This window comes from Anopheles coustani, unplaced genomic scaffold, assembly GCF_943734705.1.
Source record: "Anopheles coustani unplaced genomic scaffold, idAnoCousDA_361_x.2 scaffold_36_ctg1, whole genome shotgun sequence".
In the NCBI taxonomy this organism is placed as follows: domain Eukaryota; kingdom Metazoa; phylum Arthropoda; class Insecta; order Diptera; family Culicidae; genus Anopheles; species Anopheles coustani.
Genome location: NW_026525417.1, coordinates 263,184 through 335,272, shown reverse-complemented (window position 1 = coordinate 335,272; position 72,089 = coordinate 263,184). Strand labels below are relative to the sequence as shown.

The window sequence follows — 72,089 nt, the reverse complement described above, 5'->3', positions numbered from 1 at the left end:
CAATACACGTGAGAAGCAGCAAGCCGAAATCGCTCGAGGAAGCTCTGGAAGTCACAGAGGAATATTCTAACGCTATCTATCGGCAGCGGCTGGGAGGAACAAAGGACGGATGTTCCAAATCACACGTTTACACCGGCCCGCCGAAGAACAAAAGCGACCGTCCAGCCGGACAATTTGAATCTCGTAAGCAGCACTCCTACGACAAGCAGAGTACTCCAATACATCCGCCCCGGTACGCTGATGGTGATGTATCGATGAGGACACGCGTATCAAAAATGGAGGTCAATGCACACAACGAGTGTAGCACGTGCAACGATCGTTGCAGCATTACGGATAACCTTGCTGAAAAGAACACAAATAACGACACCAAACTATATGAGGTTAATTTATCTACGATCCCAAGGGACGAAGTAGAAAAAGCAGTCGAAATTAATAACTTTTTACCTTACTTATCCTTGTTTCTTAAAGGTCGTGAACTGAAGTTTTTAATTGACACAGGAGCGAATAAGAACTACATATCGCCTGAACAAGTTGATACGAAAAATTACAAAGCCGAAAATGAAATGGCAGTCAGAAATGTTAGCGGACTGCATACAGTTAAATATTCAACTTATATAGATTTATTCAATGTGAAGAAACCTTTAAAATTCTACTTATTCAAATTTCATGAATTTTTCGACGGGCTCATAGGGTACGAAAGTTTAAGAGAATTAAGCGCTCGTCTAAACATAAAAGAAAATACGATAGAAATTGGTGGACAAGTAATCGAACTAAAAAAAAAGTACGCAGAAAATAGCATTCATTTGAATGATCAATTTATTAAGATCCCAAGAAAGAGAAATGGCTCGTTTTTAATAGAAGATGAAATTGAATGTAGCAACTTCACAATATTACCAGGATTGTACGTTGCAAGCAATGGAAAAGATATCGTAGCTATCGAAAAAAAAACACAACCTGGTAAAAACGGAAATCAACTTTAACGAAGTAGATATAGGCACAGAATTTGATAGCTTAAACAAAGTTCCTTGCAAAGAAAACTTTGAAGACTATCGCTTAAAATTCGATGAACTAAATGGAGAGGAAAAAGAAGCACTACAGAAAATTATCCAAAATAATAGGGAAATTATCTACTGTGAAAATGACAAACTCACTTTTACTCACAACATAAAACATAAAATCAGGACCACTGATAACATCCCAGTGCATACTAAGTCTTATCGTTACCCGCACGTATATGAAGAAGAGGTACAGAAACAAGTAAGGAAAATGCTAGACGACGGAATTTGACTAATGGGTTTATTATCTGTAACTAACGTAAATGTACGACCGTAAAGGTACTGGTGAAACTTTCGAATACCAAAAATAATAGCATAAGCTTCTTTATCAATTTGCGAGTACTTTTGTTGTGTTCTTGTTAGCGTCTGTGAGGCGTATTGCAGGGGTCTTTCTGTTCCATCCGGATACAGGTGACTAAGAACTGCCCTAACTCCATATGGAGATGCATCAGTCGCTAACACTATTGGAAGCTTCGTATCGTAATGAGTAAGAAATCTATCAGATTGCATTTCTTGTTTAACTGTCACTAATGATTTTTTCACATTTGGGACTCCAGATGAAAGGAACATCATCTTTCAATAGATTGTTTAAGGGGAACAGTATTGTGGACAGGTTAGGAAAAAATCGACCGTAGTAGTTTATCAGCCCAACAAAGGATCGCACTTGTTCCTTGTTTTTCGGAGCTGGCATGTTTTGTATTGCATCGATCTTTTTTTCTGTATTTTATGGATTCCGTCTTTATCGACCATGTATCCGCAATATTCGATTCGGTCACAGAAAAAATCACACTTTACCCTATTTACTCTAAGGTTGTACTTGTGTAATCTTTCCAAAACCTCCTCTAGTCTTTTCAAGTGAGATTTTTGGTCAGGGCCGGTGACCCGAATGTCGTCAATAAAGACAGCAACACCTGGAATTCCTAGTAGGATCTCTTCCATCAATCTTTGGAATATGGCTGGAGCAGAGGCAATACCATACATAAGTCTGGTGGGTCGAAACAATCCTTTGTGTGTACTCAACGTAAGCAAATCCCTATCCTCTGGCCGTACTTCCAGTTGCAAATAAGCTTGCGATAGGTCCAGCTTTGAGAATGTTTCACCTCCCGCCACGGTGGCAAACAATTCTTCTACTATTGGCAGAGGGTGTTCGTCGATCAGCAAATTAGGATTGACGGTTATTTTGTAGTCACCACACAAACGCACTTTGCCACCTGCTTTTTTCACAGCAACTAAGGGGGTAGCCCACTCGGCGTGATCCACTTTTTCCCATATTCCGTCTTTAATAAATTTATCCATTTCTTTTTCGATTGTATCACGTAAAGAAAAAGGTACCTGTCTCGCTTTGATGTAAACTGGCTTCGCATTTTTACGGACTGTCAGTGAAGCTTGTATGCCTTTAGTCTTGCCCATACCTTCATCAAAAACGAGCGGAAATTTCTTTAACAGGTCATTTAACTCCATCATTTGCTTTCCACCATCGCAGTAAGAAACGTAATGCGCTCCAGGTCTGAAAACGCGGTTGAAGTCTAGCTTCAATGTATTTAACCAGTCACGGCCAAGCAGAGGATGGCGGTTGGACTGTGCAATATGTAGTGGTAACATGCACTTCTCATCATTAACGGTGACTGCAACCAACACTTTTCCTAACACACCTATGTCATTATCGCAATAACTAATTAATCGGATGTTAGTGGGGAGAATTTCTAAATTGCCAAAATATTTTTCTTTATCCTGCGTATTTATAAGGGAAACAGGAGATCCGGTGTCGACTTCGAACTTCAATAGGGATTGGTCAACCTTAAGGCTCAGCCAGTACTTACCAGCGGTTTCGGCACTCAAGTGAAAAACACTGTTGATGATCTCCGGCTGCTCCAGATGGTGTGCGTTGTCCGTCCTTCTGCCCTTCGTCAGACACACCTTCTCCAAATGCCCTCGTTTTTTACACGCATTGCAAACGGAGGCTTTATGTTTGCACTTATCAGCAAAATGGTCCGGGTCCCCGCATCGATAGCATGCTCTCGGTTGTGTGTGCTTAGGCGATGATGAACTCCTCTTTGTAATCGGTGCAGCTTTCTTCTTAATTTTCTTTGAACCGTGTTCGATGTATTGTACTTCGGTTCGCATTGTACTTCGGCCATGCAACTCATCGGTACCACGATAGGACATCTCCATCCCGAATACGATCTCCTTTGCTCTCGCTAGCGTCAGGTCCCGTACTTCGAGCAATCGCGCTTGTATTGTTCGATTTTTTAATCCGAACACGAACTGGTTTCGCAGCGCTTTCTCCAGATCATCTCCAAAATTGCACGTTTGGGCCAGCTTTTCTAGCTCCATCAAGTACGAGCTTAACGCCTCGTGGTCCAATTGCTTGCGGCTAGCAAACTTGAAATTTTCCAAAATTTCCAACGGCGTTGGACTGAAATGTGCTCTCAGGATGTTCACAATTTCATCGAATGTTTTAGTGTCCGGCGCTGTGTTTTGTAATTTGTTGCAAAGTACATCGTACGTTGCCCCGCCCATGTAGTGGAGCAAATGGTCCTTTTTGTCTTCTGCGCCCACGTGGTTGATACGGAAAGCAATTTGCAATCTTTCCAACCACCTATCGAATTTTGCCGTATTTGGGTCAAACGGCTCGAACGGGCTCGTTCCTTTCTGCATTGTCGCCGTGACACCTGCAGCGGTAGTAGGAATGGTAGCACTAGAACCGGCGGCGGTGTCCGTAGCGGTCAATTCGGCTCTTGACCTGGTTGCAGGGGAAGCGGCACTGGTAGTAGCAGGGGGGGCAGCAGTTGAATCCGTAGTGCGTTTTGGCACAGGTGCCATTCGTTATTCACGCACTTTTCACTATGTATCACTAGCAAAAACGCTAGTTCGACTTCCTCGTCGCCAATTGTAGTGTTTGTAATGTGTAAAGTATTACTTTATTAACTGGTAGTATTTGTAGTGTGTAACGTATTGTCTTCCTTGACTGCCTTGCTTCGTGGTTGGGACACTACTGACCGCATGTGGTCCATCCGTCGTCCTGCCCGGCTGTCAATCCATGCATCTGGCAGCTCCAGTGCTGCCAGCTTCCTTCCTTTGTAGGATATAACACACATGATCAACGGTTGTTTCATTTTTTTCCGGCGTCAAAATAATCGGAATATATTTCGTTTTCGCTTTCTAAAAAACAGTTGATTGACCTAACAACATGCACGATAATCGTGTCTACTGGATTTTCCCATAATGGTTTATAAAAACTCCAGAAAATCAAAGCTATGTGCAGTTTCGGGTATTTGATGTCGATCTCCAAAACTATACCATTTCTTAAATATTCTCAACTATTTGGCCAGTTCTAGCGACCTTGCATCACAAACAGTGAACTTATAATCAATTTTGTCTAATGTTTTTCGTGTCGACTTCTGCTACACCTGGCGTTTCCACAGCACTGTCCATGGCTGTTATCAAGTTTTGATACATTTCATCTTCTTGATCTCCCAAAATAATTAATCATTTCGAAAAGTTATTGGTTATTGGTTATGCGAATATGCGTGTTGCTCTTATTCGCTGGTTGGTGGTGATCAATGTACAATGGTTAGTGTTAAGCGCGATTCCGTTCAACGGAAGGGTTTATCATAATTTCCGAGCTTCACTCGTAAGTGCCACGTTTTACATGTTTTTTTTAAAGGCAGTTTGTAAAATCCCAAGATCATTTGTTACATGGGTGCATGTGGAGTCGAAAACTGTCTTCGTTGATAGTGGTGTCGAAAACTGTGGTCGTTAGTAAAAAACCCTACCCGAACAAACTTGTTGTAAACGTGTTTGCTATGTTTCATGTCAATCATTTCTTTAATTAATACAGGACTTCGCTCACTCCATACATGACTTGGGATACTAATGTATGCATTAACAGTCATTAAGCTTGACTTAACGGTGTCAACGCAATACGAACATGTTCGTCATGACTCATGTGCTGCGACTTATCGTGGAGACGCAGCATGTTTTTCTCAAACACCTCCTGTCTGCAAAGTTTTAAGAGTAATAGATCAACTTTCTTACTGGATTGAATGCAACAAAGTTTATTGCAAACATTTTCGCTGAAACATAACGTTGTTAATGGTTTGTCAACCAACCTTACCGGAGTTGGACAGAACTTTATCCATAGTCGAGAAAACTATGGTTGTTGATATGCGTTTCAGTTCTTTCATCGAAAACACGATCAATTGTTTTTAGCTTAATTCTGTGGAATATACTGTGATTTTAAGTATGACCTTCGGATTCGGAGATCGAATAGAGCATTTGCGCTGCTTCGGGCAGATGACCTTGATCGACGCTTGCCCTTTACTACATCTTCTTATTTTGTCCGTTTTTCTGAACTATTTAGCCACTTCAAGCGACCTTCCGGTCCAAAAAAAGGAACGGTTAAGACTCCTATCTTTGCCAACCATTCTATTAATGCTTTTGATGCAGAACAATTAATCGGCCGTATTAGCTGATTGAAAGTTGGTAAGATTCTTGGTATTTTAATGTTATCGGAGAACGGTACATCGTTGGTTTCAAGTTTTGTTTTTAACTATTGTGCTTAGACATCAAAATCGTTTTGTTTACATATTACTATTTGTAAAAAACTTTGCAACATGCTGCGGCGATAAAACAGAATGATTTTTAAAATGCCTTCCCATTTTTGGGATATTTGGTAGGAACGTTGCCTTCAGAATAACGAAACAAAAAAATCACCCAGGGGAATACAGGAACAGGAACAGAAAGAGTTTTTCACTGCTTTCATGGGAAAAGCCACATTATATTCCGTAGCCCTAAAGCTGCATAAACGGTTTTGACATGAAATACGAAAAGACACGTCGAATTGTTTCAAACGTCTTTTCCCTATAAGTTATCGCGCAGTAGACGACAGTTCGAGGATATGTTTTGGCCGTTTTGTGTGTCTGAAGTGGTATAGAAACTCGTTCTCTAGTAACTGATGTGCAGTGTAATCTTCCTTTTGTTTTGTTTGGAATGTGATTTTGTTTAATATGTTTTGTGTTTTCATTTTTTTTTTTGTTTAGGCTGTTCTGTGGGCTTTCCATACGAAACCGCTCACGGTCGCTGGCCACACTGGTTCAATTCCGTATCCCGGCTTTACTGGCGGTTTCGTCTACGCCATTCTTCCCCCTCAATTTAGGCCTACCACGCGTCCTCTGTCCTTGCGAACAGCCTAAAAGGACTTTACGGGATGGGTCGTTCGGTGCCATTCGCATGACATGGCCAGCCCACCGGAGCCTGTCGCTCGTCATTATATCCACTCCTCCATTGTCCCTCCTCTCATACGGGGCCAAAAATCCTCCTGAGCATCTTCCTCTCGAAAATGGCTAAGGGGGTTTCGTCAGATTTGGACATAGTCCATGGCGAGTCTCGGAGACGTATGTGAGCACTGGTACTATGTATGTCAGGTTTAGTCCCAGCTTCGACTGTCTTGACAGGTCTCGTGAGTGGAAGAGTTTTCTCCGGCTGTAATATGACCGCGCGCCGCTTGTTCCATCCTTTGGTATGCTCCAATATTATGCCAGCGCATGTCATGATCTGGATTGACTTATAGAAGATGGCCCCCGAAGTTTCCACCTCCGTGTCTCGGATGGCCCTCTCTAACGCTAAGTTGAAGAGTATGCAGGCATGAATGAATGTAGAATGCATTTAGCTTACCATGAATTTCTGAAGAGCGCCCATCACAGTGATTATTCCCGTGCCGCGTAAATTTATTTTGTTCAACTCCCAAAATTTTCAAAATTATCGTGAACCTTATTTCATTTTTTGAAACATTATGGTTTTACAAAAAAAACTGCTTGCTTGATCTCAGGGTGAGCTGGTGTTTCCACCAGCAAGTGTATACATGTAACACCAACTTTACCCGCAAGCGCCATATCCTTTGTTTTTCATTGAAAATGCACAACATACTCGAAACATTCACACATCCCATCAGACACAGTTCTGATAACATTATTTTTTGTTCGGCTAGCTACATCTTTTCGCTACGGTTTCTCTAAACTAAAACCCATAGAAAGATGTTTTTTTGCACAATCCGAGATGCCTTGAAGAGATGTATCATTTGAAATGTCGTTTGCAAAAATCGTCCAAAGGGTTAAAAATAACAAACAGTTGATTGAGATTGTATCTCGTAATCTTGAAACTTTTGCACCGATTGACAGATTTTCGCAAACAACATTTCAAATGAAAGGGCACTTCAATACAAACAACTTTGTTGAAGAAACCATCTTTCTATAACTTTTAGTTTATGCGAAACCGCAACGAAAAGTTAGAGCATTTAGCATTGAGCAGAAAGCCAGGTGCGCCAGTGTGTGTCTGCCGTGCATGCGAAAGCGATTGCACCACTATGGGGTAACTGGTAGAAAACCGCCGAAATGAAATTAAATGCGTATTTAGCTTGCTTTGAATACAGTTCGTTAATCGTACGTGATGCAATTATGTGTAACATTTTACACCGATTTGTTTGTTTTGTAGTCTAGTTTAAAACAACAAATTTATTTTCAAACGAATACCAAGTTTTAGTTCGGACTTTTATCCTAATACCGTTCCACTGTGTGTGTACCTGAATGGAGTTTCCAACGTTTCTGTTTGCACTCCCGTTCGGCTCGTGCAGTGTCTCGCTCGCGTACGCCCGTTCAGGCGGCGAAAAAAAAACAGTTCGAGAGCGCAGGCAGTGCTCGTGCACCGTTTTTGCACCATAGCTGCGTTGTTTGCTTGTACCCGATGTGTGAAGCACGGGTTGCGCGCCTCTGAGTTTTTATTCTCTTGTGCACCGTTCGCATGACGCACTCCCCATCTCGGTTGCGCGGGCGCGATGCCGTATGCGCCGTTCGCTTGCTTTCGCTTCGCTCGTTTGGTGCACGTTTGCTCTCACAATGACGCGAAAAGCGTTACACTCCCCATCTCGGTTGTGCGGGCGCGATGCGCTATCTTGCATCCTACCTGCGATTAACGATTATTTATATTAGATGTTGTTCTTCTCGGAAGTACCAGCACCATCTGCTGGATTGTATTTATCGGTCGATCGTCAGCATCGATCGCGCTCGATCGAACGTCAATAATTTTGTCAACAAAAACATCAATAAAATTATTGACATTCCCACCCGTGCGTTGCCTGCAACGTACTCTTCTCTCGTTCGATCTGTAGCACCCGGCCGTTCCAGTTGGCGCATCTACTACATATTTTAGCTTGTTTTTATGTATGGAGTTTTGTGTACACTTAAAACTCGACCAATACTGAACCGTCGCTAATGAAACTTTCCACACATATAGTTTAAGCACTGCAGATGTTGTTGAAGATTCGTTTGATCACTTTTTTGTGATAAAATCATCTAAATTTTACAATTGAAACTCAGTTTTACTAACACAAACAAAACAAACACGTATGCAATCTACACTGCTTCACATAAAAACAAAACATAGCAAAAATGCACAAAATAGTATTTCTGTAGCACAAAACAAACATTATCTACAGTTTTCGGTAGTTTTTACAAAGAACAATAATTAATCGTAGCAATTTAAGGGTTTTCATTAACATTATTCTAATTTATGGGTCATACACGGTACTAATGAAAATAAACATCAGCCCAAGTATATATGCATCGCTGACCACTACTGTAATGAAAGTGACAGTACCAGATGTCAAGGTACATTCATTAAAAAAGGTTTTTGCAACACGGGGTATTGATGAAATATCAACAATTTTAAATATTACGTTATAGCAACTTTCAAATTAAAATAAAACTTTCGAGTACAGGGTAAAAACTATAATTCTTTTCTCAAATCCTTCTTCGCCGAGCAACGCCGGGGCGACAAGCTAGTAGTTCTAATAAAACCAAGAACAGGCTCAAGAATATTACGAGGTGCGGGATGTCGGTCACTTGTGGCTGTCGACACACTCGCAGTAGTGGCCACCGATGAACTGCTGCTAACTGTCGATCCGGTGACGGAACCCGAAGGGTCGCTGCGTATGAGAGGCGGAGGTGGCGGTGTCATCGTTGGTGGCTTTGGTGGTGGTCCAGCCGGTCGGGCGGTCGAATACGGTGACTGAGGTACGGAGGCTGACAAGGACGGTTCGCACGTCGTACCGGGACGGTTAGCGGGAACGTTCAACTCCGTTTGCATGACCGATGGTGACGTTTGGCATCGCGTTCTCTTATGTTGGCGGACACTGATCCTAGTCGCCGCTATTCCACCGCTTTGGCCCTGCTCGGCCATCACCCGCTGTGTGCCCGGCTGTTTCGGCGTTATATTAGGTTTGTAACAGTTTGGCGCCGGTTTCGGGAATGCCGTCGCTGAGGGAACGCTGTCATCTGCCAAGGAATAATTACTGCTGTTGCTAGTCGATGTCGTGGACATCGTTGGTATCGTTGTCGGTGTGTCGCTGCCCGACAGCGCGGGTCGGTTCGCAACCGGTGCGATTATGGTGGTGCTGGTGGTGGATTTGGTATTCGACGACAACGACGACAACGTCGATGGTTTGCTTCTGGGGGCGCCTTTTCCGCCTCCGCTATTCTCTAGCCGACTGTTGTTGTTCGACAAACCATTGGTGGTATCCTGCAAGTAAGTTTGGAGCTGTGGTAGCTGTGGTGAAGGGGAGCTTTTCGAAGCCTTATTAAACTGCGACTTGACTTCCGCACGGGTACACAGGTAGACGCTATGAGGATGTAGCGACGTCGGGGTTCCCTGGGTACCATAGATGACCCATCCAAGGCGCGTCTTGGCTGCTATTGGTTCCCCTGGCAAACCTTCGATCGTCTTGAGCGTCGTCATTAGCTGTGAGTTATCGATTCCGATCAGTATCCGGGGCGTTGCTCTCGTGTAACTTCTAGCGTCTGCTGCACCGAGGTAGTCGTAGGCTGCCGTTAGTTCCTTCACAGCTAAGGTTTGTTGCCGAAGTGCCAAGTCCGCCACTGTATGAGCGTTCCGCATGACGTAAGTTTTCTCGGCATTGTCGACGGCCGATATCTCCAAGGAAACGGTGCGAGATGCTGGCTCTTCGCGGGTAAGCTCACCTGTCCAGCTTAGGCATATAGGATTTAGGTAGCCCTCCACGCCTAGCTCCGCTAGCAGGTCCTGGTCCATTAGAGGTACCGCGGATCCGTCATCCAATAGGGCGTAGGTGTTAATGGACTTCCCCGCCCCGTACACGGTTACCGGAACATACCTAAGTAGCGTTTTGCTTCCTGCTACTACATGAGAAAGGCTGGATACTACGTTAGACTGGGTTTGCCGGTCCGGTCGCGTAGGGTTGTGTAGAAGCTTGTGGTGGTAGGCGGAGCAGCCCGCTTCTCCACATGGCCGTGTTACGTGGCAGCGGCCGTTATGCTTCCACAAGCAGGTGCGACATAAGTGCCAGCGACGCAGGCATTTCCATCTTTCGTCTACGGTGGCGGCGAGAAACTTCGGACAGTCAGGACCGGCAGGGCAGTCATCCTTATTGCAGACCAGACAGCGTGGTCGATCGTTATCCTCCGTTCCCTCGTGGTGGCTGTACACTCGACGGACCTCAGCACGCTTGGGAGCTTCTTGGACTGGTGGTGTCACGAGGATTGCCGCGTCGGTAATGGCATTCATCCATGTCCCGAAACTCTCAAGCGACACTGTCGACGGCATTGCGCGCCTGTGCAGACCCCAGTCCAGTCGTAGATGAGGGGGAAGGCGGTCGACGAGCTCTTGCAGAAGGGCCGCGTTTACGAGCTGCTCGTGTAGACCACTATTTCTAACGGTGGCACACAGCTCTTCCACCGCAACACCGTAGTCGACGATGGTCTGCAGGCGCTCCATCTTCGGTGGCGGTGTTTCCCTGATCTGCTGCAAGATGTTGTTAATCAGCACCTCGGGTCGACCGAACAACTTCTCCAGCGTGTCCATCACCTCAATCAGGTTACGAGGTTGATGAAGTCTACATTGCACGGCTCTAAGTGCTCGTCCCGTCAAACACTCCTGCAGTCTCATCACATTCTCGTCGTCGGTGAAACCGCACATCCGAGTCGACGTGTCGAAGCGGCTTTTAAAGCTGCACCACTCGTCCGGGTTACCGGAGAACGTTGGTAGTTTTCCGGATACTACGTTGCGGGCAGCAAGCTGGCTTTTTGACAGCTCGGGTTCGTTCGCGCTCGCCTCTTTTTTCCAGTAACTGGGAATCGTGGAGCTTGACGCCAGTTTGCTCGCGTACGTAAGAGTCCTTCCGCGCTGCGCCGCAGTCACCCGGCTAAGCCCGGCCTCGAGCTGCTCCTGTCCACGAGCTCGTTCTCTCCGCTGTCCCTCGAGCAGCTCGCAGTCGCTGGCGTGCTCTTTCTCCTGCCGCTCCCTCAGCTGCCACCGTAGGGAGTTGATTTCCCGGGTGATCTCCCCGGAGGTCAACTTTTCCTTCGATATTCCGGCGCTTCCGCCCTCGCACTTCTTGCACTGCCACTCTTCCGTCACCGTGGCCTCGGTCAGTTCCACGCACTCGAAGTGGAACCACTTTTTACAACCATCGCACTGCGCCACGCGTTCGTGCAGCATGGCGAAACACCAGCCGCACAGGTCCTCGATGGCGGTTGACTCCATTGCCATCTTTGGGTTCGACATCTTCCTTCTGGCTTCCCTGGCTTTAGCAGCAAAGCGTGGGATTTTTTCGTGAAAAGTGTAGATATCCGGATTCAGCGGCGAATGCGGGCGCGATCTCACTTTTCTTGACACAATTAACTACGAAGTTGGTTGGCAGTTTTTTTTTTTTATAATATTTTATTCTAACAGAGCTATTCCGAGATCCGTTTCGAAACGGTGTCGAATGCGAGAGCTCGTCTCGAATCGAGATTTTTTCGGTATTCTAACATTCGAATCGAGTCGACAAAGTCGACATAGCTGTTCGGCAGTTGTCAAAATCAAATAGTCAACACAGCTTTGGACGTTGAATGTGAAAAGTTAGTTGTTGTTAGTAGAGTTTCGTGTTTACGAGTTTTACGAGTTTTACGGGTTTATTTTAAAATGATACTAGCGTCCTTTGTTAATAGCAGTAGTGATGATAGCGATGAGGAGCAAGGAACGATAATAAATCTTGCTTCGCATCGGCGAATGATCCGAACTACGACAGATGCGTTGGAATTGCCTGACCGAGCGTGAGTTTTGTAAAACAAGGAATAAACGAGATTAAACTAACCTATTGCTTTCTTTTTAGCTTTATTAAGAGTTTTCGTGTGTCGAAGGATATTTTTGTTAGTATTCTTCGTGATATTGAGCCAAGATTTGCTCCAGTCAAAGGACGCGGGTTGACTGTCAAAGAAAAACTTGCCGCTGCTTTGCGATTCTTAGCAGAAGGCAGTTATCAGCATGGAGTTGGACAAGACTACGTGGTAGCTATTGCCCAACCAACCTTCTCTGCTAGTTTTCAAGCAATTTTGGATGCTATGGAAGCCACACTATGCCCCAAGTGGATTTCGCTTGAGATGAGCAGTAACGAGCAACAAGAAGCAAGGCGTTACTTTTTTAGAAAAAGCGAAATACCCGGCATTGTGATGTGCGTAGATGGTACACACGTACCAATTATCGCTCCAAAAATAAATAAGGATCAATTTTACAACCGAAAGGGATTTTCCAGCTTGAACGTAATGATGGTAGGCTTATATATACGTTTTTACAATAGAAGAGCTCTTATTTAGAAGTTTCATCCCATTTCTTTTAAAGCTTTGTGATCATCAAATGAACATCCGTTACGTGAATGCCCGATATGGGGGAGCCAATCATGATGCTCATGTTTGGGCTGTTAGCAACGTAGATAGTTATTTTGAATCAAAACATCGGAATGGAGAAACCGCATTCAGAGTACTTGGTGGGTTTAAGCGATAAAGTTGTATATCAACTAAAATGTCTAATTAAATTACGATACAAATTCTTTCAGGAGATTCGGCATATCCTTCAAAACCATGGCTTGTTACGCCGAAAAGAAACGCAGCTCATGATACTCCTGAAGCAAGATACAACTCTAAACATGTACAAGGAAGGGAAATTGTTGAGAGGACGTTTGGATTACTAAAATCCCGGTTTCGATGTCTCTCAGATGCAAGACAATTGCACTACGCACCAGAAAAAGCAGCTCAGATTGTCAATGTGTGTAGCGCATTACACAACGTATGCGTTAGAAATAATTTGACGTTGGCTTCAAACGAAAGCGACTGAAAACAACAAAATTTAATAATTTTTAAAAAATAGTCAGGTCGTATATAAATATTTTCTCTATACATTAAATGAAGGAACAAAACCAATCGCCATTTATTATCCAGTAATCCAATTATCTTATACTATCAATGTAATTAAAACTAGCTATTATATCCAACTTATAATTAACCATACATTTATGATAATGAACTTAATATTACTTAGTTTTTTTTTTCTTTAATTCTACGAGTAATTCTTTAAAGAGATCGTTTGATAATTTTTGTTCTTCTCTCAAACGTTGCAGCTCCACTGCAGTTTCTTCATTCGAGGCAATTAATTTTTTTTCTACTTCGATCTTTTCCTTCATAATATTTATCATATCCTGATTCTGTTTTAAAACATCGTTCAAACTTCGTTTCCTTTGGAATGCAGGTTTTTGTCTATTACTATTTGCTAAAATTGTAGGAGTGTTTAACTCGCTACTATTACAATTTTCGGAGGAAGCAACTTGCGGTTCCTGTCTTTTTATATTTGCCGAAGAACCTTCCTTACTAGTGTTACCGGGGGACGCAATTTGCGGTTCCTGGCTTGCTGTATTTGCAGAAGCGCTTGCGTTGCTACTGCTACAACTTGCGGAGGAAGCAATTTGCTTTTCCTGGCCGGTAGTAGCGATTGGCAACCCAAAAGTTTTAGCATCAATGCCAGTAATAGTATTATGAAGATTTGTTAAAGCAGCTACACGTTCTTCTAGGTCGCTGAGACGCTTTACTTTGTATGGACCACCTCCTGTACCATTTATAGCACTTTTGTTGCATCTCAACTTGTGTTTGGTGTTGTGCTTGTAATCTGCCCAAACCTATGTAAAAAACAACAGATGATAGAGGTTATGCAAATACTACCCAATATATTCAAATGAATGTGTTTTACCTTCTTCCAAGCAACGACCGGTTTCACTGGAGGTCCCAATGCATTTAAGTTTTCCGTCAATTCCTTCCAAAACACATCTACCCAATTCCCTTTTGCTGTGGCTCTTGCGACCTCCGGTTCTGCCTCCATTGCATCTACTAATTTGTGCAATTGCACTTGAGTAGAGTACTCGTTACGTCCACCCGAATTGTTCATTTCAATACTACCACTAAAAGCAAAATAATCGTCTGTTAAAATATATTAATGAATCATTTTTCAGAATACTTACACAGCGTTGCTCCAGCAAAATTAAACACAATTACACTTCTAACCGCTTTCAATCAGACTATTGGAGTAGAATTGAGGGTGAAAGGAATGGTCACCATAGCAACCATAGCCCGCTTGATTTAAATGAAGATTCTCTACAAAACATCGTCCCGTCTGACCGGACTAAGCATTAATGCTCCTCAGGCACAACTCTCAATTACAAATAGTTATTTTTTATCCACAATCCAATTGAGCAGATATCATATCAGAATAACTTGGATTAGGATTTGCCACACAGTTTAATACAGCTTGAGTTCTGACCAGGCGGTGGTTTTTAGTAAAACAGCCTTTTTATTTACTAAAACTACCGTAATAAATTCAGTAAATTTTAATGCATATTATTTCCTCAACATGCACCTGTGTAATCGGACCTTTTAACCTAGTTTTTTTTATCAAAAAACCAAAAATTCGATTTTAACAATAACAATCAAATCGAATTATCGTACATCACCAAAGGTTTATTGAAACCATTAAGCGGTAACCCTTAAAACACTGTTGCATACACCTTGATAAATCTCGAATTCGAATTTGGTAATGCCGAATATCGAATCTCGAACATAAATCTCGAACGTTCGGATCTCGGAATAGCTCTGTAATACTTCAGCTTCTGAATTCATTCGTGGTAGAATTGATGATATCGTTAACTTATTTTATTTTACAAAAATATAAGAAAGAAAGTATGAGTAGGAAAAATAATTACATTCATTGAGATGGTCCCATTATGACATCGTAAAATACTGCCGAACTTTCTTTTCAGCAGCTCTTTCGGTTCCTGGATTTTGGACATGTTAGTTGATACTTGTTAGGACATGATAGTTGCCGATGTCGATACAAGCTTCCTTGCGAGCTAAACTCTGCGTTGCAAGTTTTGCAACTAACAGGATTTTCGCGGTAATGGTGGAGCATATGAGAAAAAAACATTTGTTGCATGATCTGTGCGCCGCAAAAACTGCACTTTTTTTTGTTTGGTATTGTGGATAAGCCGGGGACTTTTTTGCCTAGTTTTTTGCTGCTGTTGTGTGCTGCCTGGATGAACTTTTTGGTGGTGTGCTTTTAGAGATTGTTTGTGAGAAAAATGTCTTAAGCAAATAACACAAGTGTACGGTTGTTTGCAGTCGTATAATTCCTGGTGCCGACGGAAGCTAGTTTTGCGGAAGTATTCTTTGCTGCAGTTGTTGCAGCGGAACTTTGGCCGCGTAGAGTGATCTATCGTCGTCTGATTGGCCTCGGAGTCCGTGTTATCCACTGTAGGCAGCATGTCAAATGCTGCTGATACCGAGGAGCCAGCATGGTTTCTGGAAGTATTGACAGTTCGGGAGCTGGCAGGAGACATATCGCTATCCAGAGACGCAAGATCCGGGTTCCTGAATGGTACGTAGTTGAAGCAAACTGGCGTAATTATAGTTTCTTCGATTGTTATTTCCCCGTCCTCGGAGTCCGAGTGCAGTTGATTTGGATTGATTTCTGTACTCCTGGCTTCTGGATTTTCCTCATGCCTTTCTTGTTTTAGTATTGACAGATGTTCTTCCGTGCAATTACAAGTGATTCTAAAGTCGTAAGCCATGATCATTTTGTTTACGCAATTTTTACAAAGTTTGTCCGGTAGACCATCTGACGAAGAAACCATTATCCCGGTGCATATCTCATATACACTACCATATGTTGCGATTGGTGAGTTCGCTCCTTTACCACCGCATCTACGACACACTTCACCACTAAATTTCACCACTAAATATGTTGGCCATTTCTCCCATTTATAGCTCCAAATTGTTATATAGCTTAGTGTCAGTTATGTTTCAACAGACAAAACTAAAAGTGAGACTTTTAGTGTTGACCAAATGCTCTATTAAGCAAGCCGTCCATCGGTTTGCACGGATATGTTAGTCTGCCCGTCAACATTGTGCAGTCAAATACAGACGAAGATCTTCGTCTCCAATCAACAAAGTGTTAAGCTGAAGGAAGGGGTTTAAAAAAGTAGACAATGCTGCAATTGTTGCTTATTGTACAAGCAGAATGGATACGAGCCAGTTCTGTTTAATCTACGAATAGGATGCTTTTTGCAACATTTCAATCATGTAGCAGCAGCGAAAATCGAAGGGAATGTAATAAGTAATTTAACTTTATTCTTATTTCTGTATAACATTGTTTAGAATTTACAAAAGTTTAGCTCTGTAGTTTTTTATAAGAAGCGAAAATTTGGAAAAGTAATGAAGAGTGAAAATTCATTAATTTTGCTCAGTATGCAACAGCTTGACAGATGTCAAATAAGCCATCTTTGGTTTTCGCTCATTTCATCCGCAAAGCCGTGCAAGTGTAACTTCCAGGAAAAGTGATAGTGAAGAACGGTGTGTGAATTAAGTTTATCACTGGAAATGGCGCACTATTTGGCATTATTGATGAAAACAAGCTTATACTGTTAGCTCCGTGCATTCTAATACACTGGGTCCCAAAATGATAGCCTCACCTAGTTTTTTCTGTGCAGGGCGAATGCCGAGCATATAATTTTCGAAAAATTCACAAATATTTTTAAGTATACAATGACTACTCGGCATAAATATTGTTGAAGAAAACAAATGAGCAATCCTTTTTGTACCAAGAAACGAAAATCAGTGGTGTCCCAAAATGATAGCCTTACTTAGGATTTGGATTAAATCGCCTCTTAAATTACTCTTACACCATGCCTTGAGCTTAGATAGCAATAGCATTGAAAGCGAGTGAAGGGAGCACCAAAGCGAGATGCAGACAATTTCTACCTTGAGCTTAGATAGCAATAGCACAGTTGAACGAGCGAAGCGAGCACGCAAGAGAGATGCACAATTTCGACAATTTCTACCTTGAGCTTAGATAGCAATAGCACCGTTGAACGAGCGAAGCGAGCGCGAAACTGAGATGCACAATTTCGACGTTCCGGTTATCCCACGCACTTGACGGTTTCCCCAGGCGCTATACTTTTGCTAAGGATACTATGGATGCAGGATGGTAGGGGAAATTTTTCTTGCGCTCAACGAGTTTTTGGTAGTCGATGGATACTTTGCCGAAATAAAACAAAAACATGCTTCACAGTTTCTTACATTCAAAGAGTTCGAAAGGAAGGGATTGAAACATTTTCCTGATGCGTTGAGAATATTTTTCTGCGCATCGCCAAATACTTTCCAGCACTTCACATTACAAACTGCGCGTGATGGTATTGCAAGATAACGTTCTCCTGTATACGACAGCATGGTTACAGTCGTAAAGTTGTGTACTGTTATCGCAATCATTTAACCAAATTTATCGAAAAAGCTTCTATTTTACACCATGTTGGCAACAAAATAGCGCAAGTCTTTGCTTCACAATTTAAAAAATCTGAATTGAGAATGAAGTAACACCCATCTATGACATGTACTGCCATGACCAATGTTTCTCTTTTTTAAAATCGCTCCCCCACTCCTGTATGCACCTCAGCAGAATATGAAAGATTCAAAACCAAAACGATTGTTGTGGAGTCTGAAATATTTTTTGAAAGAAAACTTGAAAGAAACTTTTGATAAGGGTGCCAAAGATGCCAAATTACAAATTTCCCACACATCCCATTTACTCTCAGGAGGTACCACCTGAGCATGTGCTGCGGGGTGAAAATAACCACCGCAGAAAAAAATGACAATAAAAATACATCTACAACGGAGACTAATGGAATAATGCACAGGGTAAACAAGCACAACCGCAAAAAAAAAAAAGGGAAATGGTGTGCATGCTGAAGTTGATAGGCAAGGTAAAGTATCATTTTTGAAGAGATCAGGTAATAACAAACGCAAATAAATAATTGCATGTATTTTATATTTCATAAATTATTAAAGTTAACCTACAGGCAAATTTTCTACCCTACCTCACTGTCAATTGCGGTCTTTGCAATAAAATATATATTTTAATCACTATATCTAAGCCAATATTGAAACTATTAAGAACTGTCAACATGAAAAATTATTAATAACTGTGGTACCGTTTCTAATACAAGTTGTCATTGCAGAAACCATCAAAATAGCACAATCGTTCTAAATTAAGCTATACTTCTGTTCCGAATGTCACCAGGATTGCTATTCGGGTAAATGAGATGATGGTGATGCTATTTTCTTGAAATATGGTTCAAAGCAAGCAGCAAGCTGACGAGTTTTTGAAAATTACTGTAAACAATTAACAACGAAATAAATGAACGTCAGTCATTTCTTTCACAATTCCATCATTGAATCAAATATTTATAATATAAATGTTTCCTATCCAATGTTCAGAACGTTCTCCGATTATGAACACATGGAACACATATAATGTTCCATAAATATGTCGCAAAATTAAATTATTCAAAACAAAAATGTTGAAAAATGGCTGTGGCTTGGGGTATAGTAAATATATCTCAGTCCGTTGCATCATTTCTGCATGCACAACTGCCCGTAATAAGGACCCATTAATTATATAACGTCCGTTTAGCAGGAGGAAGGAGAAAAAAAAACCGCCAAAATCACTTGCTTAAAAACCAATAAAAGATAAAGCTTAGCTTAAAAACTAAAAATACTGCGAGGTCCGATTGTTCTGACACATAACAATCACCCAATCGGTGAAGGAATAAACATCGAAATAATTCTTTATGGCAGCTTTCCTTACACTTCGAGATTGGTTCTTATTAAACAGGAACATTTGATTGAATTTGAATCCAAAATATGTAAGAATTTTATATTGGACATTAAAAACTCGAATCCAGCCACTACCTTAAATTATATTTTCATTTAGTTACAAAGGCAAGAATGTGACCGTTTGCTTTGCAATCCAAACGAACTTACACAAATTTTTTGTGTAAAATCTTTTTGGCTTTGGCTACATGTTCGGGTTACTATAGTAACAGAACGGTAGAAGATTTTGATTTTCGCTGTAACAATTTGTTGTACAGCTTTAAATGCCATGTTGAAAATCGCACAGTAGGCTTGCTCAAGTTGAACATTCATCTTCTTTGAGTCACAATCACGTACATAGTGTTCTCGCATTACGAATTGTTGTGAAATAGAAAGAAATTTTGTGAAATAAAAAGTGAGTTTTAATCAATTCCGTTAACGAACAGAACAAGTAAGTTCAGGTAAGTTTAAGAAAGGTTTTCCGGATCTAGACTTACGCTATACAATTGTTATTATTAGGAATGGATTCATCAGAACCATCACCAGTAGCATCCACGCCAGCTTGGTTGGCGCGAAATGCCACTCCGCCAAATGAGGCCGGAACAGTCTCGCCGGCACCTACAGCGGCCTCGACGAGATCGGTTGGTAGTCACAGTGTGGCCGTGGGAGTTGTGGAGCCTACCAATGGCATCCCAGTATCAACACTTCTTCCACCACCACCACCGCCAAATCCCCCAATACCATCATCTTCATCGCACCATGAAGCCCGCAATATAGAAGCAGCGCCCAACCCAGTATTGTCACTTCCTCCACCACCAGCACCACAACCACCTGTACCATCATCGTCATCATCATCGTTCCATGCTCAAGATACCTCATCCACGCCAGCCTGGATGTCTCAATATACCACACCACCGGATGAGACTCCTGAAGAAAGAAAAAAGCGGCTAAAACGGAAGCGACAAACGGAGTGTTACCACCGTCGACGAGCCACCGGAACAGTCTCGCCGGCACCTACAGCGGCCTCAACGGGAATGGTTGGTAGTCACAGTGTGACCTTGGGAGATGTGGCACCAGCCGCTTGCAACTCAACACCAACACTTCTACCACCACCACCCCCACAGCTGAATGTCCCAGTACCATCGCCATCATCGCACCGTGAAGCCAGCAACATAGAAGCTGCATCCGTCCCAACATCGTCACTTCCACCACCACCAGCACCGCAACCACTGGTACCATCATCATCATCATTATCATCATCGCACCTTGAATCCCGTATCCAAGACATCTCACCTATGCCTGCCTGGATGGCTCGATATGCCACTCCTCCAGATGAGACTCCTGATGAAAGAAAAAATCGGCTAAGACGAAAGCGACAAACGGAGTGTTACCACCGTCGACGAGCCACCGGAACAGTCTCGCCGGCACCTACAGCGGCCTCAACGGGAATGGTTGGTAGTCACAGTGTGACCTTGGGAGATGTGGCACCAGCCGCTTGCAACTCAACACCAACACTTCTACCACCACCACCCCCACAGCTGAATGTCCCAGTACCATCGCCATCATCGCACCGTGAAGCCAGCAACATAGAAGCTGCATCCGTCCCAACATCGTCACTTCCACCACCACCAGCACCGCAACCACTGGTACCATCATCATCATCATTATCATCATCGCACCTTGAATCCCGTATCCAAGACATCTCACCTATGCCTGCCTGGATGGCTCGATATGCCACTCCTCCAGATGAGACTCCTGATGAAAGAAAAAATCGGCTAAGACGAAAGCGACAAACGCAGTGTTACCACCGTCGACGAGCCACCGGAACAGTCTCGCCGGCACCTACAGCGGCCTCGACGAGATCGGTTGGCAGTCACAGTGTGGCCGTGGGAGTTGTGGAGCCTACCAATGGCATCCCAGTATCAACACTTCTTCCACCACCACCACCACCACCGCCGAATACCCCAATACCATCATCTTCATCGCACCATGAAGCCCGCAATATAGAAGTAGCGTCCAACCCAGTATTGTCACTTCCTCCACCACCAGCACCGCAAACACCAGTGCCAACATCATCATCGTCATCAGTGTACAATGCCCAAGAGACCACATCCACGCCAGCTTGGATGGCTCGACATGCCACTCCACCGGATGAGACCCCCGATGATAAAAAAAAGCGGCTGAAGCGAAAGCGGAATGCGGAATCCTACCACCGTCGACGAGCCGCCGGAACTGTCCAGCCGGCACCTACAGTTGGCCCGACGCAAACGGTTAGCAGCCACGATGTGCACGTTGGAGCTGAGGAGCCTGCAACTTCCAATCCAACATCACCATTTCTACCACCTCCACCACCACCACCACCGCCACCAAATCCCCCAGCACCATCATCATCATCGCACCACGAAGTCCGTAATGATGAATCCTCATCCACACCAGTCCATGTTCCCGAATTCCATCTCCCGATTCGGCAACGCTGGGAAGCTATATTGCGGGATAGACTTCAACAGCGGAACCGCAGTGGTAGATTGAAGGTGGCACTTGGCGACCTGGATAGCTACAACCGTCCGGAGCGACATAGGCTGAGTGTTCTCGAACCATGCCTTTTTTGTACGGCGCTGAAGTGGCCAGGGGAGACGGGAAGAACATGCTGCAACGGTGGCCAAGTTCTGCTGCCATCATTTCGCGAACCACCTAGAGAGCTGTTGGAGCTATTCGACGACGACGCATTCATGCGCAACATCCGGGGGTATAACAACGCTTTCGCGTTTACCTCAATGGGGGCATCGATGCGTCCAGCGGATCGTGTGCGACAGGACCAAGAAGTCGCTGGCCAGTTCGGGGTATATAACTACCGAATTCAGGGCGCACTTTGTCATCGCATCGGTACACTTGGCCATCGTGCGGAGCAAGCGCCGAGGTACGCGCAGCTCTATTTTTACGACTCGAACAGCGTGGAACATAGCGATCGAATGGTGGACGCGCGTCTGGCATACACTCCGAACCTGGATCGAGCAATAGTCCAACGCATCCAAAACATCCTGCAAGCATGCAACCCGCTTGCCGCCCAGTTTCGCCATGCATTCGAGCGGATATGCGGATCGGAGAATTTGATGCTGCGCATACCCGCACGATTGCCTGGGCTTGACCAGCGCCGCTACAACCAGCCTACCGTAGACGAGGTCGCTGGCATTTTTCTCTGCTCCGAGCAAGGTAATCCACGTGATGTTATGCTGCAAGATCGTGACACCGGATATCTCAACCGGGTATACGAGACGCACCAGCTGTTCGACGCCATGCAGTATCCGCTCTTGCATCCACACGGCGAAGTTGGATGGACGTTTGGCATACCGAAACAGCCAAGACGCGACGTACGCGCTGCACGACGGACCCAGCGTGACGGCCACAACGCGGATGACGGTGACCAGAACGGTGAAAATCGCGAAGATATCCGGGCATCATCGAGGCAAGTTTCTCCACGCGAATATGCCGCGTATCGGCTGTGTTTTCGGCGAGAGGATATGTCCCTCATTCACCGTGGCGGCCGGCTTATGCAGCAATACTGCGTGGACCAATGTTGTAAGATCGAGGAGCAGCGCTTGAAGTTCCAGCGAGAAAATCAGGCGCAGCTACGTGCCGACGCCTACGGTGGGCTTATGGATTTGGCCGGCCCAGTCACCGTACAGCCAGGACAGGAACCACGCACACTGGATCAGATGGGTACGCGTATTATCCTATCTCCCACGTTCCCCGGTGGCGACCGATACATGCGCGCTCAGTATCAGGACGCAATGGCTATCGTACGGGCGATCGGAAAACCCGACCTCTTCATCACGGTCACGTGTAACCCGAACTGGCCGGAGATTACTGAGACGTTGCTGCCCCGCCAGAAGGCCGCCGATCGACCCGATCTAACGGCGCGTGTGTTTCGGCTAAAGTTAAAATCCCTGCTGGAGGACCTGTCGGCCGTAGTGCTTGGCCTCGAAATAGCGCGAATCCACGTGATCGAGTACCAGAAGCGAGGTCTTCCGCACGCACACTGCCTGGTGATTCTTGCTGAAGCCGACAAGCCACGGTCAGCGGCGGACTACGACAGACTGGTGTCGGCCCAAATTCCGGATCCTGCCAACGAAGAGCTCCACGAAACCATCTGCAAGTCGATGATGCACGGACCATGCGGTAGCTGGAATCCGGCTGCTCCTTGCATGAAAGATGGTGTGTGCTCGAAACGGTTTCCCAAGCCGTTTTGCGATGAAACGCGGCAAACGGAGGACGGGTATCCGATGTACCGTCGGCGAAACGATGGCCGGACCGTTGTCGTCAAGAACGTAGCGCTGGACAACCGCCACGTAGTGCCGTACAACCCGTGGCTGTCGTATAAGTATAACTGCCACATAAATGTAGAGGTGTGTGCAACCATCAGCAGCGTGAAGTACCTTTATAAGTACGTGTATAAAGGACACGACCGGGTCGCCGTTTCTACTACCGAGCCAGTGGACGAGATACAGCAGTATGTCGACGCGCGGTACATCTCCGCGTCGCAGGCTGTCTCGACGATCTTCGGGTTCGAGGTTCAGGCCAAAACGGTGACCGTCGTTCAGCTTCCAATACACCTCGAGAACAGGCAAAGCGTGGTATTTCGCGACACCGAAACCGTGGATGAGGTGCTCGAGCGCGGCCACCATACTATGCTGACACGGTTTTTCCAGCTGGCGGCCAACGATTCTTACGCGCGCAGGCTGACGTATCAGGACATCCCGGCCTACTATCGGTACGCAAAACCGTCAGCTACGCAGCGGCTGTCGTGGCACGATGGCACGGGCAAACAGTGGGTCCGCCGTATCCAACAGAACGGTATCGTTGTTGGTCGAATGGTCTACTGCCCTATCTCGGATATGGAACGTTACTGTCTGCGATTGCTGCTCTGCTACCGTAACGGTCCGACTTCCTTCGAAGATTTGCGCACTGTAAGCAGTTCCGTGTGTGGCTCCTTCCAGGAGGCAGCCGCCAGGTCCGGGCTGCTGCATGACGAATCGGAGTGGGATCGGTCGCTCCAGGAAGCGGTATCATTCCAGATGCCATCCCAGCTGCGTCACCTGTTTGCCCTCATATTGTCGGAGGGTAAGCCGCTAAACCCTCACAGCCTGTGGGAAGCATACGCCGATCATCTGTGCGAGGACTACCATCGGCAACATCGAGAGCGCTACACGGTGGACGATTCCGAGCAAAATCGCCTTTTGCGTGCGGAGGAACACTTCTGGGCTTTGCGGTCGATTGACCAGTATCTACGTGGGACAACGCCGCCGAAGACACTGGAAACGTTTCCCAGTATGCCACAGCTATCTCAGTTTTCCCACCTTCCGGCCGAGTTGCTGCAGTTCGACCGAGCGACCAACGCGAACGTTTTAATCGATGCAGAATGCTCTTACAGCATCACGGGGTTGGATAGAACGCTTCGTAACGTGGACCGGTTGAATGCAGAACAGCGTGCGGTGTACAACACCATCACTGAAGCGGTTGATCGGAGCAGTCAAACGGAGCAGACCGGAGGACGTGCGGCAGACGAGGAAAGTGGAAGCCTATACTTCCTGGATGGACCCGGTGGCACTGGGAAGTCGTTTCTGCTCGAGACCATCCTGGCTTACACCCGACGTCAGACGAAGATTGCTCTCGCATCAGCCACCAGTGGAATCGCCGCATTGCTTCTCACTGGTGGGAAAACAGTACACTCGACCTTCAAGCTTCCTCTAATTTTGGACGAAAATTCCCATTGTAACACACCCGCCCAGTCGCAGCTGGCGGACTCAATGCGGCAGGCAACTCTGATCGTGTGGGACGAAGCGTCCATGAGCAGCCGATATGCGCTCGAGGCCGTGGACCGCACGCTCCAGGACATCGTTGGAGTACGTCGTCCATTCGGAGGGAAAGTTATGTTGCTGTGTGGGGATTTTCGCCAAATCCTACCGATCGTGCCAAGAGGAACGGATGCGCAAGTGGTGCAGCACTGCATCAAACGGAGTCCGCTATGGCACCTCTTCCGTGTGTTGCGGTTGCGGGTGAACATGCGCGTCCAAACGGCTCCGAACGCACGGGATGCAGATGATATTCAGGAGTTTGCCGATTTTCTGCTTCGCATCGGAGAGGGTCGGCATCAAACGCTTCCGGGATTGGACGCCACCTTCGCCAAGCTGCCACGTGACATGATGCTGCCCCGGACAGGCAATCAGCAGAGCGACGTTCTATCGCTGATCGATCACGTCTACCCAGATCTTGGTCGGCAATATCAGCACTCCGGATTTTTTACCGACCGAGCTATCCTGTCACCACGGAACGTCGACGTGACCGCAATCAACAATAGCGTGTTGGAAGGGCTAACGGAACCGGAAGAAGTGTATCTGTCTGTCGATACATTAGTCAATAGCGAGGAACAAGATACGCTAATGCTGCCGACCGAGTTTCTAAACTCGCTGAATATGAGCGGCATTCCGGTGCATAGGTTACGGTTGAAGCGGTATACGCCGGTACTACTTCTCCGTAATCTCAACACCGAGCGTGGATTGTGCAACGGCACGCGGCTGCAGATCGTGTCACTTAGACCGCATTGCCTACATGCACGGATTCTGACGGGCAAGCGGCAGGGTGAAGACGTATTGTTGCCCCGTATCTTCTGCGACAGCAATGATGCGACCTTGCCGTTTCAGATCCGCCGTAAGCAATTTCCGGTGCAAGTGTGCTTCGCGATGACCATCAACAAGGCACAAGGTCAGTCGCTTCACCACCTCGGACTTTACCTGCCCACCGAAGTATTTTCCCATGGCCAGCTCTATGTGGCTCTCTCACGAGTGACTTCGCGGCCAAACGTGACGGTCTTGATCGTGAACCCACATAGAGAGGAGGACGACGGTGTTGCAGTAAAGAATGTTGTGCATCGAGAGGTGGTCAGCGATTGAGCCGGCTACAACGTGTCATTAGGGTAAGTTCCTACACGCAAAGTGTTTATAAATGCAACACCTCATTTAATTCTATTCTTTTCAAATCAATTAACCAGCAGTGGAAGAAAACACGATCGAGCCGATGGTAATGGTGTTGGAAAAATATTGTGGCGTATTGACAGATGGACGGAGTGCAATTGGGCGTCGCGGAATTGTATGCAAGGTAAGTTCCTACAAAGATAGTAAATTATAAATGTACCATTCTATATAAATCTTTTCAATTACATTTCACTCATTAGCATATATCTATGGTATGGTATTACAAACCAATAAAGGTGGTGCCTTGAGCATGGTCAAAAGGTGGAATTGGAAAGATGTTCGTGATTTAAAATCATCGTATGAAGAGGTGTCTTTAAGGTAAGTCCTTACATGCGTAGTGCATAAAAAATGTACCATACTATATTCTCCTTTTTTTTACTTTCCAGTCTTCAGTCAAAGGCCGCATCAGGAGTTCGCCCCCGCGAAGGAATGAGTTGACAGCAGCAGCAACAGCACACAGCTTCGCGCCGATCCTGAAGTCCCTACAGTCGTAGCGTGTAACAAATGTGCCATACTATATAATTCTCTTTCTACTTTTCAGTCTTCAGCCCAGAGTAGCATTGAATTGAATTGTTCTGTTCAGTTAAAACAATCTTCCCAATATAGAAACAAAACAATATGATCAAGACGATGATAATGGAGTCCCTACATGCGTAAGGTATTTTAAATGTACCATACTATATCAGTCCTTTTTAACTTTTCAGTCTTCAGTCCAGAGCAGCATAGAATGGTAATACAACCTTCCTAATGGAAACAAAACCATATGATAGAGCCAATGATGATGATGGTGGCTTGAACATTGTCGTTTTCGAAAAGACAGCCTTAAGTTTATATCAGCGTTTAAAGAGATGTTTTTAAGGTTAGTCCCTACAGGCGTAGTGTATATCAAATGTACCATATTATATAATTCTCTTTTTACTTTTAAGTCTTCAGTCCAGTAGAAAAAAATGTAAATGGTAAAACAACCTTCTTAATAGAAAAAAATCCATAATATCGAGACGATGATGATAGACGTCCTTTAAACATTGTTGTTTTCGAAATGATAGTCTACAGTTTATATCAGCGCTTAACGAGGCGTCTTTGAGGTAAATCCTTACAGGCGTAGTGTGTAACAAATGTACCATACTATATAATTCTCTTTTTACTTTTCAGTCTTCAGTCCAGAGCAGCAGAGAATGATAAAACAATCTTTCAAATAGTAACAAAACCATATGATAGAGATGATGCTGATGGTGGTGTCTTGAGCACTGTCTAAGTTCGATAAATATTCACGTGTTTATGTCATCGTTTGATGTGGTGTCTGTAAGGAAAGTCCCTACATGCATAGTGTTTAATAATTGCTCAGCTCTATATAACTATTTTCTTAATTTATACTCATCAGGTTATACCTTCATGGTATGGTAGAATAATCTTACAACCTTTACAGAAAGACAAGATTGCAAATTGATAGTTTGTTAACTGGCTTCATTTCTATATCACTGCTATGTGAACTTCTACCAGGCGAAATGCAGTAAAGTTCAGATGGACACACATAATGATAGACGTAAAACAATTTTTTTAAATCTGCATGCACTATAAACACTTTTTTTTGCTAAACTCAAATTTTATTCTTTTTCTTTTCTATATACTTAGGAACGATTACAATCAGATAAGAGATCACTCACGTCATCATTTGTACAAGAAAAGACATGGAAGTGTTTAAGACGGGACTGTTTTAAACAGCTGAGTTCGAACCACATAGTTGTTCGAGTTGAACCACAACTACAATAAATATGTTCTTCTTTCGGTCAATCAAGTTTTTTTGCACGCGTTGTTCTGTATTCGGATCGTCATTCTATTTGCATGCGTAGCCCTGTAACCGGGCCGTTTTAACTAGTCGCTTCTCAAATTGCGCTTAGACGTAACGTTGGCATTAGATAGCAATAGCGTGGAAGGCGAGCGTAGGGAGGGCGAAACTGAGATGCAAACAATTTCTACGCGTCGAAATTTCCCCTAAGCGTAGGAATTTCCCCTAAGCGTAGGAATTTCCCCTAAGCGTCGGAATTTCCCCTTAACGCTGTGCTGTCGCTAAGGATACTATGGATGCAGGATGGAAGGGAAACATTTTTTTTTGGTAATCGATGGTTACATTGATTATCGATGGTTACTTGGCTGGAAAATAAAACAAAGTAAAGCGGAAATCTGCGACACAGTTTCATTTAAAGTTTGTAATAGGAGGGAAATGAAACGTTTTCATTATTTTGGGGATTATTTCGAATCGAACATTGCATTTACTCTTCGGAAAGGTTGTGCTTCACGTGATGAAAATGACCGACGTAGAATAAAATCAACAATAAAACTACATCCATAAGCTTTGGCCCTGAAGCCGGGACCTGTAAATTGGCCGTATTACCGGGCCATGTAAACGGGCCGTGTTACCGCCGTTTGCCGGGCCCTGTAAACGGGCCGTGTTACCGCCGTTTGCCGGGCCCTGTAAACGGGCCGTGTTACCGGGCCCTGTAACCAGGACCAGTCAACGGGCCGTGTTACCGGGCCCTGTAAACGGGCCGTGTTACCGGGCCCTGTAAACGGGCCGTGTTACCGGGCCCTGTAAACGGGCCGTGTTACCGGGCCCTGTAAACGGGCCGTGTTACAGGGCCCTGTAACCGGGTCCAGTCAACGGGCCGTGTTACCGGGCCCTGTAAACAGGCCGTGTTACCGGGCCCTGTAAACGGGTCGTGTTACCGGGCCCTGTAAACGGGTCGTGTTACCGGGCCCTGTAAACGGGCCCTGTCACCGGGACCTGTCAACGGGCCCTGTTACTGGGACCTGTAAACGGGCACTGTAACCTGGCCCTGTAAACGGGCCCTGTAACTGGGCCGTGTAACCGGGCCGTTTTACCTAGTCCACTCTAAAATTACAGTTAGCCGTGACGTTGGCATTAGATAGCAATATGGTGGTAGGCGAGTGAAAGGAGGGTGAAAGTGAGATGCAAACAATTTCTACGCTTTAGGTTCCCCTACAGCGTAGGAGTTTCCCCTTAAACGCTATGCTGTTGCTAAGGATACTATGGATGCTGGATGGAAGGGAAACATTTTTTTTTGGTAATCGATGGTTACTTTGCTGGAAAATAAAACAAAGCAAAGCGGAAATCTGCTGCACAGTTTCATTCAATGTTTGTAATAGGAAGGAAATGAAACGTTTTCGTGATTTTGGGGACAATTTCGAATCGGACATTGCATTTACTCTTCGGAAAGGTTGTGCTTCACGTGATGAAAATGCCCTACGCAGAATAAAATCAACAATAAAACTACATCCATAAGGTTTGGCCCTGTAGCCGGGACCTGTAAATTGGCCGTATTACCGGGCCATGTAAACGGGCCATGTTACCGGGCCCTGTAAACGGATCCTGTCAACGGGCTCTGTAACCGGGATCTGCAAATTGGACGTGTTACCGGGCCATGTAACCGGGCCATTTAAACGGGCTGTGTTACCGGGCCCTTTAACCGGGCCATATAAACGGGCCGTGTTACCGGGCCCTGTAACCGGGCCGTGTTACCGGGCCCTTTAAACGGGCGCTGTAATCGAGTCCTGTAATTGGGTCCTGTAACCGGGACCTGTCAACGGGCTATGTTACCGGGCCCTGTAAACGGGCACTGTAACCTGGCCCTGTAAACGGGCCCTGTAACTGGGCCGTGTAACCGAGCCGTTTTACCTAGTCGCCTCTTAAATTACTGTTACACCATGCCATGAGCTTAGATAGCTATAGCGTGAAAGGCGGGTGAAGGGAGAGCGAAAGTGAGATGCAGACAATTTCTACGCGTTAGGTTCCCCTACAGCGTCGGAATTTCTCCTACGCGCTGTGCTGTCGCTAAGGATACTATGGATGCAGGATGGAAGGGAAACATTTTTTTTTTGGTAATCGATGGTTACATTGATTATCGATGGTTACTTTGCTGGAAAATAAAACAAAGCAAAGCAGAAATCTGCTACACAGTTTCATTCAAAGTTTGTAATAGGAAGCAAATGAAACGTTTTCATGATTTTGGGGACAATTTCGAATCGAACATTGCATTTACTCTTCGGAAAGGTGGCAACGAGCTGAAAATAACCAACGCAGAATAAAATTCATAATAAAACTATTTCCATAAAGTTGGGCCCTGTTACCGGGCCGTGTAACGGGGTCCTTTAAACGGGCCGTATTACCGGGACCTGAAAACGGGCCGTGTAACCGGGCCGTTTTACCTAGTCCACTCTAAAATTACAGTTAGCCGTAACGTTGGCATTAGATAGCAATACCATTGAAAGCGAGTGAAGGGAGGGCGAAAGTGAGATGCAAACAATTTCGACCTTGAGCTTAGATAGCAATAGCGAAGGTGAACGAGCGAAGCGAGCACGAAAGCGAGATGCACAATTTCGACGTTCCGGTTTTCCCACGCACTTTGCTGCTGCAGCTAAGGATACTAAGATGCACGTTGGAATGGGAAATTTTTCTTGCGCTCTGATTGGTTGCGAGGTTTGATGAACGTTGAATGATTTTTTGGTAATCGATGGTTACGTTGATTATCAATGGTTACTTTGCCGAAAAATAAAACAAAGCGGAAATCCGCTATACATTTTCATTCAAAAGTTTGAAATAGTTACGAAATGAAACGTTTTCTGTAACTCTGTAAATGGGCCCTGTAAACGGGCCATGTAAACAGGCCCTGTAAATTGGCCGTGTTACCGGGACCTGTAACCAGGACCTGTCAACGGGCCCTATAACCGGGACCTGTCAACGGGCCCTGTAAACGGGCACTGTAATCGGGCCATGTAAACGGGCCCTGTAACCGGGTCCTAAACCTGTGTCCTGTAACTGGGCCGTGTAACCGGGCCGTTTTACCTAGTCGCCCTCTCAAATTACAGTTAGCCGTAACGTTGTTATTCGATAGCAATAGCATGGAAAGCGAGCGTAGGGAGGGCGAAAGTGAGATGCACTCAGCTAACGCGTTAGTTTCCCCTTTACAGCGTCGGAATTTCCCCTTAACGCTGTGCTGTCGCTAAGGATACTATGGATGCAGGATGCAGGGTGGCCACTCAACCGGGAAAACCGGGAAAACCGGGAATTTCGCCGAAAAAACCGGGAATATCTTTCATATAATATTTTTTTGAGATTTACATATTTTATTCTCGTAGCGTAATTATATTTTCCTTTAAAATTGTCACTACATTTCAATTGTTAAGGGCGACATTTGTTGTCAGCTGTTTGAAGGTCCAATGTATCCGTATTGCGTTTTCGTTTCTTCCAGTAGTGCCGGCGTAGAGGCAAAGCGAGAAAGCATGATGATTTTGTCGCCAGGGAAGCAATGTGTACGAAAGACAAACGCATCGAGGGTTAACATTCGTAACATGGTAACGGGGATTTCCAGTTGAAATTGTAAAAGCATTGATCATCTGTTTAAACACTCGATATGAAATGGCAAAGCAACCAAATGTCTTTGTATATGCTTCAGATAGTAGCCAAAACAGTTACTTTAAATCTAGTAAATCTACTAGCTGAAAAGCTAATCGCTTCCTATGATATTGTACGAAAATATTCACAGCGTTCAAATCCGTCCTTTGAAATTTCAATTGCAAACTCCTGTCCTTCTACCAATATTTCCTGATGAGATCCTTTATCCTGTTGAGTTTATAAGGTTGCTTGTTTCGGGACGATCGCACGCGGTGCAATCTCTTGCTTCACTTGTTATGAATGTGTCACTATGGATGTACTTTTCGGATGTGATCTGATCGATTTATATGCTTGCAGATATACGGAAATAATTATGTATGTTTCATTCTATTTGTCAGCAATGGTTTGATATGGATAAAGGTTTTTGTTTTACCTTTAACTGTTAACCACTCTCTAGCTGGTGTATTGGTTGTTTTGGTATGGGATCTCATTGTATTGCGGCATTCGCTAGACGAGTGTGCTGATCAGTTTTTATTCTTGGCTTGCACAGGCGCGTGACTGTGTAATGTGCTCGGAGGCAACGTTTTGCTAAATTAATTCACGAACTAATAAGATTAAGTACTACGACAATATTTATTGCACACATGTAAAATGCGATTGTTTTATGCGATTAAATTCGATTAAAAAAAATAAAATTCATCCATAAATTCAAGAAGGAATTGTATCGATATGATAACTGATTTCGAATTACTACTACACTTTTACACTTATACTCATAGTTTTCTATTATCATTCAGCAGTTTTCATATCGTGGGCGGTTAAAATAAAATAAAAATAATACACTGCGTCCCAAAATGATAGCCTCACCTAGTTTTTTCTGTGCAGGGCAAATACCGAGCATATAATTTTTTTCAAAAAATACACAAATATTTGTAAGTATACAATGACTACTTTCCATAAATATTGTTGAAGAAAACGAATGAACAATCCCTTTCGGTCCAAAAAACTATAATCAGTAGTGTCCCAAAATGATAGCCTCACTTAGGATTTTGATCGAATTATCAACAAAAATAGCATAAATGGATTCAAAAGTCATGATTTAGCTATCAGTTGGTTCTCCATTACGATTTTTTGCTTGGAAAATGCTTGATGGTATGCTCTCCGATAATTTCTATAACGTATTTACTGATAAGGAACGCCAATCAGTTCGGATAGCAAGTTTAAGCTCCTATATGGTCTCGTAATGTCTCCCATCTTCATAAATCTCTTGAACTAGCCTTCCACAAACATTTTCCATTGGATTAAGGTCTGGGGAAACGGCTGGCTAAGACATTGTTTTGATACCCGACCGTGCAAGGTGAGTTCTTGGTGTCTAGCGTGCTTGCCCGGCAGCATTTTCTTGCTTAAAAATGAGCGTTTAGGTGTTGTGATTTTTCAGATAAGGCTTCAAATGATTCGCCAGGATGTCGACAAACATATCGCTGTTCATACGTGATGGTACAAGAGCCAATTCACTTCTACTATGACCGCTGAACGCAGCCCAAATCATGACCGAATCACCTTCAAAATTGTGATTAGAAAAAAAACGTGGGTAACGTCTCAAATTTCGCCGGTAATGGATGTTTCCATCCGATCCATCAATATTGAACTTTTTTTCATCAATATAATCCACCTTACATGAATTATCAATATAAAATTTGAACAAGACTACAAAGTGACAACTTACGTTTCTCCACTCATTCTTCCATGTCATATGTTCTGTAGCAAACTCCAATCTAGCGGCTTTTTGGTGAAGTTTGAGGGCAGAAACTTTCTTCATGGGCTCTCTTACAATATCAGAACATGAATTCAAAGCTCGAAACACAGCATTTTTGTGCACATTCAACCAGAAATCGTTTTTTGTCCTACGGCAACCTTTTGTTGAATTGAAAGCAACTTAAAAAATCCTCCGATTATCACGCGAGGAAAGATTTTGAAGACGACCAGGAAACTTCTGAAGCCCATATCAACTGGAATTTTTTACATAATCGTTAATGACGTTTGTGAATCTATTTATTAGCACACCAATCTCATGATTTGACTTGCCATTAAAACGATAAGCATCAATTTGACTTTTTTTTCTCGTTCCTAGAGTTGTTTTCTGCTTCCAATGTTCAAATTAATTTACAAATTAAAGTAAGAGAACTTAAAAATTACTTTTGGCAACTGATAACGTAGCTAGGAACTGGGTTGCTTTGTTAATTTGAATGATTTTTTAAGTGAGGCTATCATTATGGGACACTCCATTTTTTAAATTTTTGACCAAAATGTTGTAATTAAATTTTTTTTCTGATAAAATAAAAGTGAAACACATTTCTTTTAGATTAAGGAATATGTTTCTGTCGTTTGTTTTACCTTGCGATCATTTAATGTAGCATATGAGTGAAAAAACTGGGTGAGGCTATCATTTTGGGACGCAGTGTATAAAGACAAATAAAGACATTGAGGAAGGAAAGGTTAACATCAAACAAATTATCAGTACGATTAAAGGCGATAGAACGGGTTGTTTTTAGCTTTGTTAATATAACTCCCGATGGATGCCAAGATGAAACCTGTTATGGAATGGGCGTGAAGGAACTTACTACCTGGCCGATGCATGTGTTCTAATGAATCTGCCATTTGTATGAAGAATGCTCATCTTCTTTACCTCCAAGAGACATCCTTGAGCTGCATAGGTAGGTAGAAGATACTTTGGAAACGGTAGACGGTAAACCGCATAAACTTCTGCTGAACAAACTTGAGCCTGTACACAGTCACAATCGACAAATTAACGAATCCTGCTGAATAATAACACCTTCAGGCTAGAGTATGTTGAATTTCATCCGCATGTCGCGAGATGAAACCTGCATCCAGACTCTGAGGTCCTTGGTTGCGAGCAAATGAAATAGGCGGAGTCCACATACCGTTCAATCAGTTACAACAAGGTACTAGTATGTTTCAAATATGTTAAGTTCAAAGTAAATTCAACAAAGGCATAGAACTTAAAAAGAAATTTTGTTTCGTTTTCAATCGATAATCGATTTACACGTTTCTCAATTATTAAGATAGCATCCTTGAAAACTAAATAAACTAGTATTATTCTGAGAAGCCATGTTGGAAAGATAATGTTTGCAACAAGAGTCTTAAAATTAGATTGTTTGAAATATTTTATTCAAAAAAACATAATATAAATCGAAGCATCAAAATTATTTTGTTATTGTAATTAATTCAAAATGTTTGACATACCAGGATATGCTGGTTGAATACATTTAATGATTTTATTAGACCTTTGCATACCTTAAAATTTTCCCAAAACATTAAGATTATCTTGATAATAATCATAACAGAACACTATTTTTGTAGTAGGGTAAGTGCACCCATAGTGGAGCTAGTACCAATAGTGGTTGTAGTGGAATAAAATCCTAGCTCCACGCCGATATATATACAATGGAGTTATTTATTCTTCTATGAAATGTTCTTTGATCTTCTGCGGAGTGTTAAAAAGACGAACCATCTCATTTCGTAATATATAAGCTCCAAAATTCATATTTTCTAAACAGGTCGTCCCAACATGCTGCATTCCTTAAGAATCTGTAACGAATATCATGATTTCCTTAAGGCTATAAATCACTACAAAATCATTAAAACCATATGTTTTCGCTACTTGCATACCCCAATATAATTGATTTATACGAACTTAGCATAATTTTATTTAGAAATTTTAGCATAATGTTATTATATTTTTATAGTTTTTACCATAGTGCCATTATAGGCACAAAAACCCAAGTTGTTCCTATAGCAGCCATAGATTTTTTCACAAGTATATTTTAGTTTTATTCCGGTTTTGGCCAATATAATCAGGTAAATTTAGTGGTTTTATCCTGTTTCTACAAAATAAACAAAGCGGAACTGGAGAGAAGGCTCAGCAGAAGAAGCAGAGGAAAGAAAAAAGAAAGCGGGCGAAGGATACGCTTTAAAGCATACAGTCTGTTCTCGAGTTACGCGGTTCTCGACTTACGCGGATTCGGAGATACGCGGTTTTCAAAATTTGACAGTAGATTGGGTTTATTACATCGATTTAAATTCCTGAGATTAAAATTTGTGTAAATTACACATTTGCATAACTTACGCTTTTAATTTCGTTTGTTGCAATTTATGTAGTTTGAATACGCTTGCATTGCATTCATATTAATGGACAAAGAAAAATTTTGAATATTCGATGATACATGTACACAATAGCTCGATCTCTTAACTCCTAATATAAACTATGTGTCAAGCAATATTCGAGATACGCGGAAATTCGAGATACGCGGATTTCTGTGGAACGCAAAAACCGCGTAACTCGGGAACAGACTGTATACTATAGTTTTAAGCTGTAATATTCAGAGCGTTTTTTATGAATTAAAATTGGACATATTACGGTAAAACAGAACAGTCTTTTCAATGACAACGCATTAGGCAAGGAGTATTTTACCGTTCTGTTTGAAATATGCTTCAAAAATAAGTTATAGTCAAAATATATTCAAGTTTTTCGTACTACCACCACTATAGGAACACGATACTACAACTATAGGAACCATACCACCATAATAGGAGCAACCGACTAGGACGAACAATACGCTTTTTTTCGTGTATTTTGTATGGTTTACGGTGAAAATAGATGTTTTTCAGAAGAAAAGTCATGTTTCGATCATAATTGTTTCAAATATGTAGAATATTGTGTTCTTAATACTAATAAATTACACCTATTTGGTATTTACAGTACTAAGTGCACCACTATTGGTACAGTTACCCTACATAACCACTGGATTCAACTGCATTAAATGTACGAACATATACAAATAATTTTAAGTTCAGATATTATTTATAGTAGATGTCATTTAGATAGCCGTAAATTATTTTCTCTAGATTACTTCCAGGCATACCAGACATCAGGCGTAAAACATACCTTATGTAGTGCCTGCCTTTTATATTCAGCTCAAATTAAAAAAATTTAAGTATCATTTTCCAGCATTGTGTTAATCTCCTCCATAGTTGGAACTCTTAGGCAAATGCGGATCAATCCATTCCGAGGTCTGAAGCAGTGGGAAATCGGAAGGTTGCCAGATCGTTCACTTGTGCTAAAAATTATGATATCAAAGGCCAATGATGAGTATTTGTTTTATAAGAGTTTAAAATTCTTTTAATCGTGTTACTTTTTCGTTTTCGTGACTCCATTATACTCATAGCCAGGCTCGGGCAAAGCAGTACACGTTCCATCCGCATTCCAAACGATGAAGGGGGGCTCGTGTTGTGAATTGTTGTGATCGCTGTTCAATTATTGAAATTTTGATTGATTGTTGAAACAACAACTTTAAAGTGGTAAATTACACTTTTGCTGGTGGCCTGAGAATCGTAAGCACTTTGAGCCAAACGAATAGATCAGACCGAAACAAAACAAACGAACACAATTTTCTCCATCACATTATAAACGGGTAAAACATTTTGATAAAGCAGTGTAAGAGATAAGTTAACACGTTAACACGTTAGGCGCTACGTCGGCCCCGTGGGGCCGACACTGTTTTTCCCGTAAGCCGGCGTCAGTCTGGAGATAATAGGTGGAATCGCATACGAATTTGTTTAACCTTCAGGGCTACGACCAAAAATACCTACGTTAACATACGACCGCCTACCCGGGTAGGCCATACGTTTTGTATGGGGGTTTGCATTTTGCTGTGCTTCAAAGCTAATATCTTTTGTTCTAGATGCCGTAGTAAGTTGAAATTTTCAGTAATGATACTTAAGAATGTTTTCTAACACATCCCATTCAAATAATAATATTAAAAATTCGATAAGTAAGTAATTTTTTCATTCAAATATATTTTATCCCATAGATCTACAATCGCCAACTCTTTAAACCATACATTTTCAATAAGTTATTGTGTTTGTTTATACTTCTTAAGTTTCTGGTGAAGTAACTTCTTGGTGCCTTCAACATTTTTGCTTATAAATTGAAATTTCAAAGATGTAGAAATATTTTTCTATTAAATTTTACGGTAAAAGAGTAAATGAGGCCCCGGGCTAGATTCTCCTCTTCCTACTGGTTCACATTTAGCGCCTGAAGCTATGCAAAGCGCGACACATGCATTCGTTTCGAATTTTTGAACGCTAACGGTTCGCTTTAAAGACCATAACGGTTTAAACTAATCACCCAGTGGAGGTTGAATGCGGGTTAATATACTTTTACATGTTAAGTTACTAGTAAGTAAACTATACCACACATGATGGACAGCATGAAACAATGAGTTTAGCCGAAGAAATGATTTGGAAACGGCGGCGCGCCCGCAGCGAGCGAAGCGAGCGGACTGCGCTAGGTCTACCGAAAAAGAGAGTTTGTTATAGTTTTGAGAAATAAGGGGGGCCGGTGGGCCCCCCTCATACCGCACCCATAGGTTGATTGCGTAGCCGAAATTAACGGTACACACTACGGTTCAAATACTCGTAGGTTGAATTTAACGAATTAATGTATCACCAATTGCATACATTCAGTTTAAACGTCCACAAGAGGTGTAGCCACGATCGAAAACATGGCGGCCGGGGCCTCATTTACTCTTTTACCAATTTTACGTTTTGGAAATGTTCATGTTCCTCAGTAAATTCAGTGGCATATCTGGAGGAAATTATTCATTTTACATTGTAACAACTGATATTTAAGCCTTAACATTTTAAAGCTTAGATCATATACATAAATTCGATCGTTTTGTTTCAAACGATAACAGTTTCTTTTGTATTTAATTCAACCCGTTGCATCATGATTTTCTTGCAATTAACAAATTATTATTTTATGTAGCAAATTATGGAAGTTCACCTGGAATGCATTCGTTGCCGCTGTGTGGTCCAAAATGTTGCATAATTTGCATATTTGTACATCGTCTTCGAGTTTATCTCATTACTAATTGTTCGAGGAGTTCGTGGAGTAAAACAGTCTTTCATAGTGTGTCTTAGATAAATTTGGATTGTTTTCAATATAAATATAAAAAGAAAAAAACGAGGGGCACCTCCTTTCACCTACTGGTGGTTTGTCTTGGTACAGAAAAATATAAACTCTCGGACAAAACGTATGACTTACCCTGGTAGGCGGTTGTAGATTTAAGGGGTATAAATAGAAAAATGGTGTAAAAAAATACTTAGAATAAAAATAAAAAGTCGGTTTTCGGCAGAATGATAGAGAACATGTTGCTTGAGGCATTCCAGGAATTTCGAGTCGATATAACTGTTCAATTCAAAGTAATTGCAAAATAAAAGGGCAAAACTTACCCAGGTAGGCGGTTGTAGATCTGAAGGTTAATAGGTAGATGGTGGCAAAATATTGTATATTCTGTATGAAAATGCCACAATAGCCTTACTGGATGAGGTTATGTAAAATAATCTCAAATTATAATTTTGGAATACATTATGATGCTGAAAGTATTGTCTATTACGAATACTCGTTAGTCATAAGTATTGGGTTTTACCTTGTTCCTTTCGAACCATCTCATTACAAATTGTAAGTTCCATTTTGTATTACAACGTTGTATCTATTTGTGTTGATCTATTGTTAGTGATACTGGAATATGTTTGCACAGGTCAATAAAAATTACGATTCATTATTTTCATCCGGTGTCTATCTTAAAGCCACGGCGAAAGAGTTTCAAACTGAGCTGTGGAAATTTATGTTTGACAGGAAAACAACCAGGCACTATTTTCTAGCATTTTAAAACCATGATGGTTTTGTGTATCAAGCAATTAGAGATAACAGGGGCTTAACAAGCTTACCTAGGAATTGTTTTCAAAGCGTATTTACCAACCGTACAATGAGACAAGTTCTTGGAGTGTGAAACAATAAAACAACAAAAGACGATCCTCCGGGATTAAGATCAATGTTCGAGATGTTCCTGCGCCACTGTTTCTTTTTGAACATAAAATGGCCAACCTAAAATCTGCACTCACTACCCGAAAGCCTACATGCTCGTTGGAAAAAATATGGTAGATGTTTTCAGAGATGGATTTTTGTATTGTACAAGCATTGATCAAGATATGTTTCATATAATTTCAAGGCAAATGTAAATTCAAAGATTGCTAATACGGTTTTCTTTTATGCTGCACCTATCAATGAATCAAAATAATTATTTTAAACCCAGCGTTACTGTAACAAACAGCAAAATATTCCTTTCTCAATTCGAATAAAGAATGTAAGATGTACAATTCGAGAAACCTACAATTTGTCCAAATTAATCAACATGTCAGCATAAGACAAAGCGAAAAAAGGACGTGACATCTGCGTTTCCCAGTCCAATTGATATTGGCTTTTCTTCGTTTCCTGTTTTAGTTACTGGACATCCCACAGATAGATCTATTACAATGTTATGCGAAAAATATTTTTATTCGGTTAACAAATATATTTCACCGCGTTAGTAATAGAGCTCCAAATGGTCCAACATTTGGAATGTACACTAAAATCATTCTGACCTGCACGCCGAATAAAGAGGAAACCAAATTTATGATTATTGACTGGTGAGGTTCGATGTTTAAATCGCAGCTGGGATTGTAAAACACAATATTTTTGATAATAATTTAAACATAAACTCGAACTCCTATGGGACCTGCCTTATTACGCTACCAAGAGGCACTATGATGTGAAATTGAATGCCAAAATTAAATTTTGACAGTCCAGAGACTTCATCATGTCGCCGTTGGTGACCAATGCGATAAAATAGTCAAAGATGTAATGTAATTTTTACAATTCTAGCATATTTGGAACATAGATTTCAAATTACCATAATCTTTATTACCTCGATTTTCGTCACTTATGTATGGTGTACTGGTCATGGTGTTTGATTGAAAGATTGATGATCCGAATCTCAATTTAAATATTTTTTTATTGTTCTAATATTTTCTCTAAATGTTTACTTTTCATGGTCCCTCGGCAAGACATCTTGGTTCTTAGTATCCTTGGTTTGAGTCCCATTTCTAAAGCATGACCATAACTAAATTGAACCAAAGAAAGCGCGCTACTGTGGCGCCTCTAGCGGCGTCAGCCAGAAACTAATATTTTTAGTAGTATAAGTAAACAGTTACAATGAAGTTGTGAAAGTTTCAGACCTGTACTATTGTTTTTCGCGAAATGCCGTACAATGGAAATTGAACGACCAAAAATGAGTCCGCACAAATAACTGGATCGCCGGTGGACAGATTGACAAGGCCTGGAATCCATATTAAAAGCAAAAAAAAATTAAAAGTATTTTTCTTTTGCACAATTATACATAAGGTTTGTTTTAAAAATAGGTTTTTACTATTTACGTGTTCCCTGTTCCTATAAATTCACATACTTTTTTTTGCTGAATTTTCGACCTGCCATTATTCCAAGGTTGTCTTGGATTGGTACTGGGCCAATAAGATCCATTTAGTACCAAAACCAAATTTCCCAGAGTTTCGCCCCATCGAAAAATTCTAGGCAATCACAAAACTTCATTTTAGACGAAGTGTTGGAACAGTTAGAGATGTTCTTCGCAAGAAGAAGTGATCGGAGGTTGCGAAAACGGTGCCCCTTTCCACGATACGGGCGCTTATGCAGGAACCAAAAAACAAAACACATGAATTTATGAGAACAGGGAACACGTAAACAGTTTTACGTGTTATAACTATTTTTATAACAAACCTTATGTATAACTGTACCAAAGGAAAATACTAATCATTTTTGTATTTATTTTTTGAATAGTTTCTCGACCTATTCAATTTGCTCAATTGTCCTGGTGCTCCAGTGATTTGTGCGGACTCATTTTTGGTCGTTCATTTTCCATTGTACGGCATTTCGCGAAAAAAAATAGTACAGGTCTAAAACCTTCACAATTTCATTGTTACTATTTACTGATACTACTAAAAATATTAGTGCCTCGCTGACGCCACTAGAAGCGCCACAGTAGTGCGATTTCCTTGGTTCAATTTAGTTATGGTCATGCTTTACTTCAAGTTTCAATTGAAAAAAAAACATGTTCCACGTGCACTTTCAAATAGGTAAAGGCCTTGGGACTTTAGAATGGAGGATAATAAAATTAAAGATTACTGGTATGACGTGTTGATAAACTAAATCAATAAACATGATAAAATATTGTGGTGATCAATTAGAGAATATATAGCATCTAGCCTGAGATTAATTGAGTCATTATGTGATCAGCCACGGGCTTCAACCTACGAACACCAGGTTGAAAGAGAGGTTCTTCAGCTAATCGGTCTGAAAGCTTAAAAAAGGATCGCGTCCTTGAATATTCAAAATACATGCAAAACTGCTAAAAATTATATCCAATCAGTACTTCAGATTGCTCTCTCTATATAGGCCCCTATAACCGAATCATTCAACCAAGCACTCGTTAAACAACCGAAAAAGTTCCGGTAGATAGTTTTTGGATGCAGTTATTCAAAACAGATGAATTAATTAAACGTGAATTTTATTCTGTCATGGAGTCTGTCAATAAAAAATAATCCCTAGACCATTTTGAAATTACAAAGATTAAAATGCTAGGTGGGGAACCTACTGTTTAAAGGAAAGATCGCAACAGGAAAATTATACGGTACCGATTTCCTGTCACAGGTCGAGGGAAGGCCATTCTGTCAAGCACGGGCAAATATTACATGTTTGCATCGAGATGGACGTTAAGATTTCAGATTAAAAAGATTACGATGTATTTTGCGTTGATTTCATGAAGCTAAGCTACAAACAATGTACGCGAACTGGCTTATTTTGTGCCAAAGTTATAAAGGAAAAATTGATAGAAAATGTAGACACACATTAACAGCGTTCTAAATGAACACATTGATCATTGTTGAAATTTTGTGACAATTTAAATATTTGTCGAACTTTAATAAGTAATAAGTTTTTTCGAGAGATCCTTGTTTACTTTTAATTAACATGAATGCTTGACGAAATCAACTAGCTATGTGTTACTAACACAGTTATGACGGAGATAATTATTAACCAATATACATAAACTTACCAAAAATGTTTAATTTTTTGTTGGCTAAATAGAAAAATATTATGTTTGGTAAAAAGCTACAGGAAAAGGAAGGAAGGAATAAGGTTGAGACAGAATAAAAAATTAAACATTAGTTTAAGATATGGTACACCATATACTATACACAGCTTAGTTGGTAAAGTAGTTGGTTATCCAGTAAGTAACAGCGTAGTTGGTAAAATAAAATTGCGGTGCATCGCTTGCAATATACTGGTCCTTATCACTATTCCATGTTTCTCATTTGAATAATCATCCAACATTGTTATCTTGTGCAACGAAGAAACAACGGGGTTGTATTATGTAATAAGATATTATGAATATCTCTAAAAGGAATAAATAAAGACATGATAATGATATTCGGTATTTCAAAAACAATTGAATAAAGCTAAGCCATGAGCAAAATAATGTAACGGGCTTAAAGTCATCATCTGAATAACGGCTAGTTTGAGTATCGTGGTCACTGCCATCTAGCGGCACGCGCAATGATTGCGCGGCTGATTTAGCCAGAACCGATTCAGCTATGACACAATTTTCCAACTATGGCGGCCATTTAGTAATGTAACTCACTTCGAGCTCGAATTCTGCTCGAAGTCGCTCAGCGCCGCACTCGTGAGAGGGGGGGGACATCATACTTTGTTCTTACCAAAAAAAAAGATAAACTAATCGGCAGTGAGTTTTTAGTGACCAAAAAAAAGTCTACTGAGTGTAGTGTCTTAGAAATGTAAGTAATTTGTAAGCGTAGTATAAGTGATCGATGTAAGTTAGACATAAGTATATGTGCAAGGATTATAATAAAAGGTTAGTCGTTGATCAGCATTCAAACAAGCAACAAGTCCGCATAATACTGAGGAAGCGTTATTGAAGAAAGTAAGGAAAACGGAAGGATGTGGGTGCACGACCCCGGCGAAGAGAAAAAAATCACAAAAACAACATATGGACACATATGAATCCATAACCTATGTGTTTGCGCGCGGTTCACGTCCTGGCCAAGCGAAGGATTTGGCCGTCTAGGACCCGTGAATTCGTCAACCAACGGGCTTAACGCAGATTGGGTGTTCTGCGGAATTGGGAACCGAAGAAGAGATGTTCTCTGCTGCTCAGGACCTTGTACCGATCTTAACAAAAATCTTCAACAAATCCTTGTAGTCTCGAAGCTTTCCGTTCCTTTGGAAATCATCATGGATGTTCCCTGTTCACAAAAAGACGGACCACCATGCTATTCGCGTTTAGCAAATTGTTTGAGCTACTTCTAGTCAAACATCTCCAGCGAGGATTTCGACTTTCGATCTTTTCTGTTCAACATGGTTTAATGCTAAATAGATCATAATGTGTGTTGCGTATTTTACTTAACAAACTTTATTTTCTTCTCAATATTTCACATGAGGGTTTACAGACGATCTACTTGCAATGCTAGTACCAGCGAGAGTGAGAGTTGTGTCAACTGTCACTGAACTAAACGTCAACTGTCAATGGACTAAATGTCATTGCGTCAAATCCAATACATAACACTCCTCCCTTCTTAAAGATGTCCTACGGTGAGTAACGCGAAGGCGGGTGTCGTTGTCGAGACGATCGACGTACGATAGGCTGGTCATCGTTGGCTCGGGTCGGACTTCCGGTCGGTGTATCATACGATAAGTCGGGTTATGATGACTCTGATGAAACAGACACAGTTCGGGGAGAGCTGACCAATGGTGTCTGTGACGGTTCGGTTGACCCGTAGTAGTGCCTGCGACGAGTAAGCACATCTCTGGCATGTGGAGGTCCAGGCTCACTAGGTAGGTCGGCTGTTCTGTTGTCCAGGGCAGGTCGCATCTGGTCGACATGACGCTTCATCTCGATGCCATCACACTCGATGAGGTAGTGTAAGTCGCCTAGCCGTGTGACGACTGTTCCTCAAATCCACTTGTCCATTCTCGGATTACCAGAAAGACAATAAACGAGTTGTCCTGGCTCGAACGTACGGTACGTTGGATCGAAGGTTATTCGTTGCTTCTCCGATGCTCTGGTCTGGACGGTTTGCGGACGGAGTAGGTCGAGACGTGACCGAATGTTTCGCCCTAAGAACAGTTTAGCTGGGGGCTCGCCGGTTTCACTATGCGGTACTTTGCGGTACTGAAGAAGGAATTCGTTCAGATTCGCTTGAAGTGTAGAGCTTGTAGAATTCATTGCCTTCAAAGCTCGCTTGACGGTCTGAACGTAGCGCTCTGCTTGCCCATTGGTAGCTGGATGGTACGGCGCGGAGCGTTTGTGGAACTTAACACCACTTCGTTGCAGGAATGAAGTAAAGTCTTCCGCAGTGAATTGCGTTCCGTTGTCGGTCACAACTGTCAGTGGCGATCCGTAGGATGCGAATAGTTCATCCAGGATGTCGATGGTTGCTGCCGTTGTGGTTGAGCGAGTCACTTTCACCTCAAGCCACTTGCTGTATGCATCGACGATGACTAGCAGCATTGCACCGGCAACGGGTCCAGCGTAATCTATATGCACACGCTCCCAGGGGTTGGACGGATACTCCCAATGGTGTTTGTTGAACTTAGGAGGTGCTGACGCTGTCTGTACACATTCGTGGCATGCTTTGGCTAGCTTCTCGATGTCCTTGTCTATCCCTGGCCAGTAGACGTACGATCGTGCAAGGGATTTCATCTTGACTACGCCAATGTGCGCGGAATGCAGGTCTTTGAGGATTGCAGGGCGGTAGATCTCAGGAACGACGACGCGATGTTCGAACAGCAAGCATTTTGCGACCGTCGTGTACTTTGCTTCTGGTGATTTGTACCCTGCTTGTATTAGGTTTCTTCCCAGTTCTAAGTCGTTGAGGATCTTTCCTAAGTGGTCATCTTTTCGCGTTTCACGTGCGATTTGCTCGGCTCTGATGGGCAGTTGTTGGATTTGGTTGAGCACGAAATCCTCGAACGCATCTATATCGTCATTTCCTCCCCTGCAAAGAGAGAGAAGGTTTCGCCTCGGACTGTGTAGAACGGCTCGGTACGCGCGAACAGTAATCGGCGTTTTTATTTTCGTTGGTCGATCGATGTACCACATCGAAATTAAAGTGCGCGAGGTAATCCGCATGGCCAACCCATGCGACTTATACACAGTATTGGCAACGACTTTTCGGGATGCAGGATTTGCGTCAACGGTTTGTGATCCGTAACGAGCGTAAACTTCCGTGCGTAAAGGTAGTTGAAAAACTTTTTGACGGCCCATACAATCGCTAGCGCTTCTTTGTCGATCACCGGATAGCGTTGTTCCGTAGGTGACATGGTACAGCTTGCGTACGCTATGGGTCGTTCTGTCCCGTTGTTCAGTCGATGCGAGAGTACTGCTCCGAGGCCTGTCTTGCTAGCGTCCGTTGCTAGTATCAGTGGTAGTGCCGGGTCGTACTGGATAAGCACTTGTGGAGAGATCAAGATGTTTTTTATATCTCGAAAAGGTTCGTCAGCTTCGGCTGTCCATTCAAATTGCTCTGCAGACAAAATACTGCGTAACGGTTTTGCTCTTGTAGACAAATCGGGTATGAACGCTGAGTAGTATGTGGCTTTTCCTAGAAACCGCTGCAGTTCTTCAGGGTTAGATGGTCTTGGTACGTCTCGAGTCGCTTCAATGTGTTTTGTAGACTTGTGTCGTCCTTCGCGATCGATGCGGTGTCCTAAGCATTCGAGTGACGAGGTAGCAAAAACACATTTCGAACGATTGAGCTTCAAGCCACTTTGCTGGATTCTACTCAAAATGCGCGTCAGAGCTTGTAGCAGTTCTTCAAAATTTTTGGCAAATACGATGATGTCGTCGTAGAAGCTAACAACATTCGTAAGTCCTAGAAGAATTTCCTCCATTCGACGTTGCCAGATCGCGGGTATGTTGGCGGCACCATACACAGCACGCGTTGGACGTATAAGCCCGTGTGTAGTGGTATTTAAGGTGAGTATTTTCCGAAACTCTTCGTCTATCGGCAAGTGAGTATACGCATCGGTGATGTCCAGGTGGCAGAAAAGTGTAGCTCCTTTCATCTGGTTAAAAATGGTATCTACTCTGGGGATCGGATGTTCGTCGATGATCATTCTCGGATTCACAGTAGGCTTGTAATTTTCGGTGATTCGAATGCTTCCATTTTTCTTAGCCACTACGTGCGTCGGCGAAGCCCACTCGGAGTACTCCACCTTCTCATAGAAACCAGATTTGAGTTTCTTTTCGATTTCCGCGGCATACTTATCGCGTAATGCATATGGAACATCTCGTGCTCTCGCGAAAATGGGTGTGGCATCGGGTTTGAGATGTACTGAAGCGGGTGGACCTGTCAGTTTACCGGGTACTTCGCTAAACACATTATCATAACTGTTGAGCAACGAGTTCAGTTGAGTTTCACGGTCTGATGTGAGCTTGGAACTGATGGTATTCACCGCTGCGTTTGGAGCTATCATTTTACCGAGGTCTAACTGGTCCGCGAAGTGTGCGATCCACTCACGACCGAAGAGCGAGTCTGTTTTCCCAGATACGACATACAGGTTAAGCTTACGCGTTACGTCACCTACTTTTACGTTCACCGGTAAGCGACCAAGACAATTGATCCGATGTCCCGTATAGCTGGTAAATTGTCTATCCGTTGGCTTAAGAGAATATCTTGCCTTAATTGCCCGTAACGTCGTTTCGCCTATAATCCCGCAGGGTGCTCCTGTGTCCAATTCCATTTCGGTACGCTTGCCGTCTATGTTCACATCGATCATCAGCTTGGTAGCGAAAGCTGTATTTCGAACTGAGTTTATTGGCTGTACCGAATCGATGTGATAAGTAGGGACCTGGTTGCTTCTAGATCGTTCTTGTGTTGCACTACCTGAGCGGCAGACTTTTGAGAGATGTCCCTTCTTATGACACGTGTTGCATAAGGTATTTCGAAAACGGCAAACACTTCTTGGGTGTGATCCACCACAACCATTGCAGGGCGTAGCTGCATTGTTTCTCTGTTCCGTTTTGGAGCCGTATTGTCGATTTTCCCATGACCATACCCATGAAACATTTTTGAGAGTTTTCGCTCATTTTTTAAAGGGCTCCGCCTCTGATAATGGGGGCGACCGCGCAAGCAATACTGAGCCGCGATTTAGATGTCTTCTGTCGCTTTCGCGCCCAAGGGGTCCGTACTCCGACTGAGCTCTCGGAAGCGTGGATCATATGGAATCGATGGAACGAGAGAATCGGTACAAGAGAATCGAGCGATCGTTCCACCGACGGACAGCGAAAAGCAAAACAACGCTATAGCGAATGGCGGTGCTTTCGGTTGCGGCGCTGAGTTTTCACCAGCACTTCGTTGCTCAGCACTTACTTGTTGGAGGGCGGGTCCCATGGATTCCCTCAATGCTTGGATGAGCATTCCAGAGAGTGCCTGCACCAGCTCCTTATTCTCGTTGTTCATCGTTTTCGTGTTTTAGCGTGCACCGCAAGTAAACTCGATGTCTGGAGATTTTTCCACGTGCTTTCGCTAACCTCACTTTTTTTATCGGGATGTAGGTGTGCTCGTGTGTGATGTATCGCGTGGTGCTGCAGCCTCGTTTGCTCGTACACCGATGTATCGTACACGCTAATGGAACTTTTTTCAGCACTATCCCACTTCTGACACCAAAATGTTGCGTATTTTACTTAACAAACTTTATTTTCTTCTCAATATTTCACATGGGGGTTTACAGACGATCTACTTGCAATGCTAGTACCAGCGAGAGTGAGAGTTGTGTCAACTGTCACTGAACTAAACGTCAACTGTCAATGGACTAAATGTCATTGCGTCAAATCCAATACATAACAATGTGCTTCCGGGTGTTTATACGGGCTTCCTCGCTTACTTCGACTCCGTCAATCATGCCCTGTTGCTTGAAAATTGACAATGTATGGTGTTTGGACAAGGGTTCAGCTTGCTCGATGCCCCGATGTCCCGGACTACGAAACAAGCATACTCCCTCCTCTTGCCCTTTGGATTCCATCCCGCTATGCACCTACACGGTAGAAGCATGGATGGAAGGGCTTCTGTCCCTAGGTTAAAATCTCAGTTTACGGACGCTGTGGCACGCAACTAACTCCTGAAGGGTGAAAGCGCGTGTCGCTAAAGGACTAACAGGTACCCCCTGCCTACCAGGGTCATGTTTCCCAAGCCTAAAGCGACGGACTCGGTGCAGTGCAACTTAAGCGGCTCAGGAGATCGATCCGACACCAATACCTCCTAAAAACCCGAAAATGGGGACTTGCTCTTGTTCTTGAGGCATGGCCTCTTCCCTTTTACTGCACTTGGCGTGCTGACTCGTTCTGCGATTTCTCGCCCTCTTTCTGCACTTGCGTGCTCTCCTTCTCCTCTGCACTTGACGTGCCCTCCTTGCACTTTCGTGCCTGTAGGTGCCACGATTGAACAATGTATGGTGTTCATGGTGGCCTTCCTCAGTAGATTCAGAATTTCTTGACTGGAAGATGCATTCAAGTCAACATTGGTTCGAGCTTTGGTGCTCCATTCTGCAACATGAATTAGCAAAAATGGTTTCACTGCTTCAAACCAATACAGTCAAGCAAGCAATGCTGCTAGATCTAGAGGAAATATATGAAAAAACTATTAAAACTGTATTAGATGGCATAATACCGTATCAAAATATGAATCTTTCAGAAAGTCAAATAAAAACTATAGTTGACAAAAAAGATAATGATCAATACCGCCAACACCTTCAGCGTACATTTAATTATATGCTCATCCTTCGGCCTGGTAGAAACATAATTGAGTGGTATGCGTTAATGAGCTGGCCTAGTGGGCGTGTCATAGTGATGCACGAAGGCTCAACCATACACTTCCCTATTGCGCCAGCAATCGGCGTGAAGGTTAGCCGTGCGCAGCAGCAGCCTAGACGTCGGGTGTTTCCTACATTATGGCGAAGCTACACAAATATTCACTATATTGCACGCGTTCACTTCACCTCACTGAACTGGACCGCACCTGATCTTTCTAAAGAATCATCTTTCCCAGACCGATCACCGTTAGCGGCCTAATTTTGTATGCAAGGGAGATGTCGCGGAGACCGAGCATCTTTTGTGGCAACATTTTTTATGTAAGGGAAATGGCACGGAGAGTCATTTCTGTTAGTTAAGCTACAAAAAAACAAAAAGAGGAACAAATTCGCGCAGAAACGAGTACAGCTCGTAAAGCAAAGAAAGTCTCTGTAGCTCAGAGTTCGAAAGCTAAGTCCGCTGCAAAAAATGCTAAGTACACTATTTGATGGCGGTTGAAATGCGTTTCTATAATTTCAAGTTGATCATTGAATATTGTTGAATAAAGCAATGGAATTTAATGAACTACATCCATTTTGTTCTAAGAGCGCTAAGCAAGGCACATAACAAAAACCAGGCGCCAAAATCGGAACATGATGTGCCACATAAAGAGTTTGTTGAACTTGAAGAAATATTAATCTTCGTGTTTCTCATTTATTTTAGTAATATTCTATGGAAGTTAGATTAACTTTGTATACACAATTTCCTCAACAGCACCAAATATGGTCCATCAACGGTAGAAGATAATTAAATATGCTCCAGAAAGAGATTACGAAGAATACACATCAGTCAAGACAACGCAAGCGTATACATTGTGGACAACGCCATCGCATACATTGTGGACATCGCCAGAGCATACATTGTGAGTCAACATTCGATCATCGCGACGCGGCACCCGGACCACAACATTATGCTGAGTTGCAGCTTCCCATAGCAACGCGGACCGCCCGCATTATGCTGAGATTGCAGATTCCCGCAGCGACGCGGACAACCTAGAATCAGAAGACCGTGAACCAACGATCCAGATCGCGAACCGATCATCAGTTGGTATCCAGCATCCGAAACCGATAGTTGGGTATTAACCCGCACATTATGTTGTAGGAAATAAAGTTTAAGTTTTTTTAAAACTCAAACACCAGCAGCAGTGCGTTAACTGGCGCCCGAATAGGGACCGCGCTATGTGAAATTAAGTACAAGTGAAAGTGAAAGTAACCACGCTAGAGTGATAGTTACCACCGAATCCCAAACTTAAAAAGACTTTCCTGATCGCCGAGTGCAGCCGTGTAAAAAGGATCCCGAGTCACCTGTGCAGTTAGCAGCTCACACAGGACAAAAAGGAGCCATCCATTACACCGAGAAGGAAGTCATTCACAGCCGGTTTTCCAGAAACTAAACTACGCCCGCTAGAGGAGCAGTAAAACACAACGCCCGTCAGAGGAGCATCATAAATCATAAAACCATCGCCCGATACAGGATGCGTATGGTACTGTAAGTAACAAAAAAAAAACAGTAAGTAAAAATTGTGAAACAAAAATCAAAAGTGATTATAAAAACGTGATTAACAAATATTAAGTAAAATTACCTAGTGAAGTGAAAAACGTGTTAAAACAAAAAAATCCTGGAGGATCTTATAAATTCATTACAATCTTTTTCCTTCAAAATGTCGAGACCAGACCTTGACCAAATTATTCCGATCCACCGCTTTACTTTACAAAGCCAGATGGAACAAGTGTAAGTCCCGAAAGTTTTGAAAAAATCCCTGATTTGGTAAAGGATCTACCAAATTTTACTGGGGATCCGCGAACTGATTAGCTGGTTGAACGACGTAGACAGCTTGGTAAAACTGTACCAAACTAAAAGTACAGACACACTTGAACGCCAAAACAAATACCATATGATCTGCAAATTTATTCGCAGAAAAATCCGCGGTGAAGCGAACGATTCACTCGTTGCTTCAAACGTAGGCATTAATTGGAACCTGATCAAAAAAACATTGGTCACGTATTACGGTGAAAAGAGAGATTTGGAAACATTAGACTTCCAACTTATGAGCGTGCAGCAGAAGAACCACTCACTGGAAGTATACTACGATGAAGTAAATAGATTGCTCTCGCTTATAGCAAATCAAATAAACACTGACGAAAGATTCACACACCCCGAAGCCTCAAGAGCTTTAATCGAAATGTACAACAAAAAAGCAATCGATGCTTTCATGAGAGGACTGGATGGAGACGTTTATAAATTCATTAAAAATTATGAACCGACATCCCTTGCAGGAGCGTACAGCTACTGCATTTCATTTCAAAATATTGAGTGTAGAAAAATGCTAACCAAACCAAGGCCATATATTCCACCAACGGCACCAAGGAATATGATTCCCTTACCGCCACCAACGCCCATAAGATATACAAATCCACCTCCGCCACCAAGGCCTTACCATCCCAAACCGTTCACGGGAAACAGAAATTTTAATAATTTCGCCCAAAAGAACAACCAACACTACCAACAAAAACCATTTAACAATTTTCAACGTCAACCGCCACCAGAGCCTATGGAAGTTGACCATTCCATCAGAACACAACAAGTGAACTATGGAAACCGCCCTAACTCAAACAACGTTCGACCCCCAAAACGTCCCAGGGTCAACAATATCCAAACACAGCCAGGACACTCAAATACGGTGAACCACATAACGGATGCCAATCCGCCACAACAATTCGAAAACGGTAACCCCGCGAACAACACAATAGATAACAACACATTACAATCGTTCGAGAGATACCTCCGAACTATTGAAAAACAAGAAGGATGCAACTTCAGTGACACTGTCGAAGTCGCAGAACTTAATTTTTTAGACTAAACTCGGCGTTGCCTTACTTTCTTTTTTATGGTAACGCCTCGGAGCCATTAAAAATGCTCATTGATACCGGTTCTAATAAGAACTATATCCACCCGAAACATGCTAAAATTTCTCATAAAATTGATAAACCATTTTATGTATCTTCAGAAGCAGGAGATATAAAAATCGAAGCTTATTCACAAGCTCGACTATTCAAACCCTTTTCAGATAAAATGTTAAAATTTTATCATCTTGAAAACATGAAATCATTCGATGCCATAATAGGGCACGATTCACTGAAAGAAATCAAAGCAGTTATTGACACAGCCAATGATGAATTAATCATTGACGGCACAAATGTAATACCCCTACAACAATATGAACTACAGGAAGTAAATAAAATAAACATCCGCGATAGTCATCTCAACCAAAACGAAAAAATACAGCTACATACCCTATTACAGGAATATCAGGATCTTTTCCAACCACCTGATTCTAAATTACCTTTTACCTCACAAGTAAAAGCTACCATAAGGACAGAAAATGAATCCCCAATCTACAGTAAAACTTATCCTTATCCCCAAGCACTTAAAGGTGAAGTTAACAGGCAAATTGAAAAACTACTAAATGATGGAATTATCAGACCTTCAAAATCCCCATACAATGCACCAGTGTGGATTGTTCCAAAAAAACTGGACGCTGCCAATGAAAAAAAATATAGACTTGTCATAGACTACAGAAAATTAAATACTCAAACAATAAGTGATAAATATCCTATTCCGGATCCATCTACTGTTTTAGCCAATTTAGGCTCAAATAAATTTTACACTACCCTTGATCTAGCATCAGGATTTTATCAAATACCCATGTCGGAGAACGACATCGAAAAAACTGCATTTTCGATAAACAACGGAAAATATGAATTCGTACGCATGCCCTTTGGATTAAAAAATGCACCCTCCATATTCCAACGCGTCATGGACGACACATTAAGAGAACATATCGGAAAAATATGTCACGTTTACATCGATGACATTATCATTTTTAGCGAAACAGTTGAAGAACATCTGCAAAACTTGAAAATTGTCTTAGACACATTGCGAGCCGCAAATTTCAAAATACAGCCAGACAAATCCGAATTCTTAAAAACAGAAGTAGAATTCCTAGGATTCATTGTCTCAAGTGAAGGACTTAAACCAAACATAAAGAAAGTTGAAGCCATAAAAAAATTCCCAGAACCACAGAACCTCAAAGAACTGAGAAGATTCTTAGGACTGTCAGGTTATTACCGCAGGTTTATTAAAAACTATGCACACTTGGCAAAACCCATCACAAAACTCCTAAGAGGGGAGGATGGCCATCGCCAAATTTCAAAAAACGAATCAAAAAATGTTCCAATTAAATTTGATCAAAATGCAAAGAACGCATTCCAAACCTTGAAAGACATAATATCTTCTAATGATGTTTTAGTTTTTCCAGATTTCCAGAAGCCATTTGAACTGACAACAGATGCATCAGATAAAGCACTAGGAGCTGTGCTTTCACAAAAATGCCACGACGGAGATAGACCAATAACCTTCATTTCCCGAACTCTTTCCCAAACTGAGGAAAATTATGCAACAAACGAAAAGGAGATGCTTGCCATCGTGTGGGCACTACATACACTGAGAAATTTCATATACGGAGCGAAAATTAATATCCATACTGATCATCAACCATTAACATTTGCTTTATCACCGCAGAACAACAACGCAAAGCTGAAAAGATGGAAATCATTCATAGAGGAACATGATTACCAGTTATGCTACAAACCAGGAAGATCGAACGTCGTAGCCGACGCCCTTTCCAGAATACAAATTAACTCACTAACACCAACCCCGCACTCAGCTGATGAAGACGATAATTCATATATCCCTTCAACAGAAGCACCTATTAATGTATTCCGCAACCAACTAATATTTAAAATCGGAACTAATTCCTCTTCCGAACTAATAAGCCCTTTCCCGAAATTTAAAAGGCATATTTTTATTGAACCAAATTTTACTACTGATTTTATCAAAGATAAATTCAAAAAAGTTATTAATCCAAACGTAATTAATGGAATTCATACAGATGAACAAACAATGGGAATTATCCAAGAAGTTTATAAAAATCTTTACAATCCAAAAACAGTTAAAGCTAGATTTTCTCAAATTCAAGTCGAAGATCTTTGCGACGTAGAAAAACAAATCGAAGAGATTAAAAATATCCATAATTTTGCACACAGAAATGCTAAGGAAAATTCATTGCAATTCATAAAAAAATTCTTCTTCCCCGGAATGCGAAAAAGTATTCAAAATATTGTTAAAAATTGTGAGATATGCAAAACCGAAAAATACGATAGAAAACCACAAGTATTTATACCAGTAAAAACACCAATACCGACATATCCAGGAGAGATAATTCATATTGATATATTTGCATACAACGCAAACTTTTTATTTATCACATCAATTGATAAATTTTCAAAGTACGTTAAAATATGACCGATAAAATCGAAATCAATCGCTGACATAAAGGAAGTATTACTACAACTTTTATATGACTGGGACTTGCCAGCCCAAATTGTTATAGACAACGAATGTACTTTTGTATCGAATGTAATCGAACAATCAATACTAAATCTTGGAGTCAAAATCTTCAAAACTCCAGTTAATCGTTCAGAAACGAATGGTCAAGTAGAGAGATGCCATTCGACTATCAGAGAAATAGCGAGATGTACGAAAAAACTCAATCCAGAAATGAGTATTATAACATTAGTGCAACAAGCCGTTTATAAATATAATCATAGCATTCACTCATTCATAAAGGACACACCAAGAAATGTGTACGTAGGAGAACGATCAGATGATCCACAAGAAAGAGCAAGAATAAGAGAAGCTACAAATGAAAGAATACTCGAAATATTCAAAACGAATGATGAAAAAATCAAAGATGAAAAATTTAAAGACTATGAAGAAAACGAATATGTATATGAAAGGAAGAAAACAAATAATAAACGCGAAAGTCGTTTCAATATAATAAAAGTAAAGGAGAATCATCCAACGTATATAATCGATTCAAATAATCGAAAAATTCACAAAATGAATCTAAGGAAGTAAGCAAAAAATTTTAATACAATCTTTAAAATTCTTTTAACTATCGTTACAGAGTGATTACAACCCTGTTTATCAACCTTATAGTAGCAGATATAAGCATATATGATCTTAGTAATAATCCCTTAGCTATAATACCAATAAGTAAAGCTAAAGTTCAAATCGGATATGTAAGGACGATACATCCAATCGATTTAGCAAACATAGAAGAAGCAGTAGAGAGAACGTTAGAAGAAATTCCAAATGGAATCTATACGGCATCAATTGAAAGTTTGATTAATATAAAAGCTAGAACGCTACAGGAAACCTTTAGAAAGATTAGACCGTTTACAAACAGGGAAAAACGATGGGACACGATCGGAAAAGTTTGGAAATGGATCGCAGGAAATCCAGACGCCGACGACCTACATAGTATTAACTCAACGATAAACTCCCTAATTGCTGAAAACAACAAACAAGTAGTTATCAACCAAGGTTTAAATGAACGAATCCAACAAATAACAGAAGTCGCTAACACGGTTATCAACATTGAAAATCAACGATACGAAACGCACCAGACAGAGATTCGTCAACTGATCCTGTTATCAAACATGAACATGCTACAAGAAAAATTAGAAGTAATTGAAGATGCCATCATACTCGCGAAACACGGGATTCCAAGCAGCAAGCTACTATCCCTAGATGATCTAAACTCCATAGCCCAATTCCTAGAGAGTAACAACATTACTTACCGTACTCCAGAGGAATTGCTAGGGCAATCAACTGCGCAAGTTGCTGTAAATCAAACGCATATTATCTACATACTAAAGTTCCCCAATGCAATGCATGTATCGTTGGTCTGTGAAACACGAAGTCCAAAACAGCCTTTTCCGAGTTTACATACGACGTTTTTTTTTATAAACTAGCAGAATTTTACGAACTAAACTCCCAAAATATGGTGCATGTGGCAGCCTTACAATTGCGCACAGCACTGTAGGTTTTATAAAAATGTGCGTTACATCAAACGAATTGAAATATTGAATTTTAACTTTAAACATGTAGTAGTGTGCTTAGCGTAATTTAGGAAGTAGGAATAAAATTCGATCCTTTCCGATCTCAAACTTCGTCGCGAACGGTTCGATTAATTTGTGAGAAAAGAACACGCTAAAGTGGTGACCCCGACGAAAGTGACCCGACGACCCTGTGAATAAAAAATCTACAAAAAGTGACATGGCAACCGAAGACAATAAAACTCCTGTCGCTGAAGGTGTCAGCGGGCACGCGGAACCGTTCGTCGAATCTGTTAAAGTGCCAAGAATAAACCCGCCCAGCATGATGGATACCAATATCGAGACTTATTTCCTCTCGTTGGAATTTTGGTTTGCAGCATCGGGCATTAGTTCCATGCATGACGCACGTCGGTACAATATCGCAAGTAATGGCGCAAGTGCCGCCCAACAAGCTAACCGAGTTGCGCTCCATTATCGACGGAACACCGGCAAGTGAAAAATATTCGTATATAAAACGCAAATTGATCGAATATTTTGCCGATAGCCAACAGCGCCGCCTCCAACGTGTACTATCAGAATTACCGTTAGGAGATCAAAAGCCCAGCCAATTGTTCAACGAGATGAAGCGTGTGGCAGGCAATGCTTTAGGCGAAACGGTATTGCAGGATTTGTGGGCTGCTAGGCTGCCGCCGCATGCACAGGTAGCGGTCATTGCTTCTCGAGGCGATGCGTCGGACAAGATAACAATAGCCGATGCCATCGTTGATTCAATGGGCCTTCGTAGAGTGGACGCCATCGATCACGTGCAAACGTCGACACCAACGACACCTGTTCGAGAAAAAGCGGTCATTGACCCAATTGCGGAGCTTACTCGTGAAATCGCATCGTTATCTAAGCGATTGGATAAAGTATTGCACACCGGAAAAAATACACGTGGGCGATCGCGTTCACATTCTCGTGGCGGAGAATGGAACAAAAGTCGTCACGAAAGAGATCCTTCGAACGGACCTTGTTGGTACCATAGAAAGTTCGGGAACGACGCCCGAAGGTGCCGAAAACCATGCACCGCCGGTGCACGTGGTCCAACAAGCCAAGAATGAGGTTGCTCAGCTGAAGCAGTGGGGGACATCGGCGAACAATCCACCACTGCCACAATCTTTCGCTTACGGGTAACGGATTCGACCACCAGGAAACAGTTTCTGATCGACACGGGAGCAGACGTATCCGTGGTGCCGCGAGGAATACATTCAGCGAAAGTGAAGCCCTCTTCTTTAAAATTGTTTGCCGCGAATGGGACACCCATAAAAGTTTACGGAGAAGTACTATTGAAAATAAATCTTGGTCTTCGTCGAGAGTTCTTATGGAACTTTATGATTGCGGACGTGCAATCAGGAATAATAGGTGCAGATTTTTTAAGTCACTACGACCTATTAATCGACTTAAAACGCAATCGTCTCATCGATAACACCACCTATCTCGAGTCAAGCGGATCACTCGACAAAACCAGCACGCTTTCCGTAAAAACGTTTTGTGAAGTATCGCCGTATGCAGATCTATTAGCCGATTTCCCGACAATTACCCGTCCCGCTACCCCGGGAGCAGTCAACGGATCGTCGACTTGCCACCGCATCGAGACTACTGGCCAACCTGTTTATGCTCGACCGCGACGCTTGTCACCGGACAAGTTAGAAGCAGCTCGTGCGGAGTTTGAAAACTTAATGAAGCTCGGGATTTGCAGACCGTCGAGTAGTAATTGGGCCAGCCCCCTCCACATGGTTAAGAAAGCAGATGGTTCTTGGCGACCATGCGGGGATTACCGCGCCTTAAACGCGCAGACCATTCCGGATCGGTACCCCCTACCGTACCTTCAGGATTTTACGTCGAACTTGCAAGGTAAAACTATTTTTTCAAAAGTTGACTTGCAGAAGGCGTTTCATCAAGTTCCTATCCATCCTGACGACATCCCGAAAACGGCCATCACCACACCTTTTGGACTCTTTGAATTCTCTTTTATGACTTTTGGGCTAAGAAATGTAGCTCAAACCTTTCAACGCCTCATACACGAAGTTGTTCGCGGTTTTGATTTCATCTTTCCCTACATCGATGATCTGTTCATCGCGTCGTCATCACTAGAGGAGCACAGAGAACATTTGCGCTTGCTATTTGAGAGACTCAAGCAGCATAACTTAACGATAAACGTTGCTAAAAGCGAACTGGGACGAGAAAACCTAAACTTTCTGGGACATTCCGTCTCCACCGAAGGAATCCGTCCACTTTCGGATCGCGTCGAGGTCGTTAAAAACTTCAAGCTGCCGTCTACAGTTAAGCAACTAAAAAAATTCTTAGCCTTGATTAACTTTTATCGACGATTCATACCGAACGCAATCCAAACGCAAATACCGTTATTAGCAATGACACCTGGCAATAAGCGAAACGATCGTACGCCGTTGAAGTGGACCGACGAAACAAAAGCTGCATTTGAGAAATGCAAAACTCAACTCGCCGAAGTAACCCTACTGGCTCACCCCATTAAAACAGGAGAATTGTCCCTCTGGGTTGACGCTTCAGATATCGCCGCAGGTGCGGTCCTTCACCAAATTGTCGATGATAAGGTTCAGCCGCTTGGATTTTTTTCGAAAAAGTTTAACCCCGCTCAACTACGCTACAGTACATACGATCGTGAACTCACTGCGATATTCCTCGCAGTGCGCCACTTCAAGTTTATGTTAGAAGGACGGAGTTGCCACATATACACAGACCATAAACCGATCATCTACGCTTTCCAGCAGAAGCTTGATAAAGCATCCAACAGACAAGTTCGCCAATTGGACTTCATCGGGCAATTAACGACAGACATCAGGCACATAGTGGGCAAGGACAACATCGTAGCAGACCTACTCTCTCGCATCGAAAGCATCCAAACTGTACCAGTGCTTGATTTCGACGCGCTAGCTGAGGACCAAAAGACCGACGGCGAACTACAGGATATTCAGCAGGGTAAAATTAAATCTTCATTGATTCTAAAATATTTTTCGGTTCCAGGCGGAAAGCATCAACTGCTTTGTGATTGTTCGAGTGACAGCATTCGTCCTTTCATTACAAAGCGGTTTCGCAACGCAGCACTCCAGGCAACGCATCATCTATCCCACTCTGGCACTCGTGCAACAGCCAAATTAATGACTGAGAGATTTGTTTGGCCGAGCATTCGAAAGGACAGCATCGCCTTCGCCAGAAACTGCATCCAATGTCAACGCTCGAAAGTGACCCGACATACGCAGTCGCCAATAGCGCGGTACCCAGCACCGGACAGCCGATTTTCGCACATAAATATCGACATCGTTGGACCCTTCCCTCCGAGCAAAGGAAACCGTTACTGTCTTACAGTCATCGATAGGTTTACTCGGTGGCCGGAAGCATTCCCCATGCCGGACATGACCGCGTCTACAATCGCCGAAGCTCTAGTCTCCGGATGGATATCCCGATTCGGTGTTCCCGCCTACATATCGTCTGATCAAGGACGACAATTCGAATCATCGCTCTTCACCGAATTGACTCGTTTGATCGGATCTAAACACCTGCGCACGACTGCCTACCACCCCCAGTCTAATGGAATCATCGAACGATGGCATAGGACCCTTAAGTCGTCGATCCTTTGCCACGATCCCAACTACTGGAGTCAACATCTACCGATAATTTTACTTGGATTACGGACAACCTACAAAGAGGACATCAAAACTTCGCCTGCTGAAATGGTATACGGTACGACTCTCAAGATACCGTCTGAATTTTTTGTTGACAACCTGCAGAGACCTAACGAAACAGAATTCGTCGCTAAACTCCGATCGACTATGCGTGATCTTCGCCCCCAAGAGACTGCCAGGCACGGGAAGCGAAACATTTTCATGCACCAGGACCTGCGAACATGTAAGAGCGTCTTCGTTCGCAACGATTCAATAAGACCATCGTTATCGTCTCCGTATGAAGGACCATTCGAGATTCTTAATCGAACAGAAAAGTTTTTCAAATTGAGCATACGGGGACGTGAAGTCAACATTTCGATCGACCGTTTGAAACCCGCGTACGTATGCAGTGAACAGCCAGCGTCAACAGAACCAGCAGCCACAACTCCTGCCGAGATTCCACCGACTAGAGTAACTCGCTCTGGCAGACGAGTTATTTTCCCTTCCAGATACCAGTAGAGGGATCCTAGTCTAGGAGGGGAGTATTGTGGCAGCCTTACAATTGCGCACAGCACTGTTGGTTTTATAAAAATGTGCGTTACATCAAACGAATTGAAATATTGAATTTTAACTTTAAACATGTAGTAGTGTGCTTAGCGTAATTTAGGAAGTAGGAATAAAATTCGATCCTTTCCGATCTCAAACTTCGTCGCGAACGGTTCGATTAATTTGTGAGAAAAGAACACGCTAAATGCATATCCCCCAGCTTCGACGACTAATAGTGAAAAAAACAGGGCCATAGTACTGTTATTGTTGGTGAAATGTACTCCTGACGATGCAATGTAATTAGTGCAAAATCGTAAGCCGTAGGTCCTTCAGACTTGCCCGGAAAAAAGATGCGCCATTAGCAACCAGGCGAGCCCACTCTTCAGCAAACAGGCTGCAGCATCCTTTATTACCTTCGTGTCCTACATCGGTACTCCATTTTGCCATGCGCTTGACTGCTGTAACTTCTTTGGAGATGAGTCAAGCCTTAACAGATGGCGTCCTCCTTGACCAGCAGGTTAATCTAACAGTGAACTAGATGACGGCTACTTAATAGTACACCGACCTGGTAGAAGCCGTTGGATTTGCGCCGGAGTCCTCATGGACAGCAAGGTCGACGCAATCGCAGTTCCACTAGAGGCGTTGAAGGCGTTGAAGGCGTTACCATTATTCATGGAATCCACGATAGGGAACCACGTTAGGACTCAGTTAGGGTCAATGGAGCTGCTACAGATGCTACAGCAAAACTGGCCCAAGAGACAAATTTATTTTTATTTTATTTTATTCATTTATTCGACAGACTGTGTAGCCCCCTCGAATTTTGGTACACGGTTGATTACAATTACGGTATAGTTACACGTTTCACGTCACAGATAAGGGATTATTAATGGCTGCGGGAGTTGCGGAGACGGTTGACAAACTGGGCACGTGTGATGCCCGGCTCGAAGAGATCACATATTGAGTTAAATTGGCGACACATGGTGATAAGCGGGGACAACCCTCCAAAACGTGTACGATGATTAGCTAAGGTGATCATGTCGCGTGAACGAAGTGCTCTGGTGGGGGCGTATAGGTTGATAGCAGAAAGCAGCTCAGGAGAATCGATGTTGCTGTTCAACAGGTTCGCAATGAAGACGCATTGTGCCGTGCGATGTCACTCGTCTAGGGTATCAAGGCCAAGTAAGGCGCACCGGGTGGTATAGTCCATTGCGTTCCAGTGGCGTAATGCATAACGGGTGGCTTTACGTTGTATGGATTCGATCCGTGCTACTGGTTGGGTAGCATTTGGCCACCAAACCTCAGATGCATACTCAAGCACCGGTGTGACCAAGGAACAGTAAATCATTTTCACAGTGGTTGGGTCACGAAGTTCTCGAGTAAGCTTAGCAAGCAGACCAACCAGCTGGTTTCCTCTAGAAACGACGTTGTTCAATTGTTTGTCATAATTAAGTTTTTGGTCGAGAAGAACTCCAAGATCGCACACGCAATCTTTACGGGTCAGGGTTGTACCGTTCAATGTGTAGTCGTAGAGACAAGGTTCACGAGATCGGCTGAAGGTTATGGTGACGCATTTCTCTGTGCTGAGATGGAGGCAGTTTCTGGAGCACCAGGAAGAAAAAGTATCCAAGATTCTTTGGAGCCGAACTTGATCGGTTGTATCTTTTACAGGAATGAATAATTTTGCATCATCAGCGTAAAGCAGGTGACATTTAGCGGGAAGGACAAGCGACAAATCATTCATGTACAGGATGAACAGCAACGGCCCTAGGTTGCTGCCCTGTGGTACACCTGATGTAACTTTAATACGGCGAGATAGGCTATCTCCTAATTTTACCAAGTATGCGCGGTCACAAAGATAGGATCTTAACCAGTCCATCATCAGATTGGGAAGCCCGAGGGTGTCAAGCTTTCTGAGAAGGATGGAATGTGGGATGCTGTCGAATGCTGCTTTGATGTCGGTGTAGATTGCATCCATCTGCATTCCGGCATCAATTGAGGTGTGCACGAGATTGGTGAATTCTAATAGGTTCGTTGTCGTTGATCTCTTGGGGAAAAATCCGTGTTGATTTGCAGAGATGTAATTCTTAGCGCTGGCAAGCAGGACCCCACACGGGCCCGCGGGAGGGCTGCACAATTGGGGTGCAAGTGCGTAAGGCGTTACGTGTAAAGCTTAGGAACGCTTCAACAGCATGATCAACCGATGGAAAGTCAGAGCAGTGAAAAGTAGCATTGAATGAAGAAAGCATCTGCCCGAGTATATTCGTATCAGTCCGTGCAAAATTTAGCCGTGGCTCCATATGTGAACTGATATGCGTGTAGGGGTCTGCGGCGGCTATCAATTCCATAATAAGTGGAGGATGATGAGTGTCAACGGGTAGCAGCGGTGTATCACATGTTGTTATGACAGAAGATAGTTCCGCTATGTTGTAGTTTGCCATTACGAGATCGAGAACGCGACCAGATGAATTTGTCACGCTGTTCAACTGGAAGAGAGCATTTTGCGTCAAGCCATCAATGAGTCGATTAGAACTTGAGCATCGCGAATGAGGATTTAGATACTGAAAGGGAATGTCGGGACATTCGGGAGGTACAGACCAAGCGATCGCGGGCTGGTTGAAATCACCTAGTATGAGTATCCCGTCCCCTGGGAGCATAGTTGTACAGATGCCGTTTATGCAGTCAAGAATTTCTTCAATGACTTGTTCATTTCTGCTCATATCGGGCGGGAGGTATGCGGCTATTACGTAGAGGCGTGAATTCGAGAGTTTAATGCAAACGCACAGTATCTGAATAGATGAGTGATACGTAAGGTGTTCATGAGACGGCAGACAATGAGAGCAGGCGATGAGCACTCCTCCCCCGCGAGCGTGAGCGCTGTTGTTGCTATTTCTATCACGGCGGTAGACTCGAAATTCATCGCCAAATACCAGCGAAGATGGCAGACTTGGGTCGAGCCAGGTCTCCGTGAGAACTATGATATCGAACTCACATTCAGATACTGAAAGACGTAGTTCGTTTGTCTTAGTGCGCAGTCCGCGTACATTCTGATAGTAAACAGAGATATTAGAACGATGCGGAGCTGACGGAGTAGTGACTAATGGCGGTAGCGTGCGTGTTTGTCCGGAGAAAGAATGAGATGAGTTAATCGGCGTTTGTGTTGACACTGTTGGGTCAGCTAGGCTGAGCTTTAAGGCCTGCATGGTATTTTTTTGGATGCCTGTCGACTTCACTGGGTTAGCATGGAATTGCTACCTCGATGTTTGACGGCTCGGAGGTACAGTTCCGATGAAGGGTGCCAAAATCATCTCCTCTAGTACCCTTTAGAGGTGAAAGAAGCCTCCCGGCTCAAAACCTCTATAAATTATTAAATCATCAATCCTCTAGTACCGAAGATACTAAAGTAGTGCATGTTGGCGCAATGGACTTTAATGGGAAAGAATAATCACGGAAGACTCTTTCTGGGTAAAGGGCGTCAGAGTTAAGGCGGCGTAAAGTGACACCAATGGGGGTGCCCATGGCGCAGCGGTAGCGCGAGGAAACACCACACCACAGGTGTGGGATCGAATCTCGAGTCTGGCACCCTCCGGTATTACGAACGGCTGACCACCGATCTATAATATACCGTCTTTCGGTCACACAAACTCTCTTCGGAGAGAGGCCTTGTCCTACTAGGGGATGTCGTGCCACATAAAAAAAAAAAGTGACACCAAGATTAAAAAAGGAGCATGTCCCTGTTTTACTCATACTTCGTGGCAGTAAGTGAAAACGGGGCAGCGTAAGTCAACAGTAAATTTGGAAGAAGCCAGATAAGACGGAGACGGATTCTCGACAAGAAACAAATTAAGCCACCGAAAAAATGTTTAATGGACAAATAAAACGATGGGCTCGGAATGGCACTTGATTGCCAAAGCCACGAACTTTAAATAGCAATTCCGTGAAAAATGCACCTTACGATGAGATTTGTAACGAGAGATTTGACGAAAATGAGCATTTTCACATTTAGCGGCATGTCTTGAGCTTCCGCTAGCGAAACGACCGCTAAATTTGCAATTTTAGCATTGCCGATAGCTTTAGCGACCGCTAACTCAACTGCTCGACACATTTTCCATACAATTGATTGAGCGAAGCGACCAAACGAAGCGATCGAGTTAGCGGTCGCTTATTGAAGCGGAGTTTCGACTGCGCATGCGCATCTAATGAACAAATGAGCACCCTTAGCGACTGAAATGAACAAATGAGCACCTTTAGCGACCGCTAAAACGAAACGACGATTTCATGATAACCCCTATTAATCGGTTACGAACGAACAATCGAAATGGTAACGACGTATCAAACAAATAAAACAAATGTTCTATTTACACGAGAACTACCGCGGTTTTTACGCTTGAAACTTAAGCGCAAATTATAAAAAAAAAATTTATTTTTGAATACATAAAAATGAACATTTCATTGGTTGTGTGCAAGTTATGCATTAACATTTGGTACAATTGTTCAGCCTTAGAAATATATTTGATTGAAAAAGTACCTGACCAGTCAAAATGACTGGTCCGGTTGTTGAAACTACTCAACGTGAGTTGCGAGTGCAAAGATTTTAGAATTAAACCGAATTTTAACACGTCTTACTTTTGACAATGGAGTTAAAAAAAACCAGTCTTTATTCTAATGATTCTTGTTCGCAACTGCCTCATCAGTCCTTATCGCTTATCGCGATCTCCTCGGATCAATCTCTCGGGCGCTAGCTATCCCTTTTTGTCCGTTATCCCCCTCCTTTCCCCGCTCCGTATGTTTTGCCCGCCTCACATTGCCCGCTACTGGGTTCCGAACTACAATTCAGACCGGCGGCCCGTTGCTGTTGGGATGACTTCCAGGATTGTAGCATTTTTGGGTTGTCGTCTAGTGCGATCGGTGGTTTGGACCCTGTGGTTTGGACTGAGCTCCTTAGTAAAAAGTGATTTGGGGTAAGAAGAAAATCAGAATCGTTATCAAGAGGGACATCTGTCAGCGGCCTTGAATTTACGATGAATTCGACTTCACTTAATTGCGATCTAAGGATTTCATCAGTGGACTGGCGGGGGGGAGCGATGGCTGATAGTGTTTTTTTTACCGATTGTACTAATCTTTCCCACGAGCCACCAAAATGAGGAGCAGCTGGTGGGTTGAAGGTCTATGTAGTGTTAGGTTGCACGAACTCGGTCATCAGCTGCGATTGGTCTAGTGACTCTAATGCTTCTCGCAGTTCTCGCGCAGCGCCGACGAAATTCGTGCCCCGATCGCTTATAAATTCGACCGGCTGACCTCTCTTCGTTATAAAGTTCCGAATGGCGAGCATACAGGAGTCGGTGTTCAACGAATGGGCGACTTCAACGTGTATCGCTCTAGTCGTTAGGCACGTCAGCAACACTCCCCAACGTTTTTTTGAGTGCCGGCCGACGGTCACTAGCATGGGACCGAAATAATCAATTCCGGTATGTGTGACGGTTCTTTGGTATGCCGCCAGCCGGGCTTGCGGTAGATCTCCCATCGAAGGTGTGGCGCGGCGCATTTTACAGAGTTGGCAATTTCTACGGACTCGTTCATATGTACCTTTCAAGCGAGGGATGTAGTACTTCTGTCGGATTTCGTTGAGCGCGGTCTGATGATTCATGTGGCCATATTTTCTGTGGTATGAAGCAAGGATTAGTTCAGTCGCGTAGTGTTGTCGAGGTAGAATAACGGGACGCTTGGCAGACTCTTCCACCCATTCGCAGTTTGTGATACGGCTTTTCATGCGTATGGTGCCTTGTTCATCTAAATACGGAGAGAGCTTGTATAATGGACTTGATTTCGGGAGTGAAGTTTCCCAAGAAGGCCCAACGTCGGTGCCCTTCAATACACAGAGCTTCTCCGGGTACGCATCTTGTTGAATTTTTAGGTATATCGTCCGTTCGGCACTCTCCAGCTCCGCCTGCGTTAGGGGGCCACTCACTTTCATATTCTGCGCTGCCGTTTTCTTCAAGTTTTCAATGTATCTGTGCACGTAGGCAACTGCCCTTAATAGTCTCCATCAATTGGAGAATCTTTCAACTCTTACGGGCTCTTACGGGTGTAGCAAGTGGAGACGGGCTTCTTCTAACGTTTCACAGGGACTATCGCACTCGGTAGGCCAGTCGGTTTGACTACTCCAAAGGAATCTTGGCCCTTGGAACCAGCGGCTGGACATATCTAGTACAGGTATTTGATGCCATATGGTTGCTTCATCTGCCACGTTGTCCTTCGTTGATATCCAGTTCCAATCGCTGATTTCGGAGACGTCTAAGATGTTACTTACTCGGAATGCCACAAACTGGCTATATCGACGATGATCAGATTGAATCCAGCTCATAACATTCCTAGAATCTGTCCAAAAGAACTGCTTCTCTATCATTAGGCGGTGAGATTCCTTTATGGTTCCGGCAAGACGAGCCCCTATTACTGCTGCTTGAAGCTCCAATCTAGCAATGAACATAAATTTCAGGGGGGCCACCTTCGTTTTCGAGTCGACTAACGCTCATTCGATAACGCCCATTTCCTCGAAACGAAGGTAAGCTACGGCTGCGGCACCGCTCTCACTCGCATCACAAAACACGTGTAGCTGTATCCGGTCCGAACTTCCACCACTTGTCCTTGTTCGATAGCAACGCGCGATACTGACGCTGCTTACTTTGTGCAGAACCGATAACCACTGGAGCCATCTGTGGGATATTTTTTCCGGGATTTGTTCATCCCAGCCGCACTTTGCTCGCCAAGCTTCTTGTACTATTATCTTCAAAAGCATAAGTATATTGCCCAGGAGGCCCATTGGGTCGTAAATTGTCATTAAGACACTTAGCATTTCCTTCTTAGTTGGTTGCCGATCTCCTCGCTTTAGCTTCTCATCGTGCTTCGTTCCAACCTTGAAAGTAAAACAGTCTAAAGTGGTGTCCCACCACATGCCAAGCACTTTTTCAAGTGAGGGTTCTGTTCTGATGGCCAGACTTCGTGTCGTATCCGTGTTTCCTTGCATCTGCTCCATTAGAACAGCAGAATTCGACTGCCAGTTTCTTATTTCAAACCCCCCTTGAGCGTGAATATGGCGGACGTTACACGCTACCTGAATAACTTCTTCGGCTGTCTACGCTGGCAAGTAAGTCATCTACGTAATGTTCAAACTTGATACAACTCGCTGCCTTGGGGAATTGATGTTGAAAACGGTCTGTGGTAGACGTGGAAAACGATGGGAGAAGGCCGCCGAGAGTGAGGAGTGAGCTGCTACTGCTGGATCAGTCAGGAAAATAAACTTAGACTCGTCTGTTCGTTTATACGCGACAAACGTCCTCCGAGTCTAACTCCGACTCTGACTCTTCAGTGCTCTACTTCTCGACTGCACTGTCATTTGTCGTATCTCTTTATTTTATACTCATTATTACTACGTTGGTACAATGGGGTTAGTTGACATCATTTCGTCTTCTGATTGGTTAGTTCTGTTGTTCCTTATTTACGTAACGTTGGTGAAAGTTTAACTTCCTACTTTGTGTTCCTGCCCTCTGAATTTTAATAAATGGTTTTCCTATCTTGTCTGACGAATGTATCTTTCTTGTCGCATCGTTATGCGCTCGATTTCGCTTGGCGGTTCTTCCGCTTTGTGTTTATGTTATTCAAAGTTCTTCCGCTTGAAGCGTTCGCGGTGGTCACGCTGTTTGTTATTGTTTTCGCGTGGCTGTGCCTTTACGCGTCGCGATGCGCTTGCGAGTTGCGCTGTTTTGGTTTCGATGCATTGGCCAAAATCTGCTTGCGTTTCGTCTTCGAATATATAGGTCAGTTGGTTCGAGTATGGTTGAATTGACATTGTGATACAAAGTATGTTCGGTTTGAATCGTTCCGGTTCTTCTTGTGACATTGTCATCATTTTAAGGCTGTATAGCATAAGCATGCTACAGGTCTGCGTTTATGTTTTTCACGTAGTGAGCCGTACTTGGCGAACACGCCGCCCAAATGACATAACTTGTAGCAAATATTGTTGCGGCTTTCCGTCCTTTTTCCAGTTAGGCTCCCAGAAAAACATCTGGCTGCGTTGATCAGCTTTTCTTATGGCTATTTGGAAAAACATTTCCCGTATTTCTCCTGTTAGTGCCACCCGGCCCTCTCGAAACTTATGCAGAACCATTAGGAGGCTCACCAATTGGTCGGGCCCAGTTAGGAGTGCCGAATTCAGGCTTGTGTTATTCACCTTTGCGGCGGCGTCGAACACGACTCTTAACTTTCCGGGCTTGTTCGGGTTTACTACTGGAAAGATTGGCAAGTACCAATCATTTGGTGAGGTTTCCTCACATTCTTCGGGGGACATCTTTCGAATATAACCCTTTTTCTCGTACTCACATATCTTCAACGTCATAGCCTCGGCTAACTCCTTGTCTCCTGCTAGTCTTTTCATCAGGCAAGCGTGTCGTTTAAGGGCCATGGTTTTGCTGCAAGGCAATTTGACTGATTCATATCGCCACAGTAAGGGGGCTTCGTATCGTCGCTCTTTCAATTGTACCCCCGCATTAAGGATTTCTAAAGCGCGTTCTTCTTCCTTCGACAACAGGTATTTACCATTGGCTTGGATGCCCAGTGAATCTAATGTGAAGAAATCGCGTAGGGCCTTATCGAGTTTGCCCTCGTCCCAATAATGGCATACATGTACGCCATGGAATACATTGCCGAGGTTGGCCGAGGTTGTTTCACCCGATCCATATACACCCACCCGAGGCGTGTTTTGGAAACCACGGGGCCTCCATCGGATGGTTACTTACTACGCAATGGGTGTCCAAGGTGCCAGCTGTCCATTCCTATTAGTATGCTTGGTCGTCCGGAGTAAGCGTCTAGTGGCACGTTGCTCAGATGGACTCCACCAACTTTTCTGGGTTAACCGTTTGACACGGAAGCTGCAAAGTACGCATTGAGTGTACCTTCTCCAAATTGTACACTTGACTGCCCTGTCTAGAGCCTGAAATCCCTAGGGAAAGCTGTACTGAGTCTTTTTCATCCCTGGTATGGTTTCTCGTCCAGGACACACAAAGAGGAGGTGGGATACCCTTTATTCCCAACTGGCTGAGAAGCTGGTGGTCGATGAACGTTCCCGTCGCACCATCGTCAAAGAAGGCGATAGTTAACGCACTGCTGCTGGTGTTTGAATTTTAAAAAAACTTAAACTTTATTTCCTACAACATAATGTGCGGGTTAATACCCAACTATCGGTTTCGGATGCTGGATACCAACTGATGATCGGTTCGCGATCTGGATCGTTGGTTCACGGTCTTCTGATGCTAAGTGGTCCGCGTCGCTGCGGGAATCTGCAATCTCAGCATAATGCGGGCGGTCCGCGTTGCTATGGGAAGCTGCAACTCAGCATAATGTTGTGGTTCGGGTGCCGCGTCGCGATGATCGAATGTTGACTCACAATAGGGGTTATCATGAAATCGTCGTTTCGTTTTAGCGGTCGCTAAAGGTGCTCATTTGTTCATTTCAGTCGCTAAGGGTGCTCATTTGTTCATTAGATGCGCATGCGCAGTCGAAACTCCGCTTCAATAAGCGACCGCTAACTCGATCGCTTCGTTTGGTCGCTTCGCTCAATCAATTGTATGGAAAATGTGTCGAGCAGTTGAGTTAGCGGTCGCTAAAGCTATCGGCAATGCTAAAATTGCAAATTTAGCGGTCGTTTCGCTAGCGGAAGCTCAAGACATGCCGCTAAATGTGAAAATGCTCATTTTCGTCAAATCTCTCGTTACAAATCTCATCGTAAGGTGCATTTTTCACGGAATTGCTATTTAAAGTTCGTGGCTTTGGCAATCAAGTGCCATTCCGAGCCCATCGTTTTATTTGTCCATTAAACATTTTTTCGGTGGCTTAATTTGTTTCTTGTCGAGAATCCGTCTCCGTCTTATCTGGCTTCTTCCAAATTTACTGTTGACTTACGCTGCCCCGTTTTCACTTACTGCCACGAAGTATGAGTAAAACAGGGACATGCTCCTTTTTTAATCTTGGTGTCACTTTTTTTTTTTATGTGGCACGACATCCCCTAGTAGGACAAGGCCTCTCTCCGAAGAGAGTTTGTGTGACCGAAAGACGGTATATTATAGATCGGTGGTCAGCCGTTCGTAATACCGGAGGGTGCCAGACTCGAGATTCGATCCCACACCTGTGGTGTGGTGTTTCCTCGCGCTACCGCTGCGCCATGGGCACCCCCATTGGTGTCACTTTACGCCGCCTTAACTCTGACGCCCTTTACCCAGAAAGAGTCTTCCGTGATTATTCTTTCCCATTAAAGTCCATTGCGCCAACATGCACTACTTTAGTATCTTCGGTACTAGAGGAGATGATTTTGGCACCCTTCATCGGAACTGTACCTCCGAGCCGTCAAACATCGAGGTAGCAATTCCATGCTAACCCAGTGAAGTCGACAGGCATCCAAAAAAATACCATGCAGGCCTTATAAATTTGTCTCTTGGGCCAGTTTTGCTGTAGCATCTGTAGCAGCTCCATTGACCCTAACTGAGTCCTAACGTGGTTCCCTATCGTGGATTCCATGAATAATGGTAACGCCTTCAACGCCTTCAACGCCTCTAGTGGAACTGCGATTGCGTCGACCTTGCTGTCCATGAGGACTCCGGCGCAAATCCAACGGCTTCTACCAGGTCGGTGTACTATTAAGTAGCCGTCATCTAGTTCACTGTTAGATTAACCTGCTGGTCAAGGAGGACGCCATCTGTTAAGGCTTGACTCATCTCCAAAGAAGTTACAGCAGTCAAGCGCATGGCAAAATGGAGTACCGATGTAGGACACGAAGGTAATAAAGGATGCTGCAGCCTGTTTGCTGAAGAGTGGGCTCGCCTGGTTGCTAATGGCGCATCTTTTTTCCGGGCAAGTCTGAAGGACCTACGGCTTACGATTTTGCACTAATTACATTGCATCGTCAGGAGTACATTTCACCAACAATAACAGTACTATGGCCCTGTTTTTTTCACTATTAGTCGTCGAAGCTGGGGGATATGCACCATATTTTGGGAGTTTAGTTCGTAAAATTCTGCTAGTTTATAAAAAAAACGTCGTATGTAAACTCGGAAAAGGCTGTTTTGGACTTCGTGACTCACAGACCAACGATACATGCATGCCATACTTTGCGTTATTTTCCTTCAATAAGGTGTTTCTTTCTGCGAACTTAACTTAGTGTACAGTTCTCTCAATGGAACAGTACCAATTAACATTCATCATGCCCAGAATTGCGATCAAAATAAAAGCAAAAAATCATCCAGATAGAGGAAGAAGTTTTGCCACCAAACACACCAACTATCATCACCACCAACATCACTGCACTATTAATATTTCTGATGCACCTCACCACACAATTTTCATAAGCATTCGAGTCAACAAAAACGTCCAGGTTTATGCACTAGCACAGAACTAAGGCCACAAACAAATCGGTATTTATTTTGACTCGAAATGACGCGCTCCAAACCCTAGTGATTTTAAACATTGAATATATGACAACAAAAATCGCCTACTA

The 72,089-nt window shown here is 43.2% G+C and overlaps 4 protein-coding genes across 4 annotated transcripts; 2 read left to right on the top strand and 2 right to left on the bottom strand.

Annotated features, from left to right (window-relative positions):
• The first annotated feature begins 12,047 nt into the window (after positions 1 to 12,047).
• LOC131271283 (putative nuclease HARBI1) lies at positions 12,048 to 12,718 on the top strand. The gene is made up of 2 exons (XM_058272693.1): positions 12,048 to 12,178; positions 12,238 to 12,718. Exons 1-2 carry the CDS (start codon positions 12,048 to 12,050, stop codon positions 12,716 to 12,718), a joined length of 612 nt encoding a protein of 203 aa, XP_058128676.1.
• A 2,517-nt stretch (positions 12,719 to 15,235) lies between these two features.
• On the bottom strand, positions 15,236 to 17,126 carry LOC131271282 (zinc finger protein 2-like). Its single transcript, XM_058272692.1, has 3 exons — positions 17,122 to 17,126; positions 15,438 to 16,207; positions 15,236 to 15,321 (listed from the first exon to the last, which is right to left on the bottom strand). The coding sequence occupies exons 1-3, from the start codon at positions 17,124 to 17,126 to the stop codon at positions 15,236 to 15,238; spliced, it is 861 nt and encodes a 286-aa protein (XP_058128675.1).
• A 2,854-nt stretch (positions 17,127 to 19,980) lies between these two features.
• On the top strand, positions 19,981 to 26,034 carry LOC131271281 (uncharacterized). The gene has a single exon (XM_058272691.1). It carries the CDS (start codon positions 19,981 to 19,983, stop codon positions 26,032 to 26,034), a length of 6,054 nt encoding a protein of 2,017 aa, XP_058128674.1.
• Positions 26,035 to 44,466: 18,432 nt separating this feature from the next.
• On the bottom strand, positions 44,467 to 47,977 carry LOC131271280 (uncharacterized protein K02A2.6-like). The gene is made up of 3 exons (XM_058272690.1): positions 47,888 to 47,977; positions 45,670 to 47,336; positions 44,467 to 45,511 (listed from the first exon to the last, which is right to left on the bottom strand). Exons 1-3 carry the CDS (start codon positions 47,975 to 47,977, stop codon positions 44,467 to 44,469), a joined length of 2,802 nt encoding a protein of 933 aa, XP_058128673.1.
• Positions 47,978 to 72,089: the final 24,112 nt, after the last annotated feature.

Bases quoted from the DNA above. Each gene is read 5' to 3' on its own strand.
- LOC131271283 (XM_058272693.1), top strand. From the start codon at position 12,048: ATGATACTAGCGTCCTTTGTTAATAGCAGTAGTGATGATAGCGATGAG. The intron at 12,179-12,237 runs GTGAGTTTTGTA...CTTTCTTTTTAG, and splicing joins TTGGAATTGCCTGACCGAGC to CTTTATTAAGAGTTTTCGTG.
- LOC131271280 (XM_058272690.1), bottom strand. From the start codon at position 47,977: ATGAACAACGAGAATAAGGAGCTGGTGCAGGCACTCTCTGGAATGCTC. The intron at 47,337-47,887 runs GTAAGTGCTGAG...GATTCGGTACAG, and splicing joins TGGGACCCGCCCTCCAACAA to CCAATAAACTCAGTTCGAAA. The intron at 45,512-45,669 runs GTGTATAAGTCG...CTCTCTTTGCAG, and splicing joins GAAAAGTCGTTGCCAATACT to GGGAGGAAATGACGATATAG.
- LOC131271281 (XM_058272691.1), top strand. From the start codon at position 19,981: ATGTCTCAATATACCACACCACCGGATGAGACTCCTGAAGAAAGAAAA.
- LOC131271282 (XM_058272692.1), bottom strand. The intron at 15,322-15,437 runs GTCCCCGGCTTA...AAATCCTGTTAG, and splicing joins GCAAAAAACTAGGCAAAAAA to TTGCAAAACTTGCAACGCAG.